Source organism: Nicotiana sylvestris, chromosome 5 (assembly GCF_000393655.2).
Source record: "Nicotiana sylvestris chromosome 5, ASM39365v2, whole genome shotgun sequence".
NCBI classification, from domain to species: domain Eukaryota; kingdom Viridiplantae; phylum Streptophyta; class Magnoliopsida; order Solanales; family Solanaceae; genus Nicotiana; species Nicotiana sylvestris.
In genome coordinates, this window is record NC_091061.1 from 157759244 (window position 1) to 157831332 (window position 72089).

General features: G+C 37.2%; 1 protein-coding gene across 2 annotated transcripts; it reads right to left on the reverse strand.

Annotated features, from left to right (window-relative positions):
• Positions 1-32145: 32145 nt before the first annotated feature.
• On the reverse strand, positions 32146-43591 carry LOC104214375 (pentatricopeptide repeat-containing protein At5g04810, chloroplastic). Of its 2 annotated transcripts, none has more exons than XM_009764034.2 (10): positions 42641-43591; positions 40101-40228; positions 39307-39447; positions 38044-38130; positions 37655-37808; positions 36930-36989; positions 35745-36173; positions 33904-34199; positions 33581-33710; positions 32146-33140 (listed from the first exon to the last, which is right to left on the reverse strand). In XM_009764034.2, exons 1-10 carry the CDS (start codon positions 43535-43537, stop codon positions 32625-32627), a joined length of 2838 nt encoding a protein of 945 aa, XP_009762336.2. In that variant the 5' UTR covers positions 43538-43591; the 3' UTR covers positions 32146-32624. The 2 variants fall into 2 exon arrangements, with proteins under 2 accessions (XP_009762336.2, XP_070030849.1); XM_070174748.1 differs by having other exon boundaries at positions 40101-40220; positions 42641-42775.
• Positions 43592-72089: the final 28498 nt, after the last annotated feature.

Here is a 72089-nt window from a genome sequence, read left to right on the forward strand (position 1 = left end):
CAAAAGTACATACTCTTTAGGAGGATAGCGCATGGATTTTTGCTTCTCCCTTGTAGATCTTCTAAGAGAGGTTTCAGGAGCATTCGAAGTAGTTACCTGTGCAGGAATTGGTTGCTGATCAACCACAACTTCATCAACTGGAGCATCCATAACATCTACACCATGATGATCATTTTGATCTTGATCACTATCTCCATCATTGTCTTGGGTTCATTCATGTGCAATAGGTGCCTTAGCAATTGAAACTGGATCAATATCAACTAAGCTCTCATTACTCCGAGAATCTATCTTCTCGGCTTTGTCAATATCTTCAATAGTTTGGTCTTCAAAGAATATTGCATCACGACTTCTAATAATTTTATTGTCAACTGGATCATAAAAACGATACCCAAACTCATCTTGACCATAACCAATAAAGATGCACTGTTTAGTTTTGACATCCAGTTTCGATCTCTCATCTTTAGGAACATGCACACAAGCTAGAACTTTTCTGGTAGCTAGAACAAAATTTACACAAATATTTACCTTGCAATAATGGTAGCTCATTTAAATCCGGTAAAAGATGATCGTTTTGCAATGTTGAAGGTGAAAAATCATATCGCAAAGGTTGTTGTTGCGTTGAATTTGGATATTGTTGTTGAGACTGAGATGATGAAACTTGTTCACTGATCTTTATGGGTGCACTACATAATTGAGGGGAATTCAGACGATTTTTTATGTCTGTTAATGATTGTTCTGTTTTCCACCATTCCGTCTGATAGTAGTAGAATGGATAAAGTCTGTAAACGATAAAATAAAAAAAGAGGTAATTGTTATTAGTGGAAAAAGGTAAGGAAACTATCAAAACCAATATAATGAAATAATTTATCAAATCTTTAAGGACAATAACCATCATTAAAGGTTAGTATATAAGATTTGATATGCTGAATTGAAAAAATAAAGCTGTAAAAGTTAGGAGTGACTGCCAACTAAAATGTACAAAATTCATAGAATCCAAAACTCTGACCAACGATAACTTTTACCAGCTTGGCAAACTGTTCAGAAAGCATATTTAAAGGTTAGTATATAAGATTTGATATGCTGATTAGAATTGTGATTTTTCTCTACTTGCAACTAAGTAAAGCAGGTATAAAAGCGACTAATAAAGACGATAAACTTGTACGACTAATCATCAAAAGTACCTAAAAATAACAAATGCTCTAAATTTTAAAAAATGCATAAGATGTATGGGATGGGTAAACATATAAAAAATGATAAAACATATGACATAATATATCTTAAATTTATGCAATGATATATCAAATAATGCATATTCGGAAGAAAGACGATATACAGCATAATAGAGACTAATATGGTATACGGATCAGAAAGTTATTACGATATATAGGACACATATTTTTTATACTTATACTTAAATTTCAGCATCTAATGCATCTATGAAACTGAACAAATAGTAGAACAAAAAGATTTAGTAAGACACCGAATTTACGTCAAATTGTTTAAAGAACTGCAATATTACTCATGATCTATATAATGTTAAATTTTCATACCGTTCGAGGAAAATTTAGCCTGTTTCTGCTGTATGCATATTCAATTTTTTCTTGCGAATTTTTTCTGTTCTTCCATGTCAAAGTGCCGTAAAAATAGAATTCTTTCCGAGAAGTTGTAGAGTCTTTCGCAATTCTATCAGAAATTTTATAAGGCTTCTTGTCAACCCCTCAAGTCTGTTGATTCCGATGCAAAACAAACTCTATTTTCTTCTGATAGTGTAGGTCAAAGTCGAAAATTTCTGAAGCAACCACAACAGGCTTGACTACAACAATTTTAGAAGAAAACTAATGTAAACAAACGTAAAACCATGAAAGCAGGACTACGACATACATCTTGTTATAAAATTGATTGACGTTGAGGCAGGCAGGAGTTGGAAAATTGGGGTAAGAAACTGAATTAGTTTTGAGAAGTTGAAGAGTCTTGAACAAAAGCTAAAACAGAGAGCAGTTGACGAAAAGAGGGCATATCTGATGCGCCTCTTTTTTGTTCGCAATTTATATATATTTTTTTTTGTGCAGTAGTATTTTTAGTCTACTATACGTCCAGTCACTCCTAATGTTTTAAATGTATTTTCGAAATAATTAAAAATTAAAGTACAACAGGAAACTTAATTTATATACTACGAATATATTTTCAACTGATTGAAGAGTGAGTTAGTATGACGACCCGACCCGTCGTCACGTGAGTTACCACCCCGTTCCCCCATTTTTATGCTTCTTCATGTTTCGTTATCGGTATTCGGTGTGTTAGAGTTAAATTAGATTGGTTTTAATAAGAAATAAGACACTTAGTCTCTTTTAAGAATGCTTAAGTTGGAAAAGTCAACCGGATGTTGACTTATGGGTTAGAGGGTTCGGATGTGAGTTCCGATGGTTCGGTTAGCTTCGGGAGGTGATTTGTGACTTAGGAGAGTGATCGAAAATGGTTTTGGAGGTACGGTATAGAATTAGGCTTGAATTGACGAAGTTAGTATTTTGGCGAATTCCGGTTGATAGGTGATATTTTGATCCGAGGGTCGGAATGGAATTCCGAGAGTTTCTGTAGCTTCGTTATGTCATTTTGGACTTGTCTGCAAAATTTGAGGTTATTCGGACGTGGTTTGGTTGGGTTTTTGATCAAAAATTGAATTTGGAAGTTCTTGAGATTCATAGGCTTGAATTCGATGTGATTTGATGATTTTCGGTGTTAGTCGAGGTGTTTTGATGATTGGAACGAGGTTGAATAATGTGTAGGATGCATTGGTGCTTTTGGTTGAGGTCCCGGGGGCCTCGGGCGTGTTTCGGGTGAGTTTTGAGCGAGTACGGACACCCCAGAACTTAGAAAATGGAGGGGGCAGCAGTTGTGGCGCGGACCGCGCTCCTTTTCGCGCTGGGCGCGCTGGCCTAGCGCTGACCGCGCCAAAGTGGGCGCGGCCGCAGTCACTGAAGACTGCAGGTTACTTATCCTACTTCGGAAGCTCATATCTTTTGATCCACCAAGAATTTTGAGGTGATTCAAAAACGAAAGTTGTTGCCCTTTGTGTCTAGTTTCCAGAAAGGTAAAGATATTGCAATTTGGACATCTGTAGCAAACGCTATGGCCAAAGCACTAAAGCCTATCCCTGCAGAGCAAGACCTGCGCGGCCGCGGTCGTTTTTGCGCGGACCACGGTCATTTTTGTGCGGTCAGCGGTGTCGGAATCCGAGGGGTACTCTATAAATACGAGGTTTTGGGTTTTATTTGATATTTTGACCTAGAGAGCTCGGATTTTGGCGATTTTTCGAAGGTTTTTCAAGAAATTGGTCGGGGTAAGTGATTCTAACTCAGATTTGGTTAGAGTACATGAATCTATCACTGAATTCATCATTTAATTCGTGATTTGAGATGGAATTTGGGAAGAAAATTGTGGAACCTTTCAAAAATATAAAATGATGATTTGAAGGACCAAATGGTATCTGAATTGGATAATTTTGGTATGGTTAGACTCGTGAGGGTATGAGAATTCTGAAAATATAAATTTTTACCCGATTCCGAGACGTGGACCCAGGGCTCGGGTTTTGCTAATTTCGAGATTTTTGATATTTTTCAAATATTTTCGCTTGGGCTTTGTTCCCTTAGCATATTTTGACGTATTCGTTCTGATTTTGGATAGATTCGACGCGCGTGGAGGACAATTCAAGAGGCAAAGGCTTCGTGAGCTAGAGAATTAGCTAGTTCGAGGTGAGTAATTGATGTAAATGATGTCCTGAGGGTTTGAAACCCCGGAATTTCACATCGTAACGCTATATTGAGGTGACTTGCACGCCGGATAACGGGCGTGGGGTAGAGCACCGTTGGGGATTGTGACTTGGTCCGTCCCGAGAGATATTTTACTACATTTTTGGTTGAGACGTATACTTTATTATTGTGAATTGGGCTTGTTGCCATGCTTGGGGCCTTGTGCCGACCTGTAGAACCCTTAGGGGATTTTTGACTGGTTTTCCTCACTTATTTTGTTAAAGAATTTATATCCTCAGTCATGTTTCTAATTGTAGGCTTCTTGCCAATTATTTGAATCCTTCAGGGATTGATATCACTGCTTTCGCATATTTTGCATATCATTTGACCTCAGTCCAATATTTTAAATACTGTTTTGCAAACTCATCCATCTTTCTAAGATTTGAAAACTTAAATGATATTTCGGGCTGAGAACTATTGTTTTACAAATGCCCAAGGGGCTTATGATGATTTCTGGACTGAGCATGGATCGGGCTGCGCGCCGCAATAGTGTTATATTGATATTGAGGCCGAGATCCTGGTTGATTACATTGATATTGAGGCCGAGAGCCTGGGTGATTATATTGAGATTGATATGAGGCCGATGGCCTAGATTTGCTGCCACGAGATGGCTTGATATTGCGCTTGGGCTGTAGGATCCCCTCCGGAGTCTATACACCCCCCCAGTGAGCGTCGTCGACGATAAATAAATATGGATAGCTCGGGCTGCACGCCGCAGTGGGTACCAGAGGGTACCGTCATATGCATTGCATTGCACACATGTATTTATTCTTTATCTGCATTATCTGCCATAATAATTATGTGCTCTTATTTTATTGACTGGTTGCTTTGTACTATTCTGAGCCTGAGGGGCTGATACTGTTCTGAGATACTGAGCCTGGGGGGCAGATTTCTAGTTATTATTTTGATACTGAGCCCGAGGGGCAGATTTCTACTTCTTGTTTTGATATTGAGCCCGAGGGGCAGATTTCTACTTCTTGTTTTGATATTGAGACCGAGGGGCAGATTTCTACTCGTCATGTTACTGCCAAATTACCTATTTTACCGAATTAAAAGAAATTTCACATGATGTATCACTGAATTGTTATTTTAAATGATTTCACTGCTTCTGTATAGAATGTTGTGTGCCTTAACGTGTTTTCTTACCTTCAGTCATTATTTATATTTATTACTCACTGGGTTGGAGTACTCACATTACTCCCTGCACCATGTGTGCAGGTACAGGTATTCCTGAAGCATAGAGCGAGTTTTTCTACTGTTCAGTTTTCATCGGAGTTATCGAGGTAGCTGCATGGCGTTCGCAGACCCGTTTTCTCCCTTATCTTCTGTCATTTATGATATCTTCAGACTTTGTTCCTAATTCTATACTTTGTAGAATTTTTAGTAAACTCTGTAGTAGCTCATGACTTGTGACACCCCGGTTAGGGCTGAGTTGGGTTGGATTTTCCGTATTTTATCTATACTTTCCGCTATTAGATATTATTAAACCATGTTTATACTATAATTGTGTTAATTAATTGTCTTAAAAGGATGAATTGGGTTGAATGGCTAGCCTTGTCTTCATGAGAGGCGTCATCACGACCAGGTTCAGGAATTGGGTCGTGACAGTTAGCCCATCGTTATTAATTCTTAGCAAGTTCTAACTTTTATCAAATTAACATTTTTACTAATATTGTGAATATTTACAAATCGTTGTGTTTATGTATATTTATCCATAGGAGGAATGGAATTCGTCACCCATGTTTCATATTTTAAACCGGTGTAGGTTGTGAAATTTGATCGTAAGAGTATGTTTGGAATATGTATGTTTTTTCCTTTTTCTTATCTTATTAACATATCACACATATGGTCTAGTTATATGTGATGTAATATCATAAAAAATTACATATTTTCGTATTTTCGGATTGCCAAATAGAAACATAATGGCTAAATAGTCTTCAGATGAAGAGAGGTAGAATTTGTAATTGTTGTTGTTCATTTGTCGTATGAGCAAATCGTCATGGTTATGCAACGGGTGGTGGTTGGAGCTATTGTTCCTGCACTATTTGATACCCCAAGAATGAGTTGGTTAGAAGAGTTTGAAATCGTTATAGAAGAGTTTGGAATACATTGCAAATTTATAGAAGGTTATCTAGTGATGGAACATTATCGATGCTATAATTCATCTAACTTTTATCTTCATATCTACTGTTGTTCGTGAATATATAGCAAAATGCTTCAATAATTCTGTGGGAAGTTTTATACACATACCATTCTGTCCAAATCCCTTAAAATGGTTGGAGTTGGACAGAATGTTATTTCACTTTGTATAGGCTTTATTGGCTATATGGTTTGTTTTTTTCATGTTTTTTCTTTCAATATCATTTGACTTACTCTATATTCATTCTTCAGGTTGGTGAAACAATCAAAAGTGTTTTTAAAGGGTATAAAAATATGAGAGTGTCTTGCCTCACATGGACTTACAAATCCAACGTATTCCATTGGTTCCAGCGATGTCCGAGATGATATTTTTGGAATACTTGTCCCCTGCCCTTTTCAGATTAGATAGTAATTCTTGGAATGTTTTTTTACTACCTTTGTTAGTTAATTAAAGTAATCTGCTCATCAAGAGTAACGTCCCTTTTTTATTTTTGTGGCTAACGTGAATTGCCTTTGTTGTTGTTGTGATGTATAAATGCTAATCTACATGATTATAGTTCAATTTACGCAGACTACTGAGGAATAGAAATATTCTGATTCAACTTCAAGTGTGCAAAGTGCTCTACAGAGAATAATTTCAGTTGATTTAGTTTTCTTTTTTATGGAAATGTTCAATTTGCCAAGCACGATGATTGGAAGCAAGAAGAAGATAGGAATGCTATAAGCTGTTACTATTAACTACTGTGTTATGTTTCCGTTAATTTCAGTTTTCTACAGTCGTGTGAGTATCAGAAGTTGAGTTATTTTGGTGGTGAAGAGAAAGCAATGTACATCTCCAACTAAGTATGTGTGTATCGTGAATTTAGTGTGCTCTGTAGTAAAAATTCCATCAAGCCTAATCAAAATTTTAGCTGCTCCTTTCAAACATGTAATTAGCCAAAGTAATGTAGCATCAGTTATCTGGACCTTTGGGAAAGGATGTAAGGGAAAGATGCCTTTGTTGCACCTATGAACACCTCACACGCTGCTGTATTTCTCAATACAAGCTTAATACGGGGATTTATAAGTGTGCGTTGCATTCATGGTGGCGCTTAAAGGAGATATTAAAGTAACTTCCAGTGGATGCTTCTCTCAATTATATTTCGAATTATGTATCAAGTTATTAGTATGTGAAGACCATGTCTTTTGTAATTAATTTTGCATTTTAGTTTAATAACATGGCTTGGGCATCTATCTTTTTCCCAAACCTGCACAACATGTATGTATCCATGATTTTGGTTCAGTTTAAGTTGACGAATTAGTTGTTTATCAGGAACGTGGTTTACTTTTGAGTTTAAATAGTAGGTTTTGGTGAAGAGTATCTAGGATGTTGCTAGATTATTTCAAAAAATAGTGGTTCGTGCAGATATAAATTCCTTTAAGAGACATTTGAGCAGAACATATGATGTGGATAACCGTTGCTCCCCATTCTGATTTGCCGATAGTAAAAAACATGATCTTTTACCGTTTTTGGTATCTGATTAGCTACAAAATGTTCCTAAACTATTGGCATATTATTTTTCTTTTTATGATAAGCTGTAAACTACCTACGCCATACCTACCTGAATAAACTGGACACAGATAACACTGGACTTAAAGTACATGGACACATCTAACACTTTGCACCAAAAGAACATGGACAATGCTAATAGTGTGCACTTAAAAGAGAAGCATATTTCTGTATAAATTATCAGCTTTTATGTTGCATCAATGCCAATCTAACTTTGAGTGTATAAAATTATGGTCAAAATTGTGACCACAAATCCTTCACTAAAATTCTGACACCAAACAATGAGCCAAAAATTAAAGCATAACCAATAATGAAGCAGATAGCAAAATTATATGGCAACAACACCACATTCATTCGACATAAGTAATAACTGAATTCATGATTAATAAAGATAATATCAAGTTGCATAGGTAGAGTCATTTCACCAGATCACATATCAACAGCAGCACATTCATTCGACATAAGTACAATTACATAGCTAGAGGCCTTTCAGTAAAACCAATCAGAGATTCTTTTCTTTCTTTACGACTCTGCGAACCTTGTTGCTAGAGAGTTGAGAATTGAAGTCATCATCCGGTCCAACTGCTAATGCCTTATTAGCGGATCTAGTCTTCTTATCATACGTCTTCAAAGGAGATATTTTTACATTGCAAGCATCACCATCTTCTAACACCGACGATCCACTTTCTGATAAGTTTTTCTCGATGGGAGTTTGCAAAACAGACTTCAGCTGCCTTTCGGCCATTAGATCCTTCAAAAAACCAAAAAAAGTTAATAGCACTTGGAGAGCAATACTGTTATTAGTTGCATAATTTTGACTAATAATTGTTAAATAAATAAATATTGTTGTAAAAGTTTAAATTTCCTGAAATTTACCCCAAAAAGCTTATCCTCACTTGAGCTTTGTCCATCAAAAAACTGTGGATCCTGTTAAACATAAATTAAAAAGAACATCCATTCTATGTGTTAGGATTTGCCCTGAATTTCTAATCTGTTAGGACTCTCTTTCTTGAAGGACTGAAAAAAGACTCCTAAAAGGATTAAATTTCCTTAATATGTCTTATCCTTTTCTTGGAAGACAAGTTTTGCATATCTATAAATTAAGGATCTCTACTTCTCACAAGAGTACATCAAAAATATCTACAATGTAATCATTAAAGAGATTTGTTTAGGGGGAGATTTTTCTCTCGATAGTTTTCTTCTTTTATATTAGTTTTATCATACGTAGATCAATTGACCAAACCATTATAAACTATTATGCTTAGTTTAGTATATTTTTCTTTTGTCGTCTGATTTATCGTCCACCAAGCTTTGTATTGTTAGTTTCCGCATGCACCATGTTATTTCGATCCCAACAAGTGGTATCAGAGCCAATGATTCAGAGTCAACAGTTGAAGGAGGTTGAAGACAGATTCAATGCGTGTTTAGATCAGGACGATAATAAAGATTTATTCAACATACTACATGTGGAGATAAATTTACAATCACAATTGTATTCAAAACGCCTGCTGCTACATCTCTCTTTTTAACCCATATTTGACCACTTTTAACCAATGCCAGTTTTAAGTCATGACTACTTGCAACACATGAGTTCCAGTGCCAGTTTTAACTCACGCTTCTTTTTAATGCATGAGCTTCTTTTATCCCATGTTTATTCTTAACACGTGGGATCCTTTTAACCCATACTTGGGTTTCTTTTAACCAATACCAAGATTTTCAACATATATCGATTTTTAATCATGGCAAGCAGCAATGATGAAGATTATGTGAAGAAGGTGAATCAACTTTGTCAAAAAAATTTAGGCCAAGGGGAGATTGTTAGGATTTGCCCTGAATTTCTAATCTATTAGGACTCTCTTTCTTGAAGGACTGGAAAAAGACTCCTAAAAGGATTAAATTCCTTAATATGTCTTATCCTTTTCTTGGAAGATAAGTTTTGCATATATATAAATTAAGGATCTCTACTTCTCACAAGAGTACAACAAAAAATATCTACAATGTCAATAAAGAGCTTTGTTTAGGGGGAGATTTTTCTATCGATAGTTTTCTTATTTTATATTAGTTTTATCATACGTAGATCAATTGACCAAACCATTATAAACTATTATGCTTAGTTTAGTATATTTTTTTTTGTCGTCTGATTTATCGTCCACCAAGCTTTGTATTGTTAGTTTCTGCATGCACCATGTTATTTCGATCCCAACACTATGAGTGCAAAAGTATTTATACTTTAATTTTGTATGAGGATGTTTGTGAGTTAAAAAAGTTTACAGTGATATTGTCTTCGAATAAACTGTGGTTGTATTCCTTTAGAAGGTCATCATCATCAGTAAGCTTAAGAACTTTGTAGACTTCGACCTGAGACTCAATATTCTCTTTCTTAACAATAACCTTGAACATGAATTTTTTATAAAGAATATCGTCCAGTTCACTTGGATAAGAACAGTCAGCATCCACAAGTGAATTCTACACCAAATTTGATAGGTTAGAAATATTTTTATGGTTAATCAAATTAACTTTAGTAGTATACCTCAAGTAATCTTTCCTTAAGTTCTTTTGCAGATTTCCCTATAAGCTGCATAGCTTCGCGATTCCAAAGCAACAATGAGATAAAAGCGGTTCCATCCATAACACGCACTTGAAGCATATACCTGCAACTCAATTTTGATTAACCTTATGCATATTTTTTATAGATAGAAGATTTTAAATAGGGCCAAATAGTAATTACCTGTGAGTAAATGAAAATTCTTCTTCATTGCATTTCTTACAAAAGTATTTATTTCCAACTTTATCAACCTTTCGACTACACTTGTTGCATGCCAAGTATGACCATCCCCGGTCAAGTTCCAAATTGACCAATTTTGCTGCAATTCAATAGCTACATTCCTATTTTTAAGAAAACATTTATTGTAAATGAAAAACAGAAAACATAAGGTAAATATAATTGACAAAGTAAATGAAACTCACTTGCGTGCACTGCATTAAATCCCTAATAGTTTTAAACAATACAATTCCTTTGTCTAACTCATCTCTAACAGAGTAAATTTGCTGAGAACTTGTTTGAGTGATTCGCTCAATGTTTGATTGACGTGCTGCAAGTAATCTGCATAAGTCAAAAATTATAATTTATAAATACTATTGTTATATTTTGTGTACATATAGAAAAGGACTATACACTTGACAAACCTGGATTTAAAGTCAATAGACTGCGGCAACGTAGAATTTATCCATATCTTTGTCTGATACCAACAGCTACGCACTGAGTAATTACCTGTGTATCAAATGAACTATAAATAAAAATTCGAAATTTAAAAATTTTTATATACTAAAATAGAAAAATACATGTAATTTATGGTAAACCTCGAAATTTTTGAGCTTTCATATGCTGGAAAACAACAATCAAAGGCTTAATGGTAGATTCATTCAAGTGATGTTGAATTTGATCCACAAGTTCGCTCCATAAGGTTGCCAAAATCTTGTTCCTCCTATACGTTTCGTGGTAATGTTAATAAACACATATATATGTAATCTATCTATAAAATATTGTTTATATTTTTGAATTACTTACTGATCATCCTCGAGTACAACATTAATAAAGACACTTTCGTCGTCTCCTTGCTTGTAGGTCTTAACATCTTCATAGGTCACAACCTGACCAACAACATCTATAAATATAAAAGTTAGTCACATAGTTTTACACATACTATTAGTTCAATAGAAATGAAAAGAAGAATTACCGAGTAATTCTGTCTCATCGACATCATGTTGATTTGTTAGTTGGTCAAAAGGGCGCAAGTTAAAGATCTTCATATGAAAGGAAGGATCATTTGTTTCCTCAACAAATGTCTTTTGAGTAAATGTCAGCCTCAGGTGGTGTGTCGTAGTCTTCAACTTCAAATTATTTGGTCCGACGACAAAGTAGTTCATACGATATAAGCGAAGTTCATGTATTTTGTTCCTAAAAAACTTCATAACATACTTTCCGATTGAAGCATGTATACGATCACCCTACAAAATCAGATTCATTATTAGTGCAAAATTATGAAGCCAACAATTATAAGCTCGTATATACTTCATCACTGCCTAAAGTTGTCCTCAAGATTTAAATATCAAAAAGCAGAATGATACAGTTTGTTGTATATCAATTGTGAAGGCAACATTAATAGACAGAAAGAGGAACACTTGTACTAAAAAGAGGTAATGCCGGATCTCTTTAACAAAAACTAAAAAGAGAAACTGAGACGAAAAATAATCTATAAGGTTAATCAGTTTCCATCGATGTCCTGCCTTGTTGCAGCCTTTCATTTATTTGCTTATCTAATTTTCCTAGCTAGTTTGCTCCTCTTATTCTGAATTTTCATATAGAATGTGACTACGTTACTGAGATTAAAACTATGAGAAAGTTTAATATGTTACCTTAGAATCCTGTAAAATCAATTCAATTGAATACGATATTTCTGGCTTAAAGCGATCTGGCATTACCCACATTCGAATGACTCTAACTTTGAGATTTCACTGCATCGAGTTGCCTGAAATTTGTTTGATATCATAAATTTGTGTGGCCATATTTGCAAAGTAATTTTAATCAGACTGATATACTGAGTAGATAAAATATGAAGTTGAAAAGATTTGAAACTATAAAGCACATAGATCATGCAGTTATAGAGGTGTAGATAAAATAGGGATTTTTGAGTTGGAAGCCCACGTTTGGGAGCACAATCAGTCGTGGGATAATGCCGACTATTTTGCCTTTGATGAAATAACTTCACGTTTGATGAGATGCAGACTGTTTTGTTGAAATAACTTTTTTTTTCTAATAACAGTCACCACAAATAAGAGAAGGAAATTCTGGAAAGCAAAAATCGTGGGAGGATTGGAAACCAACTTCGTGGGAGTATTGTCAGTTTTTCAGATTTCAACAATTAACTTTATTTTGCTGAATTTTTGTAGTTTGAAGACAAAAACTCCAACTATCTTGGAGAGTTGTCCTAATTATTTACATGTGTTAACATAGTGGGTATTCCACTTGTCAGCCTAACATTGTTTTGCCTTTGTTATTCTATATAGATAGATTTCACAAAAAAAGGCGCTTAAATTTTCTGAAAATTTTAACTTTGCGCTAAAAATTTAGTGTGAGATTAGCGGGAAATATTTAGTGCGAGATTAGCAGGAAAGGCTCAATTTTTTTCAAAAGTTTTTTGTTATTTAATATATGGAGAAAAAGAAAAAAATATAAAAAAATATAATTTTTAAAGTTAACAAAATTACCAAATTGTGGGGGTTAGTAACCTCCGCAAATTGTATATATTGTTGTGACTCGCAAACCACCACAACAAAAATGCCACAAAAAAGAATTATTTTGTGGGAGTTAAAATAAATGTCACAAAACAAATTAATACTGGAGGTTTCTAAAACCCCCACAAATAAACCGCCTCAAATTGAGCCTTTTTTGTAGTTATAAGGTTGAAAAAGCTTACATGTGTCACACCTCCTTTTTCCTACACCCCGGAAGGGATGTATAAGAGAGTTTTTCCAATTAAAGGACAATCGAAATGGGATTTATTATTAAAAGATTTAGAGTCGCCACTTGGGATAATTTATGGTGTCCCAAGTCACCGGTTTAAAATCCCGAATCGAGGAAAGGTTGACTCTGTTTTACAATTCGCGAACACATAAATCCGGGTAAGGAATTATGTTAATTCGGGAGAAGGTGTTAGGCATTTTCGGGTTTCGTAGTTCTAGCACGGTCGCTCAACTGTTATAATTGTCTTATTATCTGATTTTAATATATATTTTAGCCTATGGTTCGATTTTAACTTTAAACATCTTTTAATTATTTTAAGGAAGATTTTAACGTCATCTAAAACGCGTCTTTGGACCACGCCACATGAAATGCACCTGCAATCCGAGACACATTTTATTTAACGTTGTTAAGATTTAGATTTGGGTCACATGAAATGCACACCCGAGTTTAGGAAGGTAATTTTATTAAAATAATGCGCCTAAAACAACTCCGCACTTTCAAGTTTGCGAGGACCATGGAAATTCAACTAAATGGCACGCCTCGAGTTCTAAGGATTAAAAAGGTAATTTTGAGATTTTTATTTCGCATGGCACACCTCCAATCTAATTTTAAAAGAGAACTCAAGTTAAACTTTTAAGGGCCATAAATATATTTGCTAAGTATGGCACACCTCAACTAATTGTCTAAAATTCCTTATTTTGAAACCATGAGGGCCATAGACTATTGATCTTATTTACTTATGGCGCACCTCGATTAGTTTAAAGGGCCCTGCCAACTAATTAAACAATATGAAGAAATTCCAGTCATTAATGCGAAAGTTGCAAACCCAATGCTACTAATTCGTATGCTAACAATATAATGACATCAAATTGAACTTATTAAAAGAGCCCAGGTAGGTTATGGACCCATCGTCCAACTCACCATTTTGTCAATAAGTAGGAGGACACAAATGGGCTCAAATGTGAAGCCCAAAACTGAAATGTACCCAGCAAAAGAAACTCGGCACAATTGGGCCAATGCTATAGCCCAACTCAGCGCTTTAAGCATTAATCGTTGCAGGAAAAACCACATAAAAATGAAAATTCAGAATTTGGACCACTAACTGTTGACAACTCGTGCATGCTATTTCATCATTTTAAATCATCCATTCAAATTTCTAGCAAAGAGAGCAATTCGAAGTTTCAAATAGACGTTATTCATCTGCCAAGTTCCGATTTCATAATAACACACTTAAACAACCATATGACTCAAGCTTGTTTGAAGAAACATGTGAAGAACTATACCAAATCTGAGACATTCTCAGAACCAAAATCAGACTCAACCTCCATTTGAAATTCCCTTATTGGGAACAAATCATCACATGAACATGAGGAGGAAGTTAAACGACAATTTCCTGAAGTTACTGAACCATGCCTTAAGCTATAAGAGAGCAGGTTTAAAAGATTAAATGGAAAGCAAAACATGGCTCCAGTCTGTTAGACCCAAAACCTGAACTAATATGCATTTGGATCATGGCCATGAAAGGCACATCCACAACCAAACAGTTTCAGCTAATCAACTAAGAGTCACAGTCCTTAATTAATATATATTAAAAAAATCTAAGCAACCTTGAATCAACTACATTCAAACAAGCTCAAATCCAAGCCTTAAAACAGAAATGAAACTCACATAACAAGCTAAACTAAAATGTGAATAACGACATGGTAGTATTTAACACAACAAGGACTGATATTTTCATTTAATCCCAATTCGGTCACGGATCTTTGAAAAAAGCTTAATCAGGCTTTATTTCCATCATGGTTCAAGAGGATACCTAGAAAAGCAAAGAAAATAAGAAGAGTAAAGGATCAGCAGCAGCAAAAGCAGTACCAACAGCAATGTAATAGTGCTTAATCAGCTGAAACCAACCCAGACTTCAAACCAACTCCAAACAACTCGAATCAGACTTCTAAACTTAGACTCAGTCCATTTTTCCACCCAGATGCACCACTATGGAACTTTTCAGTAATTTTAACTAAGGAATGAGGATCAGAAAACCAAAACCAGCAACAATTTAGTAGTTTTCAACCAGAAAAGTGTCAGGAATTTAGAGTGCAACCGTTTTTGTTTTTCAGGGGTATTTTTATCTCTTCCAAATCTAACTTGAATAGCAAGTCTTGGTGCCTTTATAGGAAAGGCATTAGGGAAGCTTAAAGATATCAGTCTTTGTATTTTGCCCCTTTTTCAATTTTGGTTTTAGCTCACATACCCCTAATGTAAAATACAGAATTTCAAAATAGTCCCAAACCCCCTTTCCTGGAAGCTTCCTATTTAGCCACTACATATTTCCTCACCTAGATATCCGAATTTGACCCTCGAAACTCTGTTAATTAACCCCCCCCAGGAAGTCAAATGGGTTATTGGTCAAGTTGACCCAACGGTTTAACTAGGTTAACGGGCTGCCCTTCTTTTGCAAATGGGTCAGACCCAGAGCCCAAACAGCTAAATAAACTCAACCCAATCAGTAACAAAAGAAAACACAAACGATTTCCCAAAACCTAAACTAACTGACTGATTAACTAACACAAACAAGCAAAGAATCAACTAAATTATTAAATCAGAATAACCTAATTATACTAATGAGGCTAACATAAAAAGGGAGATACTCAGAAACTTAACTATAACATTAATAAAAACTCGACAAGAAAACATTAATAAGTTTTCAACCGGATAAAATGAGAAGAAAAGAAGAGGGATGAAAAGTGAATAAAAATCACAAGTGAACACAAAGATAGATAGAAACTCACCAATCGAACTCGAAGTTACACTTGATGCCCTAATTCACAGTAAACTATTTTTGTGATTTTTTTATTTTTATAAAATAACTAATTTCTTAATTAATCCTAAAATGTAGAATTAAATCCTAAATGCAAATGCAACATATTTTTGTATTTTTGATTAATTAAACAAAACGAATCATGCGCAGACAAATGCAAACAATTAACGAAAAATGCCACAAAGATCTACGAAATTGCAAATAATGGGAAAAATTTATTTTTTTGAATTTGTGGGAGTAATTCGTATATGGCAAAAATCTCGTGCTCACAGCTGCCCCTCTTTGCTCGGAAACACGGAGAGTTTACGTGCAAAGATAAAGTGAGCAGATACGAGCAATTTTTGCCCGTTTGAATACTCCGTGGGAAGTGTTTTTTGAAAGATTTGACCGCACCCTGCTTCTGAGGTTGCCTACATATCTTTGGCTATAAAGGAATCAGGCCAGTGTAGTTCGGGAAGTTTCGGTAGCTGGGAATACCATGAAGTTGTGATTTCAATGTTGTTGTTGCTGCTACTGCTTACTGAACTCCTTATTACACCATGACAAAATAAAAGAAGTTAGACTAAACTATGATCTATGCATTGCAAAAATCCTATCTGTATCTTCAAACTTGATCTTGTGATTCTTTTTGCCTTGTTGACTTGTATTCTCCTGGTGAAGTCCATTTGTTGCCAACTTGAGTCGTGATCTGAGACACTTTTCCTTTTCTTCAGGTGGACGCCTGATTGCTGAATTCGAATTATAATATGAGATGCTTTCCTTTTCTCCAGGTGGACGCCTAATTACCGACACTTAAACTGTTTCCCTTCCATAAAACTGGTATTTCTCTCCCTTGCTCTCCAGGTGGTCGCCTGATTACCAAAACTTGAACTGCATTCCCGTTCTCTCCAGGTGGGCGCCTAATTGCTGAACTTGAACTGTATTCTCGTGCTCTCCAGGTGGGCGCCTGATTGCTAAAACTTTAACTATATTCCCGTGCTCTCCAGGTGGGCGCCTGATTTCCAAAACTTGAACTGTATTCTCGTGCTCTCCAGGTGGGCGCCTGATTGCCAAAACTTAAATTGTATGCCCGTGCTCTCCAGGTGGGCGCCTGATTACCAAAACTTTAACTATATTCCCATGCTCTCCAGGTGGGCGCCTAATTGCCAAACTTTAACTGTATTCCCGTTCTCTCTGGGTGGGTGCCTGGTTGCTGAACTTGAACTGTATTCCCGTGCTCTCCAGGTGGGTGCTTGATTGCCAAAACTTAACTGTATACCCGTGCTCTCCAGGTGGGCGCTTGATTGCCAAAACTTAAATGTATTCCCGTGCTCTCCAGGTGGGTGCCTGATTGCCAAAACATGAACTGTATACCCATGCTCTCCAAGTAGGTGCCTGATTGCTAAACTTGAACTGTATTCTCATGCTCTCCAGGTGGGCGCCTGATTGTCAAAACTTGAACTGTATACTCGTGCTCTCCAGGTGGGCACCTGATTGCCAAAACTTAACTGTATTCCCGTGCTCTCCAACTAGTTCCAACTCATCAATATGCATTACCTTTTCATCAGGGAAGTAAGTCTTCAAAGGCTCATATTCTTCATCTACTGGGTTCTCAGCTAAATGATCGGCCAATGCCTGGGCTTTCATTGCAGTCCTAGTCACATAGACGATGTCAAATTCTATGAGCAAGATCTGCCACTTTGCGAGCCTCCCTGTAGGCATGGGCTTCTGAAAGATATACTTTAACGGATCCAAACAAGAGATGAGGTAAGTAGTGTAAGATGACAAATAGTGCTTCAACTTCTGTGCTACCCAAGTTAGGGTGCAACATGTCCTCTCAAGGTGAGTGTACTTAACATCATAAGATGTGAACTTCTTGCTGAGATAATAGATGGTCTGCTCCTTCCTGCCGGTGATGTCATGCTGACCCAACACACAACCAAATGAATTGTCAGGACCGTCAAATACAGAATCAAAGGTCTCCCTGGTTCTGGTGGCACTAACACAGGTGGGTTAGACAAGTACCCCTTTATCTTATCAAATGCTTCTTGACACTCATCTGTCCACTTGACCGCAACATCCTTCTTCAGCAGTTTGAAGATAGGCTCACAAGTTGTCGTAAGCTGAGCAATAAACCTGCTGATGTAGTTCAACCTCCCTAACAGACTCATCACCTCAGTCTTATTCCTTGGGGTGGGAAATTCTTGGATAGCTTTGATCTTTGACGGGTCCAATTCGATACCTCGACGACTGACTATGAATCCCAACAGTTTTCCAAATGGCACACCGAATGCGCACTTTGTAGGATTGAAGATTGTACCTGCGAAGCCTTTGGAAGTACTTTCTCAAATCTCTGACGTGGTCAGTCTGCTTTCTAGACTTTATGATCACATTATCCACATAAACTTCGATCTCCTAGTGTATCATGTCGTGGAATATGGTTGTCATTGCCCTCATGTAAGTTTCCCCAGCATTTTTCAAACCTAAAGGCATGACCCTGTAGCAGTATGTTCCCCATGGCGTGATGAATGTCGTCTTTTCTGCATCTTCCTCATCCATTAGGATCTGATGATAGCCCGCATAGCAATCCACAAAAGACCCAATCTCATGTTTGGCGCAATTATCAATCAAAATGTGGATGTTCGGCAATGGGAAGTTATCCTTTAGGCTTGCCTTGTTGAGATCTCAATAATCAACACACACCCTGGTCTTACCATCCTTCTTTGGTACAGGCACGACATTGGCTAACCAAGTGGGATACCGTGTGACTTAAATGACCTTTGCCTCAAACTGCTTTGTGACCTCTTCTTTAATCTTTACACTCATGTCTGTTTTAAAATTCCTCAACTTCTGCTTGACGGGAGGGAATGCTGGGTCAGTGGGCAATTTGTGAACCACCAAGTCAGTGCTTAGACCTGGCATGTCTTTATATGACCATGCAAAAATATCTTTGTACTCAAACAATGCTTCAATTATCTCTTCCCTGAGTTGAGGTTCAAAATGGATACTTATCTTAGTTTCTCTGATATTATCTGGGTCCCCTAAATTGATTCCTTTTGTATCACTCAGGTTACGCTTGGATTTTTCTTCAAAATGGCTTAATTCTTTACTAATCTCTTCAAAGGCCTCATCCTCATCATATTCTGATTCATCATCACACTCTATTTTTTGAATTACTATTTCAAATTTAGATTGGCTTTTAAGACTGGGCCGAAGATTCCTCATGCATGTCATATCATTGAAACCAGCATAAAAAGAACTGTACAAGGAAGAAAAGAAAAATAAAACTATCAGGAATGAAGAAAAAGGGAAATTGCATTTCATTGAAATTAAAAGATAACAAGGTTTATACATCCAAACGGACGGAACATAGAATCTGAATTACAACCGTGGAATAATCTAGATAAACTGAAAGAAAATCAAAGCAAACTACCAAAACTCCTTCCTAGTGGGGAGAGGAGTAGCCTCCCAATTGTTAATCTTTGCACTGGGCCCGACAAATTGCACATCCGCCTTGCTAGAACACTCTCCAGCTTCTACCATGTTCACATCATCGAATAACTTCTCGAACCTTTCAATCAACTCTTTATCAGGACCAACCACAAAACTAGGAACTGTTGTTACTGGGCATTTCTTGGTGCCAGGCCTGACAAATGATCTGGAGAGACGTGGGACAGGCTTTGGAAGGACCCATGCCCTTTGTTTCAACTTTCTGGCTCTTTTCACGTCTGCAACTGTGGGCTTGAATCCCAAACCAAATGTATCCAAGTTTTTTGGGAGAGACACCCGGTGTACAATACCTTGCAGAGATGCACCCAAACCCTTGCCAGGTACAAAACCATTTTTCAACATTTCAACGGCTACCATGACTGATACAGCAGCTACCTTTGGAATTGGAATGCACTTCCCTTCTGGAATTTTCTCTACCAACACCGTGTTAAAAACCTGATAAACCCATGGCCCCTTGTCGTCTTCAACCTCAATGAGTGGTACAATGGCATCACTGTGAGCGCACAAGTTATCCTCGCCGTGCACAACGATTTCCTCTCTGTCCCTTCAAACTTGACCATCTGATGCAGTGTAGGCGGGACTGCTTTGGCAGCATGAATCCAGGGTCGACCCAACAGCAGATTGTACGAAATAGCCACATCTAGCACCTGGAACTCCATGGTAAATTCAACTTGTCCTATTGTCAGCTCGAGCACTATGTCACCAACTGAATCTTTCCCTCCACCGTCCAACCCCCGAACACAAATACTGTTCTTGTAAATTCTTTCATCATCCACTTTCAATTTGTTCAGAGTGGAGAGAGGGCAAATGTTCGCACTAGAACCATTGTCGACCAATACCCGAGTAACCACAGAATCTTCGCATTTCACCGTAAGATAGAGGGCTCTATTATGCTTAGTACCTTCCACGGGCAGCTCATCATCAGAAAAAGTGACTTTGTTTACCTCAAAAATCTTGTTGGCTATTTTTTCCAAATGGTTTACTGAGATTTTGTCAGGAATGTGGGCCTCGTTCAGGATTTTCATCAAGGCTCAACGGTGCTCGTTTGAATGGATTAACAATGAAAAAAGTGAAATCTAAGCAGGCGTCTTCCTCAACTGCTCCACAATGGAATAGTCTTGCACTTTCATCTTTCTCAAAAACTCTTCTGCCTCTTCTTCGGTCACAACTTTCTTCATTAGCATTGGGTTATCTTTGGAGGTTTTAGCTTTTCTTAGCTCTTCGGGGGCAAAGCATCTCCCCGACTGAGTCAATCCATGAGTCTCATAGACTTCTTCTTTAACTTCTTTTCCCTTGTAAGTCACTGTCACCCGTTCATAATTCCACGGGACAGCCTTGTTGTTGACTATCGGTAGCTGGGTTACAGGTTTGATAATGACAGGATCCGTGCGAGCACCCTCCACAATTACGACGGGCTTGTTTTCCACTCCTAGCACCACCGTTTTTGCTTGTTCTTGTTTCACTGTAACATCACTTGAGGACCCCTTATTGAATACCACAGATAGTTCACTATTTTTACCGCTCAACCTGATCACTGACTTATCACTTGTTAACTTTTCAAACGGCCTGGCTTCATTGGACCGAATCATCATGATTGTCTGCGAAGGCTTCTTAGGCTCCCCTCCCTTATGCACTATCTCGATCATATTTGTCTCATGATGGGCCGGCAATGGGTTTTGGTTGATATTGGGCGCCTTCGGAGCTTGGACTTCAATCCGATTGGTATCAATAAGCTCTTAAATAGCTGTTTTCAATTGCCAGCATTTCTCCGTGTCGTGCCCCGGGGCCCCAGAACAATATTCGCAACTTACGGAATGATCAAGATTTCTCGGGGGAGGATTTGGCAGTTTTGGCTCGATCGACCTCAGCATATCCAATTGTCTCAGCCTGCAGAACAAACTAGTATAGGACTCTCCCAATAGAGTGAAGGTTTTCCTCTTCTGCAACCTCTCATTCTTAAATGCTTGATTGGGCCGGAAAGCTGGTCTAGTGGGGTTTTGGTAGGCTTGTGGGGGTAGGTAGGCATTTTTTGGAGCTGGGTAGATATTATGTGGGGCTGGTGCACACCATTGCGCATAGGCGGGGGGTTGGTTGTATGCTTGGGCATGGTGGAAAGAAAAATGAGGGTCTGGTGGTGGGTAGTAGTGTTGAGGTAGATTATACGGGGTGTGGGGGTATGTTTGGTGGTAGGGTCGAGGCTGATTATAGTGGTGAGGTGAGCCTCTGGGTCCGAACCAAGCTCCCAAATCAATTGTTGCCATGTCCTCTTTCTTCTTCTTTCCAATTCTCCTCCAGTTCCACTTTGAATGGCCTGGGTGGTTGCCTTAATAGCCGAATAGCTCATGATTTTGTTTGTCTTGAGCCCTTCTCCTACTATACCGCCCATCTTCACCACTTCATTGAAGGACTTGCCTATATCTGATACCAGATGACTGTAATAAGTAGGTTCTAAAGCCTGCAGAAAATAATCTACCATTTCACTTTCTTTCATTGGAGGGTCCACCCTTGTTGTCTGCTCTCTCCACTGGAAACCATATTCTCTGAACCTTTCATTGTGCTTTTTCTCAATCTTTGTCAAGGACAGCCGATCCGGAATAATCTCAAGATTGTACTGGAAATGACAAGCGAATGTCTGGGCTAGATCGTCCCATGTATACCATCTTCCGTGATCCTACCAGGTGTACCACTCCAGCGGCGAACCACTCAGACTTTGACTGAAATATGCCATTAGCAACTCGTCTTTCCCGCCAACTCCCCTCATTTTGCTACAAAAACCTCTCAAGTGCACCACTGGATCACCGTGCCCATCGTACAGATCAAACTTGGGCATCTTAAACCCTGCCGGTAATTGCACATCTGGAAATAGATATAGATCTTTATAAGCCACACTTACCTGACCTCCCAACCCCCGCATGTCTCTGAATGACTGTTCCAGACTTTTAACTTTCCTGAACATCTCCTCATGTTCGGTGTTTTTAGATGGCTTCTCAGTTTCCATAGGGAGATCAAAACGAGGAGTGTAGGAATAAAGTTCTGGAGCTTTGAAAGTGGGCTCCGGGGGGTAATATTGGTTGTTATGGGCTTGGAATAAGGGCTCGCTGGAGGATCTGTGGAGTGTAGTGGGTGAGGGTGCCACGAAGACAGGAGTGGCTGGTGGAGGAGGGTATGGAAATGGTTTGGGTGGTGGAGCTTGTGGTGTTTGGGAGGTAGTGCTCTGGTAGTGGTGGTAAATGGGAAAGCTCGGGGATGAATCGGTAGCAGGAGGTTCCTGAGACTGAGCTAATGGAGGGACGAAGGCAGGGTTGGCGGGATAAAGTGGTTGTGGGTGCCCTTTTACCCATGCTTGGTACATCTCGGTCATCTGTTGTTTCAACTTATACACCTCTTCTTTCAAATTGACATCCAACTCTTCCCCCTCCCTCGAAGGATCGATAACACTCGCATCAAGTTCCTGGTTAGCCATGATCGACTTGTTTTTGGACCGGGCATTGTATGGGTGAGTTGCCAGAATGCCAACAAATAACCACCGTCCTGTACTGATTATCAATAACAAACTTATTAGCAGTTAGAGCTTAACAAATAGGCAACCGCACATTTGGGGGAATGTAATGCACCTAGCAGTTAACCATTTCTATAATGCATTTGATCGGTTGCTTGCGTCATCCCGACTTTTCTCTTATTTCTATTTGCAACTTCTCTTTTTCCACTCTTGCCTTCTTTGCTTGATTTCTCGTTGTTCTTTATTCTCTCATTTCTCTTTCTTGTTTTGCCATTGTTTCCTTCTCACGGTTTCTTATTTTCTCTCTCTCTCTCTCTCTCTCTTTTTCTTTTTCTTTTCTCTCTTGTTTTTCCTCTCTCTTTTCCTCTTTTTCTTTTTCTTTTCTCTCTCTTTTTCTTTTTGGTTATGATCGAATCCTATGGAGATTGCCTACATATCATGACCCCGCATGAATCAGATCTAGCGTAGTTCTGGGAGATAAGTGTAAAATATAAATAATAAAACATTTTAGAATTTTCAAATTTTCATAAAAATAAAATGTTTTGATTACAACGACTCATCCTACCGAATTTTAACCATAAAAACCAACAAACTCGAAAAGGAAACTAACAGACTCCAACAGCAAGATGAAAACACATACTCAAAAACAAACTAACAGACTCTGACAGAAAGAAAATACAGACTCAAGTAAAAATCATGAATACATTAATACCTCAAATGCTCCTGGAGCCCGTGGGACATCATTCGGTCTCGCCACGGGCCTATATGCGCGATCCCCTTGCAACCGCTCCAAATCAGTCATTATCTGGTGAACGAACGTCATCACTGCAGCGAAGAAAGTGGTACAAGTCATATCCTTGCATGCTTGGCATTTCACGACAATGTAGTCAGCAATGGCTCTGATCCTCTCTCGGATTCTACCCTTTTCCTGAAGCAAATGCCCTATCTGCTGATTCTAGGCTTCCAAAACATGAGTGTCGTGATGGTTTTGATTTTGCAACTGTTGTATTTCTTCCTCCATCTGATCCATCAAATCATAGCAATGTTCCCTGTCAGCTTTAAAGTCCTTGGCCTGTTTGGCTGCCTCATTCTCAAGAGTAGTTACTTTTCTCTTCAGATTGGTGATTGTTCCTTCATATTTTCTTTTCATTTGTTACACAAACTGTGCCTGCCCTTCTACATTTTTCGCCAATTGGGCCCGGACTTTTGCTAGACTGGCCTCAGACTTTTCTAGGTCATCTTGACGCTCAAGGGCTTTCTTTTTCAGACCGCTTATAAGCCTTTCATCCGCTCGGCTTCTCTCCGGGTTTTTAGCAGTTATTCTTATCTTCTGGATTTGCGCTTTGAGGGCTTCATTTTCCTGAATTAGCCTTTTCTTTTCACCTTCATCTGCGGCTGCCTGGATACTATTGCCAAACTTGAGGTCCCTAATTTGTCCTTCTAACTTGCTTATTTTAGCCCTATAGCTTTCTTCTTTCGCCAACCAGCCCCACTGCTCTTGCGAGTCGTTAGTGAATTGCTGAATATGAGCTCTCTTAGCAGGTCTCTTGGGGATCTGGAACTTTTTTCCGAACCAAATGACGTACTTGGGGTCTACCTCACCTTTGGCTAAATCCCAAACCATGGTCTTAGGTTCAAGAAATCTGCATTGATTCCACACCTAGCGAACTTTTCCTTCCGAAAATGCGGCCTTTGGACCCAACTCTATGACATGTCTACTCAGATCCTCATCATGGGGAATGGTTTGAAATCTGCCCAGTTGACACAACACCCTGTGAGGAGCATATGGATAGATGCTCTGGATGCCCATAAGGAGAAGATAACACACTTCGGCTGACATGTACACTGCTTCGGTGACAGGAAGCCATCCGAATGCCTACTCAATTTTATCAGCAGTCAAAGAACTCAAGAGTGCAAACCAAGCCTCAGTACCCTCGGGGAAGGCAATACCCACCATTCGATTTTCGAATTCTTTGATGCATTTCAAACCGGTCAAACCGTGGTTCATATATCCAACACGGTGGCAGAGATGCTCCTGTATCCACAATTGTAGTAGCAAGTTGCAGCCTTGGAAGAATTTCCCCCCTTCCCGATAAATGGTCAAAGCTTGGTAAATCTCAGATAAAATCAGGGGAACCAAGGTACCATTAGCTCTCTTAATCGCAACATCAACCATTCCCACAAGGCCCAATCCTATGTTGCCATCATCTTGTGGACAAATTACAATACCCAAGAATGCTACTATAAAAACTAAACCTCGCCTTGCCTCCCACTTATCTTTATTTCTGGCATGAGTCAAACCAATGTTCGGTGCTTCGAAGCCTTTGGGTTACCGTAGCGATGATACAAGAACTGGAAAGTGCAATACCCTTCAGACAAACTCCCATCCAGAACGTCCCGGCTAATACTCAACATGTCGAGAAATTTGTGTGGAGATACTGGTCTTGGCGACACAGGGTAAAGACTTCTAAGGTTTCCACTAAGGCCGGCATAACCCGCAATTTCCTCTAGCGTGGGTATGAGCTCGAAGTCAGAAAAGCGGAACACATTGCGAGTCAGATCCCAAAAAGGTATCAGGGCTTCAATCACGTCCAATCTTAGCTTGATGTTCAAAAGTCCGATAAGGCCACCCAAAACTTTAACCACAGTTTCTCTATTGTCTTTCCCTAAATCGTTCCACCACATGTGGAGCTGTAAGGGGATCTCTTTAAGATCTGAGAAGGGTTCATTTTCATTTGTGCTCATCCTGCACATTTATTAGGGTGATTTTAATTAGGAGAAAAAATTAAGACTCATTTTGACTCAAAAAGTTACCACTATTTTTTAAAATTTTCATAAAAATATCCGGCTTTGCCAATACAGCCTTTCGGCACTTCAAGGAAGAAGATCTTAAGGCTGTGTTCGCTAGCCGGCCAAAACCTTGCAAAATGACCAAAGGCGGCTGTTCTTGCAAAAACAGCCTTCCGGTGCCCTTTTGGGGACAGTCGGCTATTTTCGACAAGAATGGCATCACCTGACTTATTTACAATAAAAATAAATTTTTTGTTCTTTTTGGGCTATTTTTGCAAAAGGGAAGTTGGACCCGATGGGGGTTGCCTACGTATCCCACATCCGGTGAGAATCAAACTGGCGTAGTTCGGGCAATGTTGACAAAACAAAACTAACTTTTTTTTTCAAAACAACACAAAAATTTCTCTCTTTTTTTTCAAAATTTCGGCAGAGTTTCAGTATATTTTGTGACATCGGTTTTTCAAAAGCAAGCAATTATCTCTCTTAGCCCTCACATTGACTTTCCTTCTCTCAACCTTTCCCCTATAAGCCGGTCAACATGCAAATCCGAAGCAAATGAATGCACAAGTAGCAAGTAGGATGCATCAGGATGGTCTTTTTCATTTTGGGTACACCTGTCCTAGACAGACACAACCCCTTTGTTGAATCTCCAAAGTCAAATGCACATGATGCAGATAAGCGTTCCTACTAGGGATCCGGCATGAGGCTTTGTTATACTAGGTTTAAAACCTGGGTTTATTGTTCTAGACCTGGCTTACCTAAGCGGACAACTCAAGTCGGGAGGGGGGGCAACGTACCGGGAATACAGAAGCTTCACCGGCTTTGCAACTTGTCCGAACCTCGTTCTAAAATGGGATAAGACTCTAGACAGAAGAGAAGTCACACGAAGTGCACCCTTCTCCATGATTTAGAAGACTCAGAAAGAAGAAGGGTTTCGTAGCAGTTTATATACAGTCCAAACCATATTAAAGCGGTAAAAACAGCAATTAGCACATTAGGCTCAAACATATAAAAGTCAGATAACAAATAAAGCCAACTATAACAGGCATTATAAGCTCGAATTCTGAACCCTGAACCAGATTCTGGGTTCGGTCCCCAGCAGAGTCGCCAGAGCTGTCACACCTCCTTTTTCCTACACCCCGGAAGGGATGTATAAGGGAGTTTTTCCAATTAAAGGACAATCGAAATGGGATTTATTATTAAAAGATTCAGAGTCTCCACTTGGGATAATTTATGGTGTCCCAAGTCACCGGTTTCAAATCCCGAATCGAGGAAAGGTTGACTCTGTTTTACAGTCCGCAAATACAGAAATTCGGGTAAGGAATTCTGTTAACCCGGGAGAAGGTGTTAGGCATTCCCGGGTTCCGTGGTTCTAGCACGGTCGCTCAACTGTTATAATTGGCCTATTATCTGATTTTAATACATGTTTTAGCCTATGGTTCAATTTTAATTTTAAACCGCTTTTAATTATTTTAAGGAAGATTTCAACGTCATCTAAAATGCGTCTTTGGACCACGCCACATGAAATGCACCCGCAATCCGAGACACATTTTATTTAACATTGTTAAGATTTGGATTTGGGTCACATGAAATGCACACTCGAGTTTAGGAAGGTAATTTTATTAAAATAATGCGCCTAAAGCAACTCCGCACTTTCAAGTTTGCGAGGGCCATGGAAATTCAACTAAATGGCACGCCTCGAGTTCTAAGGATTAAAAAGGTAATTTTGAGATTTTTATTTCGTATGGCACACCTCCAATCTAATTTTAAAAGAGAACTCAAGTTAAACTTTTAAGGGCCATAAATATATTTGCTAAGTATGGCACACCTCAACTAATTGTCTAAAATTCCTTATTTTGAAACCATGAGGCCATAGACTATTGATCTTATTTACTTATGGCGCACCTCGATTAGTTTAAAGGACCCTGCCAACTAATTAAACAATATGAAGAAATTCTAGTCATTAATGCGAAAGTTGCAAACCCAATGCTATTGGTTCGTATGCTAACAATATAATGACATCAAATTGAACTTATTAAAAGAGCCCAGGTAGGTTATGGACCCATCGCCCAACTCACCATTTTGTCAATAAGTAGGAGGACACAAATGGGCTCAAACGTGAAGCCCAAAACTGAAATGTACCCAGGAAAAGAAACTCGGCACAATTGGGCCAATGCTATAGCCCAACTCAGCGCTTTAAGCATTAATCGTTGCAGGAAAAACCACATAAAAATGAAAATTCAGAATTTGGACCACTAACTGTTTACAACTCGTGCATACTATTTCATCATTTTAAATCATCCATTCAAATTTCCAGCAAAGAGAGCAATTCGAAGTTTCAAATAGACCTTATTCATCTGCCAAGTTCCGATTTCATAATAACACACTTAAACAACCATATGACTCAAGCTTGTTAGAAGAAACATGTGAAGAACTATACCAAATCTGAGACATTCTCAGAACCAAAATCAGACTCGACCTTCATTTGAAATTCCCTTATTGGGAACAAATCATCACATGAACAAGAGGAAGAAGTTAAACGACAATTTCCTGAAGTTACTGAACCATGCCTTAAGCTATAAGAGAGCAGGTTTAAAAGATTAAATGGAAAGCAAAACATGGCTCCAGTCTGTTAGACCCAAAACCTGAACTAATATGCATTTGGACCATGTCCATGAAAGGCACATCCACAACCAAATAGTTTCAGCCAATCAACTAAGAGTCACAGTCCTTAATTAATACATATTAAAAAAAACCTAAGCAGCCTTGAATCAACTATATTCAAACAAGCTCAAATCCAAGCCTTAAAACAGAAATGAAACTCACATAAGAAGCTAAACTAAAACGTGAATAACGACATGGTAGAATTTAACACAACAAGGATTGATATTTTTATTTAATCCCAATTCGGTCACAGATCTTTGAACAAAGCTTAATCATGCTTTATTTCCATCATGGTTCAAGAGGATACCTGAAAAAGCAAAGAAAATAAGAAGAGTGAAGGATCAACACCAGCAAAGCAGTACCGGCAACAATGTAACAGTGCTTAATCAGCTGAAACCAACCCAGACTTCAAACCAAATCCAAACAACTCGAATTAGACTTCTAAACTTAGACTCAATCCATTTTTCCACCCAGATGCACAACTATGGAACTTTTCAGTAATTTTAACTAAGGAATGAGGATCAGAAAACCAAAACCAGCAACAAGTTAGTCGTTTTCAACCAGAAAAGTGTCAGGAATTCAGAGTGCAGTCGTTTTTGTTTTTCAGGGGTCTTTTTATCTCTTCCTAATCTGACTTGAATAGCAAGTCTTGGTGCCTTTATAGGCAAGGCATTAAGGCTACTTAAAGATATCAGCCTTTGCATTTTGCCCCTTTTTCAATTTTGGTTTTAGCTTACATACCCCTAATGTAAAATTCAGAATTTCAAAATAATCCAAACCCCCTTTCTTGGAAGCTTCCTATTCAGCTACTACAGATTCCCTCACCTAAATATCCTAATTTGACCCTCGAAACTCTGTTAATTATCCCCCCCCAGGAACTCAAATGGGTTATGGGTCAAGTTGACCCAACGGTTTAACTAGGTTAACGGGTTGCCCTTCTTTTGCAAATGGGTCAGACCTAGATCCCAAACAGCTAAATAAACTCAACCCAAGCCGTAACAAAAGAAAACACAAACGATTTCCCAAAACCTAAACTAACTGACTGATTAACTAACACAAACTGGCAAGGAATCAACTAAATTATTAAATCAGAATAACCTAATTATACTAATGAGGCTAACATAAAAAGGGAGATACTCAGAAACTTAACTATAACATTAATAAAAACTCGACAAGAAAACATTAATAAGTTTTCAACCAGAGAAAAGGAGAAGAAAAGAAGAGGGATGAAAAGTGAATAAGAACCACAAATGGACACAAAGATAGATAGAAACTCACCAATCGAACTTGAAGTTACACTTGATGCCCTGGTTCACACGAAACTGATGCTAATCACTTGTTCTCTGTTAAGAACAAACAAACAACATCAGTTTTGTAGTGAATCAACCTTTTAGTCATGAAAAACAAAGGCTTGAGTCGATGCATGTCACCAGATTCGACAGGAATTGGTTTTGAACTTTTAGGGCTCGAACTCGGATTTAAGATTCGAGACGTTCTAGCAAGATTCGAGGGAAACAGAGTGGGGATTTGGAACGAGGGGGTCATGGTGGTTATGTGGTATCGATTTGGAGTCATTTGGTAACGATGCTGCCGGGCGGATGTGGTGGAATAAGGGCGGAGGATTAGGGTTCTTGAGGGTGTGGTCTCTGAAGAGGGGAGTTGAGAGAGATGAGACGGGGGGTGCAAAGGTTAGGACACTTTTATACTAAAAGTGACCCAGTTCGGAGCCGTCCGATTGAAATAGATCAACGGCTAGGATTGGGGCTTAGGGAAATGGGGTTGGACCGGGTAGAGGGCGGATTTGGGCTGGTTTAAATGGGTACTCGTGTTTAAATCAATTGGGCCTGAAGGGATTGAATGGAATTGGCCCAACAGCTGACTTCTTTACTTCTTTCTTTCTTTTTCATTTCAAAATTCTTTTAAATTAGATCTAAAAGAATAAAAACCTAAATTAATTCCTAAATCAAATTATCCTACCACATTGAATTAACTAACTCTAACTAAAAATTACCACAAGTAATAAAAAAATAAATTTAAAGGGAAAACTACCAAAATTTCAAAAATTAAAATTAAAAAGTGCAAAAGTAAACTATTTTTGTGATTTTTCCATTTTTATAAAATAACTAATTTGTTAATTAATCCTAAAATATAAAATTAAATCCTAAATGCAAATGCAACATATTTTTGTATTTTTCATTAATTAAACAAAATGAATCATGCGCAGACAAATGCAAACAATTAACGAAAAATGCCACAAAAATTTACGAAATTGCAAATAATGGGAAAAGTTTATTTTCTTGAATTTGTGGGAGTAATTCGTATAGGGCAAAAATCCCGTGCTCACAACATGCGCATTCACTTATATGACTCTAGGAGAAACATTAGGACGTGAAATATTCTTTTTACATAAATTTCTATTACTTAATCATGATTAGTTAATTTATATTTTGCACAGTGATAAATAGAGATCTAAGAAACTAAAGTTTTCATAATAAGTATTTTCTCTTCAACTGTTGGAATAAAACACCTTAAAACTCGTAGCACTGATTAATGATCTATGGAGAGAAAAAAATGATGTCCTTTTTACTTCTAATATCTAAATACGATTTTCAGTATTCATTTAGTAGAAATACGAGTATTCTAACTTACCTACATGCCTAAATATAATTCTAATTTCCAAGTATTCATTTAATTGTATTAGGAGTAATCTCACTTTTGTACCGCTCTTTAGATACATTTCGGGAGTTTGAATACCATCCCATTTCAACAGAAAATACAATCTTGTGAAAGATATTTATCTTCTTTTTTATAATCATAATGTCAGATGGACCTCGACTAATTCCACAAAATATTTTATTACATATGAGAAAAAATCACCTAATATTGCTGAAATTTGAACTTGAGACCTCATAGTTCATATTTCTATTTTCGGGTCTCATTTCATTTGTATAAACGTGTTCTTGTTTCAGTAAGATTTGTATCCCCTTCCTGTTTCATCTCTTAGCTTTACCTGTTTATAGTAAAGTTTGCACTATCAACCGGAATATACTACACGTTTTCTTAGTTTAGACAAAGGAAATTATTCCTGCATCGAACATAGTAAAATCCAAGAGGAATATTCAAAATTCTAGTATTCCAATGTGAAACCAGAAAACAAGAAGGTGTCTGTACTACCTGGTAGACAATTTAGTACAGCAAGAAATAAAAGGCATTTAGTCTTTTGGTTCGGATTTAGGCCTTTCTTACGGTGCACCTTATAGTTTTTCTGCCAAACTAGGTATTTTATGTATATATTTTAAAAAATTAGTCTAATATTATCTATTGGTCTCTATGATCCAAAAAGGTTAAATAGTGCATCTGGTTAAATGCCGAATTATATATCTAGAACAAGGAACAATTCTCACTTGATACTTTTTTCTCGCTTTTATAGTGGTGCATCTATGTTCAAGAAATACAAATATGCTTCAAGTATAGAAGAAGGTGAAAAGTACAAACATGCTTCATACAAAGCTAGTTTCTAGTACCATAATTTGATGTTTCCTATTACTGTTTCTGCAAATAACATTTTCAGTTTGTAATGTTGGAAGTTAGAATCTACTACAGTCATCTATGGTACATAGTTTGAAAGCTATAGACAATTTATCCGGCAAAGCTCAGAAGCTGGAATCTACACAGAAACTGCATGTGCACTGTAGTTAAAAGGAAGAGTTGAATAATTAAGCATATCGCACCCAATAGTGTGACTTAGCGGTCAATGAGCTGAGTGAAAATCGTGAGAGACTGGAGTACAAATCCTAGCGAAGGCGGGCAAAAAAAAAAACATTTCAGGTCGAACACAAATAAATTCTGCTGGCTACATTGTCTCCAAGAAATCTGAAAAGAGTGCACTTACAATTACTTGTGCCAAAACAAGAATAGAACAAATTTTTCGATCTTGATCAAGGCATCATTAAGACCCAAGAATGCTTTCAAAAAATAAAAAGTTAAAAGAATCATACATATATGAATTTAGTATTGTGATAATCAAATTGCAACTAAAATAACTAATTTCATCATCTAATACACAACAATGCCGATATTAATCCAACTCTAAGTTGAGATTCAAAGAAGACAGTTTTTCATTTGGCACACACTTTTCTGAAGTGCACGGCTTCACCTATGAAGCAATAACCCCTCTGCTTCACATGCATTCATCAACTTAAACGACGAGGTGATGGCTTTTATAACACTGGGCCCAACTAGTGTCAAAAATTCCATTTACATCTAAGACCTCTTTTCTGGATCTTCTACAACAAATAGCTCAACCTAATACATATAAACGGATTGAATTTCACCAAGTTACCTTCTAATTACATTGCAGGGGTATTTGTATCATCGTCACTGTCACTGTCAACCTCATACAAAGGACCATCGTCGTGATCACTATCGTTTAACCCTTCGTTATTCCTGGTATCATATGACGCTGCATTAAGATTTCTGTGGGAATTCCAATCAGGAGGGAAGGTCTTCTGAAGGGCTTCTGTTATATCACCTCCGGTTCTCTCAATCTTCCGCAAGCATCTGGACCAATGAACTGCAGTTCCCATATCAACAGTCAATCCAGATTCCACCATCTCTTCACATACACGGTGGATCCCCGTTATTATGTAATCTTCAGCAACTGTGGCTCTTGACAACAGTGATGTCATTAAACAATGATATACGGCTTTGTCTGGCTTCAAACCAGATTTCTTCATCTCTTCAAAGCATTTTAAAGCCTTTTCTGGAAGCGAAGCCCGTGCCCAACCGTGTATGAGAGTGGTATAGGTTTTAACATTGGGTTTAACCCCAACCCTTTTCATCTCTTGAATTGTGTTCGTTGCTTTCTGAAACAAAACAAATATTGATTGCAGTCTTTTGACTATTTGAGGAAATAAAAATAAACATTTTTTGGGGCTATGAAAAGCTACCATTAGGCAGAGCATATGATATGACTCAAAGAAACTAAAATCAAATTCCAAGTAGTGTCTGATGCAAATATATGGAGCACGGTAAGCATTATTAGGACCACGGAGTTGGTAACATAATGCTACATGACTCATACATATTTCAGATAGTACTCAATATGTTCCAGAGAAGCATAATGCACATAGTAGACATAAGTGGAAGTTAGTTGTCTTTAAATTCTAAACGCGAACAACCTCAATTGTGTAGAACAGTACACAAAGCAACATATGAGATCAACATATCCATTTTCAGGCATTTTAGCAAAGCTGAATTAGCAATATAAATGCAGCCAAAGTTGTATATATCATCACACAGATACCTGCATGTCTCCAGCTTTACAACAAGCATTTACGAAAGAAGTATAGGTATGGATGTCAGGTTGAACTCCTTCTTGCCTCATTTGTTGCATCAAATCAGCAGCCTCCCAAACATCACCTCTTCGAGCCCATCTGCACAGAGTAGGAAAATATAGCAAATATGACGGGATACAGTCCAAAGTACACCCATAGAGAGGTAAAATACCATCAAATAGAAGAGGGTATATCCGCTAAAGGCAATGTGCTAATCAGCATTTATTCCCCCCCCCCCCCCCAAAAAAAAAAAAATAGTTGGCAACCACCGACCCAATATGAAGAGCCATACCCGTCAATTAATATGTTGTACACAAAGGTATTCCTGGGAATGTTTTTGGCATTCATTTCTTTTGTCACTGCCAAAGCACTTTGCATCCTGCCTGATTTACAACATGCCTTGAGCAATGCCTCATATGTATATACGTCAAGCTCCAGACCCTCATCTTTAATTCTTGAAAAATATTCAAAAGCTTTTCCTGTATCACCAAGAGATGCATAACCATCCATAATGGTTGTATATGTACGCTCATTTGGCCTAATTCCTGCAAGCAACATCTCATCTACAACTTCCACAGCTTTGTCCATCTGCATCAAGTTAAATATAAAGCAAACAAATCAAAAGGGTTCTACACAGTGGCGTATGCAAAAAATTTTGTAAGTGGTGTTACACTTTAAAAGTGAACAAATAAACAAAATACTACTAATACCATCATATAAAAACACAACTCGAATCTTATATTAAAACACAACTCAATCATATTACTACAAATCTTTTCGATGAGTTTCGGTTTTTGAAAGGTATTCAAAAGTAACCTCATTAGAAATAATAATAAATACTATTTTTCTATATAAAGTACCTAATAATCACTAAAAGTTCATCGTTTATTTGATTTGACAAATCGTTCTTAATCAATTTCATTGGCAAGCAAGAAGATGAAAGGAAAAAGAAAAAGAATAGCACAACTACTAATCATGGAAGCAGCAGCTAGCATCCTTTTCAATTACTGTAAAAAAATTGTCACTAGAGTTCACAAAAGTGACTCCTGATCGAATGGCTAAAAGTTTTGTTAGCTTCTAAGAGGTCAACGGTTCGACCCCTGTTCAACACAATGTAATCTTTTTTTTTTTGTAAATGAGGCACAAAAATTTTGAAATAATAAATGAAGCTTCGAACCCACGACCTATACTGGAAGACTGAGGCGCCTGACCGAAAGAGCTACACAATTGTTTGTGGCAAGTGGTGTCACTATATTTTATTTATTCTCATATTTGTTTCTTCCTTTTAATTAAATATACATATATAGTATAATTTTCCGACCAAGCGGTGTCATGTGACACCACTCCGCCTAAGGTACATCCCGCCCCTGGTTCTATGGAAAGAAGTTCAATAGGCCTGAAAATTTTCAAACACGGAAAGAAAGAGGAACAAAGAGGATGTGTGTGAAATAAAGGGTGATCCTATTAATCCTTCTAAAATTACATTTAACATTATACGCCATCCAGCAATTCACAAGCGCGTTGTTTTAATAGGACACCAACATCTGTATATTTGGTTAGCCAAATTCAACTTCGGTTCTACAAGATTACCTAACACAAACGTTGCAGACCCTTAACATCCATATTTCATGCTAATAATGTCCACAGTCTGCCACGTCTACTCCAGCTATAGATCAGTTTTTTCTGTTTGAATATGTGGAAAGATTTTCTAATATGTAGATGCAGCAAGTTTACATTGAGAGTGACATGTAGAATCAGCAATTTGGCATGTAAATTCATTTGCTAGAATTGGTCATTTAGATCTTAGTCTAACTCTGCTAGTTTACTATGCATAACAGAACGATAAAGCAACTTATTTCCATTTGATTGGTTCTACTCCTTCTAAGTATACTTCTTGGTCAATCCAACCAGAATGGGTAACAGCAGAAAGTTAATGTATTTTCATGTAAATTCAACACTTCGACACTTATCTTGCATTTGGTGGTTCATAATTGATCTTTTAGGTAGTTACTGAAAACTTCAGTACACATGCCATGTCCATTGCCCTTTATAGAGAATGGACAGGTAACAGGTCACACACAAACAAGCGCCGCCTTTTTAAGTTTATCTACATGCAATGGAACTTAGATTTACCTGACACTTCTCAACAAGGCCAAGAATTAATGCATTATAAGTTTGAACAGTTGGGATGCATCCACTCCTTCTCATCATATCAAAAACGTCAAGTGCCTTTCTTATTGCTCCAGCTTTAGCAAAGGCATGTATAATCGGTATAAAAGTCCGCGAGGTAGGTCTATGCCTCTCCTTTTTCATTTGCTCAACAATACGTAAAGCACGGTCCATGTTACCCATGCCACAAAATGCTCTGATAATGTTATTATAAAGCACCACATCTGGCTTCAAACCATCTCTTATTACATCCTCAAAAATTGCAAAAGCATTTGCCCAATCTTTCAAATAAATGAAGCCGTTGATCAACATGGAATATGTCTTCATGTTATGCTTTATGCCAGCTAGCTTCATCCTTTCACTGACCTCAAAAGCTTTGGAGACTTTGCCCATCTGCAAGGGTTTAAAATCAATTTAAAAATTTCAAATGAGTGATGAAATTGGTAACAACTCATCAGCAATGTCAAGATACTGTAATTAGTAACTAAAAATGTGCTAAAGTTTTCATCTTGCAAGACTACCATAGGTTTAGTTCATGGAAATAATAAACCATTTTTCTGATAAAGATGGAACAACAAATGATTTAAGATACCAATTTTGGGTGCTGGATTGATACCCAATAACACTTCGCTAGACGTTGCCCTTCTTTACTTGAGGAGTTAAAAACCCAGTAAGGTTGTAAAAGCCATAAAAGTCAGAGAGGAAGCAATTCAAAATTGAGAATTATCATATGAACACCTATTATATAAGTCGTGCAAACGAAGTGTGATACTTTTGGATTTGCAATGTAAAGGAGAAGGTGCTAATACAGCTTATATGACCAAGCAATCCATTTTAGTAACTGAACTCTGACTTGATACACGAGACTCTAGTCTGCAGCACCTTAAGGGAACCAGATGGCTGCTAGAATTTATTGGTTAAGAAATTCCACAAGCTAAGTAGGCCATTTTGTTGAAGGCGGCAGATTCTGACGTATTAAGTGGGAGGTCGAAGTCAAAGCTTAACTAAATTATCCTTTTTTCCCATTGCCAATATTTACATGAACTCTGTTACATGTGTTGAACCAAGAATGACATACAAAAGATACGCAAAAATCAGATGCTAACAAGGAAAGTTACAAATATACTAACAATGATGACAATAAGCCACCTTGATATAGAGATTCATTAAACATCCGTAACTGACAACTGAAGGAGCAAATCCACACTCCTGCAAAAAGAAGTTACAGTACCATATTAGATAAGTCAGCAAAAAAAAAAAAAAAAAAAACAGAAAAAGCTGTCCATGACCATTACAAGGTTTCTAATCAAAAGTCTTAATTCCATATTCAAAACACTGCCCATAAAGGCTTTTCCACTTTTTTTCCTTTTTTAAAGCATTGTCGGAAAGGCACTTCATTAAGAAAAAAGAAAAAGAAACAAAAAACTTCTATTTTCTCCTTCAGTATGAAGAGTTTCCTTCGCTTACTGAAAGGTTCCAACCAGTTCTCCCTTCCCTTTCTTAATAAAGAAACTACAATAGCTGATGTGTCGTATAATATATGGGGAGAAACCATCTTAAACAGTGACATCATGTAGTCTGTTTGTACGTTGACAATTTCTCACTAAATTCTATGTAGTCAACGGAACAAAATTTGACCAAGTCATATGTTCCATTCATCTGCGCAGTTACACTAGTAAGAGCCCATTTGGATGGGCTTGTTTTAAGTGACTTTTAAGCTAAAAGCAATAAGTTAGAAATTCTAGCTTTTGGCTTTTGACTTATTTTTAGCATAAAAACAAGTGCTTAAAAGCACTTTTTTACTTTATCCAAACATTACAAAATGGCTTAAAAGCACTTAAAATAAGCCAATCCAAACAGGCTCTAAAACTTACTTTAAGTCTATCAAATACAACGAGACATTTATCCTCATTCCCTGCCGAAGTATAACCATCCATCATGATATGATATATATCAATTGGAGCATCAATACCCTCTTCTTCCATCTCCCTAACCAGCTCTTCAGCTCGGTCCATATTGCTTGTTTGGCTGTCAGTTCATTCAAAAACCAAACAGATAATATTAACTCATAATGATATCAAAGAAACGTGCATGAAAAATAATGGCTGCTAAAGAAATTAGTGGTTCAGGAAGTAAAATTTCAGCTAACAGTGAGAATTAGCAAAATGGTTAGCAAGTCTGAAATTGCACGCACAAAATAAGACCATAATGAACTCCAACTTAAAATTGAAAAGCTGAAGGCCAAAATTCAAAGAAAATATACCAATTAGCATAGATGATGCTTCCATATATAATGGCATTTAAAGTTGGATGCCTCTCTTTAGCCTCCTTAAACCATCGCTCTGCAGCTCTTCCACAAACATGACAGAGAAATGACAGATTAGGAAAAAGGATTTTAACCAAGTACAGAAATAAAAGTTGAGAGAACTATTTTCTCCAAGAAATTGATAAAACAAAACTAGCTTTGAGCGAAGACAGATATATAAAACCAAAGTTACTTTTATCATTTTATGCATCGAAGACATTTTTTAGGTACCCATATATGGACCACAAATCAGAGTCTCAGACATGATATTCCAGAATATAATCAAGATCATATTGTTACACAATATCATTTTGTACTATCAGTTTCAAATATTTCATGAGCTACCAACACAATAAAGTAGCAAACATTCTTACAGTTTGAGACAGGGTTCTTATATTTTCCACAGTGTAAGGCATTGAGCAAAGGCAAAACCTAAGGGCTTGTGTGGCTTAGCCAATGTAGCACTTGAAATTGGTTATTGAGTTATTTGAAAATAGATATGTATGATAAGTGTAATTCAAAATCATTTTAACACTTCAAATTCATATCATTTTACACATCAAGGTGCTATTTGAAATGCTATTCAATATTTTAGTGAAAACTATTTAGCACTGAAAATTTTAAAAAGGTGGCACTTTATGTATTACTATATTAACTACAACTTCATACTTGAAAATTCAACACGTCTAAAAAAATTTAGTTGGAATCAATATATTGTACTTGGCAGTAATTTGATGTAATATACTGCAAAGTTTCAGGTCAGGTATAAACCTAGAGGTACGTCCTACATTCCTATACTCCAGCAAAATACTAGGTAATGCGTTTACGCAACAACAACAACAACCAAGTCAAATCCCACAAGTGAAGTCTGGGGAGGGTAGTGTGTACGCAGACCTTACCCCTACTCCAAGGGGTAGAGAGGCTGTTTCCGGTAGACCCTCGGCTCAAGAGGTAATGCGTTTATGCACAGTTAATAATTTCATACTTAATGTTTAGTCAATAAAACTGTTCATTGACGTAAGATTGAGTTTTAACTTACAATCTTCAGTTTTTAGTTTAAAATTTTCAAGGTCAACTACTAAACCAAGATGAACACATAACATCATATTAATTCAAAGGAAACACGAATTCAAACTATAACATATCCAAAAGCCTTGAAAGAGGAGATTATCAGACTAATGCTAAGCGAACAACAATACTTGAGGTGAGTGGATTGCTCACTCTATGTTGCCCAGTTTCGCGAATCCATCAACAAGGATGCTGTAAGTCACCAAACTCATTTCAATTCCTTCATCTTTCATTCTCCTTACACAAGATAGTGCTTCTTCCATGTCTCTAGCTACCGCATAAGCATGGATGAGGCTGCAATACAGATGAAACAGTAAAATTAAAGGAAGTGAAGAACTAATGTTGAGCAGTTAATAAATATAACCTACTACGTTGAAGGAAAATTTCATTTTTTGAAATAAGAAGAGAAAGAAGATTAACGACAGAGAGGAAGTTATGAAATTGATAAAGGAATTGGAGAACTAATGTTCAAATCTTTAAACCTTGAGAAAGAGAAAATCTCAAAAAGTACTGTTCAATAATAATGAGGATAATTGTTACTTATAACTACAACTAAACTCCTACCCTAGGCAGGACTCTTACTTTAAGGTAAGATTTTCTATTCTAGGTAATATTCCAAATAAAATTGTTCAACATTAGGAAAGATATACCTAAAACCAAATTCACTAAAATAGCTGAAAATATAAGAAAGGCTGGACAGTTATTAATAGACTGTAGTTCCACCAGGATTCCATATCATGACCACTCGCCCACTCCGTGGCAATAGACAAGAAGAGGAAGAGCAAGATAAGTGCTGCCTTTGCTTCAGGAAAATAAATGTCAAAACTGAAATTATGTTGACTTTCAATATATCCGCTCATACGTGTTGTCGAGGAGGTGATTTCCTGTTAACATCTTGCCCAATTAAACTAATTAAAACTGAGCAACAGTTTAGCACGGGAACTTACTTGGTATATACATGAACCGTTGGCTCTATACCTCGAGCACGCATCTTTTCAAAGGTTTCACGTGCACGATGCATGTCACCACGCCTTCCATAATAGTTCACCATTAAACCAAACTCTTTCCTGGATGGCTACAAAAAGAAGGTATCACTTTCTCTGAAAAAATATGGTTGAAAGCTCTGCAGAAGCATAACTGTACTTCATCCATTTCAAGTATAAATAAGCTAAGTATCTGTCAATGCAAGTATAATCCAGTACTTTCATAGAGGAGAAGCTTATGAGACTCAAACAATTATAGCATATAGCAAGAATAAAGGTGACTTTTTTGTCAGTAGATAGCCACATTGAATATAGTAGATAAGCAATAAAAAGATCAAATGAATAAAACAAACTTGCATTGATGGAGAAAAACATAATTTCAAAAATATTAATCCCCGTATCCTATTTTATACAATACACTTTCTATTATGGGAGTCCAAAATGTTGGACACCATTCTACTTATAATATTACTCTACACAACATTCAACAGTTTCAAGAATAAAATGGCTCGCATGGAGTATCATTTTGATGGGCAAGCTACAACATTGACACAAAAATTAATCGAAAATTTGTCGTAGTGGCTCAATTGTACTACCAGAATCTTAAGTCTTAAGACAGATGGAACCCATCAAGAATGATAGTTCCGGCATCAACTTTCTCATAAATATGCATATAAAGCAGCCTTTCTTATCAAACTTACTCAACCAATTATTACCTACAAACAATACCATAAAAAAGTGAGGTATCTCTTGAGCTGTCAAACCTTAAAGGCATGTTAGGTGACAAAGAAGATGTGGTAAAGCATATAGGTTGACAGAAGCAATCTGTATAAATCTCAATGAACGTATAATTGGTGAGCTCTCCATCAGTCACAAATTGTTTGTTCCCTTTCATTTTCACAGAGTTTAATAAAAGAGTAGGTCATGACATAATGCTACAGATACTGTTCTAAAATCGTAACCTCATGCAAAGAGATTCAAAAGCCAATAATCTTGTAAAAGAACACAAAAGCATGAAAGAAGAATTCATCTAAGAAAAGACACACCACTTTTGGTAACCCAGGAGAGGAAAATGGGACACAAAATGCAGGACATAGCAGTAATTAGTAAGTTTCAATGGAGCAGTATATCTTGCATAAGAAAAAAAACTGAGAAAATCTTTCAAGAGGCAACTGAAAACTAACATACATAATTAAACAAACAAAAAATTATCATCGCATCAAGCGTTTGAGAACTCTTATGTAATTATGTTTCCAGTACTCTTGGGCTTGCTTTAGAACCAAACGTAGCAGTGCTTAGGAGGTGGTGGATCGCCTAGAAACTTTATATCACCATGTCTATGTTGGAGATTGAACCCTTATACCTAAAGTTTGCACAACTTCATTGACCACTAGGCCATATCCTTGGATGTTTATTTTTTGCATTGTTCTGAACACCACTACACATTACCGCATCCTTCCGTTCACCAAAAATATTTGGCAAACAGCTCCATACAAGATACTGATAAACAATGTTGTCAAAGGCGCGCTTAAGCCCTGAAGCGAGGCACAAAACATGTTGAGCGCTTCGCCTCGCTACACGGGCGCTTCAATGTCGTCATCAAGGCTCTAAGGCATACTTTTCCTTGATAATGAGTGTAATCCATTGGAGGCAAAACTAAACGATTTGATATTTCACTTTATGGAAAAAAAATTTCAATTTGTTTGTCTGTATATTTGTTATTCATGCTTATAATTATTGGTCTTGGACTACACACACATATTTGTATTTTTTTTCTCCTTTAGCGCCTTTCTTTATTAAAGCCCACACTCTATTTGCACTTTTCGCTTAAATCCCCGACGGACCTTAGAGCTTTTTTGCTATTTTCGGATAACACTGATCCAATAATCGTTCCCACAGCACAACAACCAAAATGAAAAGACAATTGGACATCTTTGGTGTCACCAAAATTCAATCAAAAGGGAAAATAAACCCCTTTGTTTTGTAGCCTAATAATGGTAGCATCATTAGCATGACGAGCTTCAAAATGATTGTTTGCCGAAATTCCAAGTCTCCAGCCCAAGAAAAGAGTCAATCAATAAACTCTCTAAGGCTCAAGAAAATGAAACAAGTTAAAAACATGTACTACCTATGAAACATACAGCCTCTCTACCTTCACAAAGGTAGGGGTAAGGTCTGCGTACACACTACCCTACCCTACCCAATCATGGGATAATACTGGGTATGTTGTTGTACCTATGAAACATGTTCACAACCTCCGTCACTCTCGCAAAATCTAAAATTTTATAGCTTTGCTAATCTCACATCCTCATTTGCAAAACACATTAGTATACATATATTTAGCACTAAAAGTGTTTTTAGAACTAATCCTATACCACATAATTAGAATTCCAATTCTTTATCTTACTTCATTGTTTTCTTATAACCTTACTGGAATTACACTTCAAGGTGCTAACATCATTGTAAGCAAATGTAAATTAAGGGCATCTCAGTAAGCATGATACCTTCTTGATTCTCTCGAAAGCACGCACCACGGCCTGCCAATTCTCTGGCTCTGTATCTAGAACCTTCCTCAAATCCCTCCTTGACCCTTCCCTCTCCTCATGCCACTTGGACCTATACTCCACATCATCTTCCCCTTCCACCCACCTCTTCCTTTCCTCGGTTTTCGCCTTCATTCTCCTCCCATCATCCAATTTAACAGTCAACACTCTTCCATGAAATTCAACCCCATCAAACTCTACAGCCTTCATTGCCGCCTTTTCAGCAGTTGAGATTGAGCCCCCATATATCACAAACCCAAATCCCTTATTCAGTTCTGTTTCATGATGACCCTTTATTAAAATCACACTCTTTATTGGCCCAAATTGCCTAAAGAACTCTTCAAGCTCCTTTTTTTTAACCCATAATGGTAAATTCCCTATAAAGATTTTACCTTTTTCTCTAAATTCACTACTTTTTTGCATTTCCTCATCATCTGAATAGTCCAAATCACTCTCATTAGGTGCTAACGGCGGCGGGGGGGGGGGGGTTGGGGGTGGGGGTGGGGGTGGTGAGAGTTTATTGGATAACCAAAGTTTGTTAGAGAGGGACGGTGGGGGTGGTGAAGTGGCAGGAGGAGAATTAAGTAGAAGTTTTAAGGGGTTTTTAAGATTCTGAGAAAGAGGGGTGTTAAGGGATTTGTTGGTGGTGGTGGTGGGACGGCGGAGACTGGTGGAGGAGTAGGAGGTGGTGGGTTTATCTGAGGAGTCGTTAGAGGAAGACTTGAGGGAGAGAATGGAAGTGGAAGTGGTGGAGGGATGGTGTTTCCCGGTGAGAATGGAGGTGGTGAAGGGTGGCGGAGTTGGAGAATAGTGTGCGGTGGAGGAGAGGGAGAAGATAGTACTACTATCCATTATCATCTCAACTCCACTTGTTACAGTGTTGAGTTTTCATAATGTTTACATGGTTCGTGTTGGTTCAGGGGCAATTTTGGTAATTTATTTGCTAGTTTTAACGACCAAAGACCTCAAAATGAAGAGGGTGTTTGAATTGGCTTTTAGAAAGTGAGTAGTTTTTAAGCTAAAATCTAAAGTCTTTTCACGCTTAAAAGCAAGGATTTGAAGCACTTTTATTATTGTCAAATACCACAAAAACTAAAAAAGTTAAAGCACTTACATTAAGTCAATCCAAACACCTTTTAGTTTAGATGACTAAAAAAGTTAAAGCACTTTTTATTGTTTTAAGATTTGATGTTGTACTTTAAACACGTTTAGATTTTTGATATTGTACTCTTAAACACATTTACAAAAATTTCCCATTTAGAGTAAGGAAAAGTGTAGAAAGGTTATTTTTTTCATAAATCGGGCTGGACGAAAAGATATTTATGTGTGCAATTTAAGCAATGCACTTACTCTTCAAGAAATTGTGACTGAAATTCTGACGATCGTCAACAGTGCTTTAAAATTCTGACATTGAGCTCTTTTTCAAAATTTTCTATTAGTATAGTAAAAAAAAATCAATAATGACACAAAAGTATCCAATTTGTGTCGTTTACCACGTATCTTTGGTATTTTCTCCGGATAATAATTTGATTCGGAGTAAAACTTTACCGAGTAGCAGTAGTGGTCTTCTGATTTTATTTTGATTCGGAGTAACTCTTTACCTAGCATCGAACATGGTTACAAAACTTAAAATTAGGTATGTTATCCTTTCTCTGTCAATGTAAAAAGAATAGGGCAAGAACAACGAATTGTGTACATTTTTATCACATCGAATGTTGTTGAACTCGCCACCCAAAGAATTGCCCCAAGTCCATTTTGAATCTCTTGGAAAATAAAGTATAACATCATGAACGAAGTGTCTTTATACTTGTGTGTCTTTGGGATAACAAGAGAACAGTTTCTCTATTCATGGAGAATAGTTTGGGAGAAGAACGGAGCATTCCTCCTTCTAAGATAAGAAGAAACGAATTCCCATATATATAATAACTGGATAGTTTTTGTAACTCCTCTTCTAGGAAGTTACTATTAATCGTATATTTTTATTATGATAATCCAAAAGGTCATTTTATGTTTTAGTTCGCGATTTTGGCGCTCTTAAGCCTTAAAAAATCTCATTTTTACCCTTCTCGATTTGTGCTACGCAGTCTGAGCGTGTTTTCGGAAAGTCTTTATGTTGAAAGTTGATAAAAATAATAATTTTTGCCTTAGAAGTTGATTTTAGTTGACTTCGATCAACGTTTTGAGTAAACGGACCCGGACCCGTGCTTTGATGGTCCCTGTGGGTCTGCAATGAAATATGGGACCTTGGCGTATGCCCGGAATCGGAATCTAAGGTCCCTAGCTCGAGATATGAATTTTTATTGAAAATTGAAAGTCTGAAAATCTAATGGTTTTAAAGAATTGATTGATGTTTGGCCTTGTTGATATCGGGTCCGTATTTTAGTTCCGGAGCCCGGTACAGGTCCAATATAATATTTATAACTTATTTGTGAGATTTGGTGAAAAAAGGAATTGGTTTGACGTGATTCGAACATCCGGTTGTGAAGTTAGAAGTTTTAAAGCTTTTTTGAAAATTTCATTCGATTTGGTGTTCAATTCGTAGTTCTAGGTGTTATTTTGGCAATTTGATCGCGTGAGCAAGTTAGTATGATGTTTTAGGACTTGTGTGCATGTTTGATTTGAGACCCCGAGGGCTCGAGTGAGTTTCGGATAGGCTACGAGATGTTTTGAACTTAGAAAATCTGGGATTTTTGCTGCAGCAGCTGTTCTGGTGTGTCCTTCTTCGCGAACGCGAAGGGTAAGTTGGTCAGGGTGAGCTTTTCCTCTTCGCGAACGCAAAGGCTTGGTCGTGAATGCGAAGTGATGGGGGCTTTACCCTTCGCGAATGTGAAGGCCAAGTGGAGTAGCCTTCGCGAACGTGATGTAGGACTCATGATCGTGTAAGTTTGGCAAGTTGTGCTCTTCGCAAACGTGACAGTGTCCTCGCGAACACGACAGTGTCCTCATGAATACGATGAACACTATCGCTTAGCTATTAAACGGTCCCATTACGGGACTTAAGCCATTCTTTCAAATTTTCAAAATCTAGACGGCCTAGAGGCGATTCTCCCAAGCTAATTTCTTCCCCAAAGTAATCGTAAGTGATTCTAAACCACTTTCTTTCAATTACCCATTACATTTCATGAATTTTCAGCCAAAAATCTAGAGTGTTCATGGTAGAATTGGGGGGTTTTGGGTAGAAATTAGGGATTTGAGAAATTGGCAATTTAAACCTCGAATTGAGGTCAAATTCCAAAACCAATTATATATTCGGGCTCGGGGGTGAATGGGTAAATGGATTTTGGTCCGAACCTTGAGTTTTGACCAAGCGCGCCCGGGGTCGATTTTTGGCTTTTTGGGGAAAAGTTTGGGAAATCTAAATTTATGCATTGTAGTTGATTCCTTTATCAATAATTAATGTTATTGAGTTAATTGTGACTAGATACGAGTGGTTTGGAGGTGGATACTAGAGGAAAAATGGTAATTGAGCATTGAGTGGCCCGTGGAGCGAGGTAAGTATCGTGTCTAACTTTGACTCGAGGGATTAGGAACCCTTGACTTATTTGCATTATGAAATCCATGTGAGCGGCGTATAGGTGAGGTGATGAGTACCTATGCGCCATCAATTTATCTATCTTTGCCTATTTCTTTCTTGTTCTTCTCATATTATCTTCTTCCCTGTCATAACTACTACAGGCTCTACTTGTATTTCCATGTTTACCTGCTACCTGAAAGATATTGTTTTCTCTTTGCTGAAGGTATTAGTTATTTCGTAGCTTCGTTGCCTCCTATTGTTTGCTTAGGCTAGTTATCGGTACCTTCATGATATATTCTGGATTGGTCTTGCTGAGTAGTATTACTTGTGTAAAGTCTCATAGTGTATAAGCTTCCTAGCTATTTTGGTTTGAAGTTAAGCCTAGTGAAGGGTTATGTGATTTGAATTGTGAAATTTCTGTACTTGCTGAATAACTGATACTGATATAGTGGGATCAGGTTGCGCGCCGCAACAGGTGAAATAAGAGTGATATATTGAGGAGGAATAAGGGTGAAATGATATGTACGGTGAGATTGGGTTGCACACAGCAATAGGTGTAATAAGGGTGGATTGTGGTGAAATAAGGGTGAACTGTGATTGTGATTATTGTGATATGGTGGGATCGGGTTGCACGCCGCAACACTCTTATCTATATTCTATTGTTTATGTTAATAAGAGGAAATAAGGAAGAAATATGAGATGTACGGTGGGATCGGGTTGCACGTCGCAATAACCTATATGCTTATATTTTCCTTGATTGTGTTAGCTGAATGGTAGTCTTAAATTGCACTTAAGGATTGGTAATAGCTGAACACTAATGATATGCTTCGAGAACTGTATTCACTTCTTGTGAGTTACTACTCTATTTTATCCTGTCTTTCTTTATGCTTTTATTATACACTGTATGCAGGTTATATTGTGGTTACCCCGCTATAGCCTCGTCACTCCTTCATCGAGGTTAGGCTCGGCACTTACCAGTACATGAGTCGGTTGTACTGATACTGTACTCTGCATTTTCTGTGCAGATTTTGGAGCAGGTTTGGTCAAATCGAGAGGTTGGCTGTAGGATTCACTTGCTTGGAGACCCAAGGTAGTCATGTTGGCGTCCGCAGGCCCTGTCGTCCCGTTCTACACTTCATACTTTACTATTTTCTTTATTTCGCAACAGTTGTATTTTCTTTCAGACAAATACTTATTGTAAAATCTTAGAATGTTCGTGAATTGTGACTCCGAATTATGGGTAGTAATAGGATATAATCAGGGTTGTTATTTATTTACTTCCGCGTTCATTTCAACTTGTTTTAGCTTGCTTATTGTTAATCATTGAAACGTAAAGGAATTGGCTAATAAATCTCTAACATTGACTTACCTAGTAAGTGTGATGTTAGGCGCCATCACGGTCCTGATGGTGGGATTCCAGGTCGTGACATTTATCACTTTCAAACGAGCCGGGTCAGCTCATATTGAGCAACCCGCCGGATATCCAATATCTTCCACTTTGCTCATGATGGGCTAGACCTCTTACATACATTATTCATACTGACAAATAGTTTGTGTGACATGTGAGCATACACAGCTATAATATTTCAAACCTATTAAGCTTGTAAAAGTTCGTATATAATATTGCACCTACAGTTACACTTGATACCTCCATGGTACGTGCAATAGTCGATCTAGGAATACAAGTTAAATTACTAATTTAGTTGTCTTTCCTTTCTACTCGAATCTATCCATTCCAAATCAATTGCTTTCCTTGAAATACATTGCATTGTCGAATTTGTTTAGGTCATCTAGAGATTTAACCCTTAATTCTGTATTTTGAAACCTCAAGTAGAACCTTTTAGCCTTCTTCGATTTGCGTGCATAGTCCGTGCCTTTTTGGAAAGCTTTTATGTGAAAAATTAATTAAAATGTGATTTCATGCCTTAAAATTTATTTGAGTTGACTTCAATTAATGTTTTGAGTAAACAGACTTGGATTCATATTTTAATGGTCCCGGTGGGTCCGTATCGTGATTTGGGACTTGGGCGTATGTCCGAAATCGAATTCAGAGGTCCCTAGCTCGGTTATCGCAATTTGTTGAAAATTTGAAGTTTAAAGATTTAAAGGATTTATAAAGTTGACCGAAGTTTGACTTTGTTGCTACCGGGTCCAAATTTTAGTTTCGGAGCATGATATAGTTTCATTACTATATTTATGATTTATCTGCAAAATCTGGTACAAAACGGAGTTGATTTGACGTAATTCGGACGCCTGGTTGTTAAAATAGAAGTTCTTAAGCTTTATTAAAAAAATTATTTGTTTTGGTGACCGATTCGTAGTTTTAGGTGTTATTTTGGTATTTTGATCACACGAGCGAGTTCGTATAATATTTTTGGACTTGTGTGCATGTTTGATTTGGAGCCCCGAGGGCTCGGGTGAGTTTCGGATAGGTTTCTGATCATTTTGAACTTAGGAAAAATTGTTGCTTTTGATTTCTTCTGGTGTCTGGTAAAAGCTTATTCGTGATCGCGAAAAGTAAATCGGGGCTGGGGGAATTGTTCTACGTGAATGAGGAACAGTAGGGGGTCTGCCCTTTGTGAACGCGCCTATATCTTCACGAACACGTAAGGTTATAGACCTGGGGGGAGTACTAGGTTGCAGTACTACGCGAACGCGGACCTAGGGTTGCGAGTGCGATGGTCAGGGGGGAGAACCACCTTGAATGCGTAGGCCACTTGGGCCGCTACACTTCGCGATCATGTCAGGCCCTTCGCGAACGTGAAGAAGGCCTGAAACCCAGTGACTTAAATGTTTTAAAATCGGGATTTCACCCATTTTTCACAATCTTTCCATTAGAGTTCGGCCTAGAGGCGATTTGGTAGGAGAAATTTCAACACCAATTCATAGGTTAGTATACTTTAACTCATTTTCCATTTCTAATATCACCCATTAATTTCTAGCCTTTATATTTGTTCTTCCATGGTAGAAAACTAGGGATTTAGGAAGAATTGGATTTTTTTTTTTTGCAAATTCGGGATTTAATCCTCAATTTGGGGTCGGATGTCGAAACGAATTACATAATCGGGATTGGGGTGAATGGGTAAATGCGTTTTGGTCCGAATTTCGGATTTTGACCAAGCGGGCCCGAGATTAACTTTTTTTGATAAAAGTGTAAAAATCTTAACTTTATATATTGTGACTGATTCCCTTAGCATCATTTGATATTACCGAGTCGATTGTGGTTAGATACGATTGGTTTGGAGGCAAATTCTAGAGGAAAGGCCTCGGTAGAGCTCTAAGTTGACTGCAGAGTGGGTTAAGTGTTGAGTTTAATCTTGATTTGAGGAAATTAGAAACCCTTGAACTATGTGCTATGCGAAATTCATGTGTTGCGGCATATATGCGAGGTGATGAGTGCTTATATGCCGCCGAATTACTTGTTTCCCTGATTTCTCATATTTCATTAATTATTTCCTTCCATGCCTTAACTGTTATGTGCTTTAAATGCTTCCCATACCTTTACTTGCTACTTGTCACTTATTATTCTCGTGTTAAAAATGTTAGTTCTTCCCATGCTTTCATGACTTACTGCTATTTGCCTTAAATGACTTGCTTGTACCTTTAGTTGTCATTTATCGAGTTGTCTTGCTGTGTAGTATTTATTATAGTGGATTCTTAACTCGAGACGAGAATTCCTTTCTATTTCTACTTCATATCCATTACTCATAGAGGGCTTTTGTGATTTACGTTGTTAAATTAAATACACTTATTGATTTATTCATATTGTACGATGGGATCGGGTTGCGCACCGCAACAGGTGAAATAAGGGTGGATTGGTATGGCGAAATAAGGGTGAATTTATATTGATACAGTAGGATCGATTGCATACCGCAACAGGTGAAATAAGGATAGATTGATGCGGTGAAATAAGGGTGAATTATGATACTGATTCTAATTATATAATGGGATCGGGTAGCGCGTCGCAACATATACTTATTTATTATTGTTGATATTATTATAGTGGAATAAGGGATAATTGTGTTTTACGGTGGGATCGGGTTGCGCGCCGCAACAGGCTATGTGCTTCTATTTCCTTATCGTGTTGTATTGGCTTCGATATTTTCATACGAGATTCTAAGAATTGGTATTTTTGGCATTTACTGGTTTTCTTTCGGAGGTTGAGTTATTTTCATGTATTAACTACTTTAATTTGTTCTTGCATTTTCTTTTCTGCCATTATTTTTATACTGCGGCAAGTTATTGTAAGTGACTGTCTTAGCCTCGTCACTACTTGTCGAGGTTAGGCTCGACACTTACATAGTACATGGGGCCGGTTGTACTCATACTACACTTTGCACTTCTTGTGCAAATTTTAGAGTCGGTCCCAGCGGCGATTCATAGATTGCTCGAGTCGTTGATTGAGCGGAGACTTGAGGTACAGCTATTCGGCGTCCGCAATCCCTAAAGTCCCCTTCTTTTTATTTATAGTTGTGTACTTTCTCTCAGACTTCTTTATATTTTTATTCCAACTTTTACATGTATTATTCTAGAAGCTCGTGCACTTGTGACCCCAGGTCCAGAGTTGCATTAGATATTTCAGTTGATCTGCACTTTACCTTAGATTTATTGTAGTTATTTCAGCTTCCATATTATCTTTTAATTTGAAATATAAAAAATGGATAAATTATTCTAATGTTAACTTATTTAGCAAGTGAAATGTTAGGCGTCATCACGGTCCCGAGGGTGGGATTTTTGGGTCGTGACAGAATCACTCATAGCTATTAGTGACATGCCAAAGTAGTAACACCAATTGGCACTTCAAAAGACAGTAAAAGGTCAAAGGATATTCCAACAAAAATTAATATATAATTTTTAAAGATCTCACATAATGAAGAAGTAGGGATCCATTCTTCTATTATCCAATTGGCCGCTGGCACATATGGTATTAAACACGTGCTACAGTACTTCTCACCTAATATTGGCACATGCGACCCATTCTTTTAGTTATTTAACACTGTACAGATCTTGGTCTAGACACCTCCAAATGTCTAACCCGAGTTTCTCTGTTCAGTATCCTCAACTCCAATTTCTTAGAGAAACTTGTAACTGGCTTACAAAACAAGTCATTAAAGATTGTGAAATTCATAAGTCTGAACTTTAGTCGAGACCAACCATTTTATTCAAAAATATGCATGACATTGTACTAATCAAAGTTCTAATAGATCTCATCTGTGTATGCTCATCGGCGTCTGAGGCGATCATGTGAGAGAGTGATCTCGTGACTTGTTTGACACATTTATATTCTTCACAAGGATATTATCATATGAATACAGAATATGAACACATCTTTAATAATAATTCATTGATGAGTATATTATTATAACCAAAACATTTTCAATATATAAACATTATCATATCATTTGCAAACCGAGATCCACAATATTTTTATCAAACATGTATCTAGATATTAATTTTGTAAGAGGATAATGTAACGATCTGACCGGTCATTTTAAGCTTTAGCATTCCATTTGATAGTTTGAGACTTTGAGTAGGTTTATATTATGTATTATGACTTGCATGTATAGTTGTTTTCGGTTTTCGAGCGGTTCAAGATTGATTTGGAAGAATGATTCTCGTTTTAGAAGCTTTAAGTGGGAAGAGTTGACCAAGGTTTGACTTTTGGGTAAACAGACTTGGAAACGGGGTTTAATTATTCCAAAACGTTTGTACGATGATTTTGGATATGTCCACAAAGTTTGGTTAAATTCCAATGAGTTTTGGATAAGTTTGGGTTATATGGTAATTGTTTTCGATTTCGACGTCGATTTGAGCATACATGTTACCATATTGAGCAAACGACTTTTGATTCGTGTTTCGACTAAATCATTATATCTGTATCGTAATTTTGGAACCATAGCAACTGAAATCATCAAGTTTTGACATCGTATGAGGAATATATGGTCATTTTACTAAGAATTAGGTTGCTAGATTTTTCAGATTAATTACGATATTGCCACTGAATTCGCATTTAAAAATCTACACTATTTCCAAATATTGAAAACCAACATATTTCCTTTATTATAAGGAAAAATGGAGTGATTCAAAAGCCTAACTTGACTGAAATTTTACGAGAAATCAATTGGAGGCATCAAAAGTAAATTTCAGGATCGTTTGGCACAAGAAACAAGGCAGAACACCTAGGCATTTTTGGCTATTAATTTTGTTGGAGTTTTTCTTATCTTGAAAGTTTGGGATTGGGAGAATTCAAGGATGTTCTTCAAGTTTCTTCCATGGGATAAGGTCTAAACCATAACCTAAGAATTTCCCTTTGATTCATTCCCTTGCTTTAAGCTTTAATCCATGATTTTAATTGAAAACCTATTTAATTCTTTAAATCAAGACCTAAGGTTATGTCCTAAATTTTAAAAATTAAAAATGGGTTAGTGGCGTTTATTTTTCGATTCCTTTTGAGGTTTGTTCTCCTATATTAGAAGAACAATATACTCGAATTTGGCGAGTTTTGGAGGAGTATTTCGGGAGATATGGGACCCAACTAGTGTGGGTTGGACTCTAGGGTTATGAACACCCAAGAGCGATATTTTGGTGAATTGGTTAAGCTATCCGACTCCGATTGAGTTGATTTTCATTCGTGTAAGCTTGTACTGGTTTGGGCTTCACTCGGGTAAGCTTCGATTCGGAATCCAAGGCGTGCCCGATGCTGATTTTTATTGACTTTTTGAAAAAAATGTAAAAATCATGCTTTATTTATTGTAATTGGTTTCTCTTGTATTGTTTGATGTTATTAAGTCATTTTTATTAGATTTGAGTCATATGAAGGCGAAGTTTAGCTTAAAAGCTATTTCAGAGGGTTGAGTTGGCATAGTTGAGGTAAGTATCTTGCTTAACTTTGTGCGGGAGAAACTACCCTTTAGGATTTGGCTTGATTGTGTTATGTGAAAGTCGTATACTCAAGGTGACGAGTGAGTACATGGGTTATATGTGATATTTGATCGGTTTGGATTACCTGGACTCTTTCCATGCCTTTAATTGAATTGTCACAGCATGTTATATCTATTATTGTTAATATACTCTTACATGCTCTATTTGACGTTGTTAGCACTTGTTATACCTCTTACTTGTTATTTTGCTCTTATATATTTTAGTTGAAGTTATTGTCTTCCTTATTGTATTGTTACCTCTTAATTGTTGAATCACTTTAATTATAGTTGTTATATCGTGGAATATCATCTTGTTGAGTTATTGGTGTTGAAGTTGTAATATACGTTACCACATTGAGGCGAAGTTGTTAATTATTGAGATACCTTTTCTTGTTGAGCATTCTCATTCATTTTGTTATTATTGAATTTTTTGTACACATTGTGCTTAAGCTATGGGATATTTGTTGTGTAAATATTGGTGTTGTTGACTTTGTGGCAAGTTGTGGCATATGGGTACTTGTGGTGCGAGTTGTGATTGTGTTGTGATATTGATACACATGTTGTGGTATAAAGTTAGGGGTTGATACGCATGCGGTGATATAAGGTGGGCTTGATACGCGTGATGCTAGCAGGGGAACTACTTTGTCACGACTGTAAACCCAGACCCGGTCGTGATGGCACCTCTCGTGAAGACAAGGCCAGCCGACACAACACCCAATTCATTTTAAATAATTAAAATAACATAGTTTAAGTCGTTAACATGCTAATAATCCCAAAATAACAGTGAACTAGTACAATTTACGACAAAGCAACACAGCCCGATATCGAGATGTCACCAGTCATGAGCATCTAACATAAGTCTACAAGTCTGAAAGAGTTTATACAGTCTATTACGGAACTAGAAACAGAAAGTAAGATAGGGGGAGAAACGCTGGGCTGCGAACGGCGAGCAACAACCTAGTGAACTCCGACTGGCATGTTGGGAGAAGACAACCCTCACCGGCGGGACCTGAAGCTCCTAAATCTGCACACAAGGTGCAGGGAGTAAAGTGAGTACTCTAACTCAGTGAGTAATAACAATAAATAAAGACTGAGCGATAAGAAATGACGTAAAACACAACAACATGCTATAAAAAGGCAGCATAAAACAAATAAGAGGCAATAAAACAGTGAAATCTTATAAAAGCTCCTTAGTTTAGTATAAGCTTCTTTAAAAACACCTTTTTAACTATTAAACAAGTAAATGAAAAGCAGCAAGAAAAAATAAATACATAAAATCCGCCCCTCGGGCACAATGTCAAACAGATTCGGCCCCTCGGGCAATAACATGGAATAACAGCAGCCCCTCGGACTATATCTCATAACACAATGGGTACCCGCGCTCATTGGGCGTGTACAGACTCCGGGAGGGGCTCCTTACGGCTCAAGCACAATATCAAGCTATCTCGTGGCATAATCAAATAGGCTCTCGGCCTCATATCAAGCCACCTTGTGGCGTACAACTCAGGCCCTCGGTCTCATAATCATAATCAGTACAATACTGTTGCAGCGTGCAGTCCGATCCCACAATAATCCTCACAACACAAGCCCTCGGCCCTACGCAATCAGAAATCTCTAAAAGCCATTCGGGCACAGTAAAACATGATGCTCAGACCCAAATATCATTTAAATTGTTAAAACAGAGTAAACATGGCTGAGTTATGAAAAACAGTATAATATAGCATGACTGAGTACAGATATAAAAATCAAAATTGTGAGGAAATAGCAGTAAAAATCCCCTAAGGGTCCAAATAGTTGGCACGAGGCTTAAATATGGCATTCAGCCCAAAATAGGATGATATCAAATAGTTTTCAATCAAATACGCGGTAAAACAGTCATTCGGTATGGACTAGGTCACAACCCCCAACGGTGCACGACCCTACGCTCATCATCTAGCGTGTGCATCACCTAAATATAGCACAACGATGTGAAATTTAGGGATTCATATCCCCAGGACAACATTTACAATCATTACTCACCTATATTCGGTCCAAACTCTAGCCCGTGATGCCTTTGCCCTCTCGAATCGACCTCCGGATGCTCCAAATCTAACCAAAATCGGTACATAACCATTAAAATATGCTAAGGGAACAAAGCCCACTTGAAAATATTCAATTTACATAAAAGATCTCGAAATTGCTCAACCCCCCCCCCCCGGGCCCACATCTCGGAATCCGATAAAAATTACATCAATAGAATCCTCATCCACTCACGAATCTACCCATATCAAATTCATCAAAATCCGACCTCAATTGCCCATTCAAATCTCCAAAAGAATTCTCAAACTTTTCTTCCATTTTCCCCCAATTTTCACACTAATTTCTCAAATTAAATGATGGAATTTAAGACTAAATCATAGAATTAAACCAAATATGAATGAAGAATACTTACCCCAATTGCTCCATTGAAAATCTCCTCAAATTTCACCTTCTCCCGAGCTCTCCAATGGTTTTTGAGATATTGGACTTAAACCCTCGTTTTTTAAAAATATAAACTGACTGCCCAGGTTTTTCTTCATCGCGAACGCGGCAGCTCCCTCGCATTCACGAAGCACACAGCTTCACTGACCAAAATTCCTTCTACGCGAACGCGAGAACCCCCTTGCAAACGCGATGCGCAACTGACTCACCTCGCGAACACAAAGCCTCTATTGAAGTACTGAAAACACTGACTATCTATAAATGCTGAATGACTATAAAGTAATGATAATGCCCTGAAATAATTGGGGATCACCAAATAGCTGGTACGAGAATCCTAGTGCTCTGAATCATCAACCATTAAATCATTGCCTGTATTGTGAGATGCAAGCCTCAGGCAAAAAGGACGTCAATCCATTTGAATTGCACTGGTATGTAAAGCAACTGAAAGAAAGAATTATAAATGCTGAAACAGAAACTAAGCTGATAATTGAGAATTAATAATTGATAACTGAAATGATAACTATTGAAACTGAAACTGAAACTGAAACGATAACTCATATCTGATAACTAAACTGAACAAAGGAAGTAAAGATATGAATACTCCCTCTTCTGAATGATGAACAACCTGTTTATCTGAATATTAAACTGCGGCCTCAGGCCCAATATATATATGTGCACAACTGCGGCCTCGGACTCAAGTATACGTATACATAACTGCGACCTCAGGCCCAAATACAGGTGTTCGACATTCAGGGATTTAAAATTAGGAACTAAGAATCATACTGCAATATATGATAGTGAAATACTAAATCACACTGAGTTACATGACACTGGAATACTGGATCACACTGAGTTACATAATACTGAAATACTGAATAGGACTAGACTAAGACATGTATTCTTGAACTGATTATAAACACTGAAACTTCAACTGTTATGGCATACTGAGTAATCTATACTAAGACTCGGGGCATCAAACCCAAGTCTATATTGAATACGCACTGAGCTCAGAATGTTCAGAATGAAAGTCATGAACGAGTTATGAAGCTAGAGAATAGAAGTTCTACAACTATTCAAAGTACTAGGCTAAACTATATCTCTATGGCAATTAGTAACATCATAAAAGAAACGTAGTGTAGGGAGAATCATTAACATTCCCAAACATAGAGAGTTAGCCTCACATAACTCAATTTCGCCCCTTAGTGATACTACAATGATCAACAATACCAAGAACCTTCAATATACAATAGCAACATTCAATGGAACCCAATATTAGTAACAAATTCCATAACTTAAGCCATTTAGGCATATTATCAAACACCTTGTAGGCAAAAATCTCTATAACTCATCACCATATAATTAGTTCATCTAACTGCCACCATTCATCAACAATTTATCCCACCATCATTATTAGCCAATTTATAACTTCCAAAATCACATATATGACCATTCATCCACACCCAACCAGCAAAGTTCTATTAAATAACCATCTTTCATTCTCTATAATAGTTGTGTAATCAAATTGGGAACTTATGGTTTCCAATCGCCATACCAAGAGTTCCAATACTTATTCATACTCATATTCCCTTAATAAATCCATACATGTAAGTCTAAGGGTGTAGGATTACCTTTTTGGAAGAAATCTTGCAAGACCCTCCTTTGAGTTCTTGAAGAAATCCCTTGAAGATCCAAGTATTTTATGTGTAGATTTCATCAATACTAGTGTATAAATGATGGAATTCACACCAAGATAATAGGGATTACTTACCTTGAAGATGGGAGGGGTTGGAGGTCTTACGAGAGTGGAGAAAAACCCTAAAATTCGTCCAAATGAAGTGGAAAAAATAACCCTCGAAGGTTTTATATCAAAATAGGGTCGGGTTGAAAAAAAACGAAGATTTGCACAGCTGCGGCACATGGGGCACTGCATAGGGGGGTGTGGTAATGAAATATGTGACTAGAAATGAAATTTGTAGGTGCTCTGATAATCTACACAGCCGCACCACATGGGCCGCCGCATGGGGCGGCGCGGTAGTGTAAAATTCTGCGAGCTTTTGGTAATTTGGTCATAACTTCTGGTAGGAGTATCCCAATGATGAACGGTTTGAAGAGTTAGAAACTAGACTAAAATATATTTCATTTGATAGGTTGTGCATCACATAAAACCTTATATAAATATAGATATACTCGTTTAAAGTATAGTCTTATGCGTGATCATTTAGAATTTTAGTCTATCATGTAATTTTCCAACTTGGCTTAGACTTAGGTCTTTCCTTGGACCCCAAATCACTTATGATATGCCTCGTACACTTATTTTCATAACCAATTGATAACTATCACATTAATACTCATTTAATACATCCACAACTAATTCAAATTTACAGGGTGTTACAATATCCCCCTATCTTTAACTGTAAATATTTGCTTTTATTTTCCGTTATATATGATATAACTGCACAGATTTATTTGGTAGTCTGGTCCTAGCCTCTTCACTACCTCACCGAGGTTAGGCTAGGCACTTACCATCACATGGGGTCGATTGTGCTGATACTATACGTTGCACTGTGTGTAGATACTGATACCAGAGTGTTTGGACAGCAGTGAGAGTGTTGTCTTTAGTCCACTCAGGCGACCCGGGGTAGTCTTGCAGATATCCGCGGGCCTTGGCGTCTCCTCCTATCATTTCTCTTTCTATTTTTACTTATTCAGAGACAGATTTGTGTATTTTTATTCAGACCTTATTTGTAGTATTCTTAGATAGTCTGTGACTTGTGACACCAAATTCGGGGTAGTATTGTACTTCAGATTATGTAGCAATATTTGGTTAAACGATTAAGTTTTCGTCTTCCGCATTTCTGGTTATTTAATTTATTCCGCTGATTAATCACTTATTACTTTGAATTGTTGAACATGCTTAATAAAAAGGGTAATGATTTTATAATACTCGGCTTTCCTAGCTTTCACGAGTAGGCGCCATCACGACTCCCGATGGTGGAAAATCTGGGTCATGACAAGATCCTCAACTCAGACTCACCACATGAGACCCAAGCATAAGACTACACCGCCCTAAGGCTCATAAACCATTGTGATCTTCTGAAGCAACCCCAAGAGTACCAAACCGAGATACTCGCTCTGAAGATACCTTCTGCGATTCTAAAGTCATTACCTTCGCTTTCCTGATACTGGTATGTAGAATCCATGATGATACAGAAATGCCACAAGTCCTGACATCCTCCCATATAAATCTCAGTTTATAGCCCACACACATCCTGAAGATTCCCAATTGCCACATATAAATCTTGAATTCATTAGAACCATCTCGAGAGTCATCCACTATGCTCAAACCTTAATTAGACTAATCAAACGGACCGAACGTCATGTGCCCCATTAGCACTCTAACACCCAAGGAAGTAACCCTACTTTAATGCATCCAAATAAACTCCCACCCCACGCACATTACATTCTTCACCAATAACAACTCAATTCATTCCATGTTTCTCATGTACCCATAAATCATAACATAACCATTATCCAGAATTTCCTTTACTCAAGTCATCCTCGATTTCAACCTTTGTAAGCCATAACTGATTCACTAGTATGCCTCAAATTGGAGTCAATCACAACACATAACCGTGCAATCAACTGATCAATAGAAGACTCCCCCACTTGGATCAAAGTCATAGATTAAAACACAAAATAACTCACAATACATACTCTATCACTGCCATAATACCATAGTGAGACTCAAATAAACCCCTTTATAAGCTCGTGCAACACAAACCATCTAGTACTTCTAATCATCTACGAAAATCTTGCACTCACCCTCGTAATAGTCAAGCCCATTCTCATAAGCGATCCAAACTCAAATTGTACTACATATGGTTCACTGGTAAAAGAAAACTCACTACTAAACAACATAGGGATCACACACCCTCAACACACCCTGCAGGAGATAACCCACCCGTTTAGCCTTAAATCGATATCTCTTTATACTCTTCCATAATCATAACTATTACACAATCACTTAATCTTCCTGAGTCTGAACTCATATCACAACATGAAATCTACTTCACTTCCCAACTAGACAACATGAAAAGGTCCTTCAACATACCCATAACTCGGGGCTATGCATCAAAACATGATGGAATTCAAGCACCAGATGGTTCTTTCTACCCTCAAGAAGACTCTTCTTGTCACATTCAAATCATTTATTAACACATCTCACAGTCACATCATACTCACCATGTAGCTATCCAGTCATCACTTCCCCTAAATGGGACAATATCAAACATATAAATCCAAAAACACGTGCTCACACAATCAAAACCTCAGTGCTCAAGCTACAGGCAAAGCCCGGACTCAAGCCCTCTAGACTGGCCCAACATCAACACACAAAAATCACATCTCGCCCCTCGATCAGGGAATCACAAGCCATCGATGCATAACTGATATCGAGCGCTCATGTGCGCATACGAACGCGTGGAAGGAATTCAAACAGTTACACTTCAAGATGACCCCGCACAATAAGAATTCAAGAATGTGGAATTTTCCTAAAGGTTCTGCAGCCTCTCAAAGATAAGTACAAACGTCTCCGTACCGATCCGCAAGACTTTACTAAACCCGCTCATGACTCGTGAGACCTATGTAACCTAGGCTCTGATACCAACTTGTCACGATCCTAAACCCAGACCCGGTCGTGATGGCACCTCTCGTGAAGACAAGGTCAACCGACACAACACCCAATTCATTTTAAGCAATTAAAATAACATAGTTTAAGTCGTTAACATACTAATAATCCCAAAATAATAGTGAACTAGTACAATTTGCGGAAAACCAACACAGCCTGACATCGGGGTGTCATCAGTCATGAGCATATAACATAAGTTTACAAGTCTGAAAGAGTATATACAGTCTATTACGGAACTAGAAACAAAAAGTAAGATGGGGGGGGGGGGACACTGGGCTGCGAACGGCGAGCAGCTACCTAGTGGACTCCGAATGGCCTGCTGGGAGAAAACAACCCTTACTGGCGGGACCTGAAGCTCCTGAATCTGCACGCAAAGTGCAGGGAGTAAAGTGAGTACTCCAACTCAGTGAGTAATAATAATAAAAGAAGACTGAGCGTTAAGAAATCACGTAAAACACAACAACATGCTATAAAAAGGCAGTGTAAAACAAATAAGAGGCAATAAAACAGTGAAATCTTATAAAAACTCCTTAGTTCAGTATAAGCTTCCTTAAAAACACCTTTTTAACTATTAAACAAGTAAATGAAAAGCAGCTAGTAAAGATAAACACATAAGAATTCGCCCTCGGGCACAATGTCAAACAGATTCGGCCCCTCGGGCAATAATATGGAACAACAGCAGCCCCTCGGGCAATAATATGGAACAACAGCAGCCCCTCGGGCTATATCTTATAACACAATGGGTACTCGCGCTCACTGGGGGTGTATAAACTCCGGGAGGGGCCCCTTACGGCCCAAGCGAAATATCAAGTCATCTCGTGGCATAATCAAATAGGCTTTCGGCCTCATATCAAGCCACCTTGTGGCGTACAACTCAGGCCCTCGGACTCATAAGCATAATCAGTACAACACTACTGCGGCGTACAACTCGATCCCATAATAATCCTCACAACACAAGCCCTCGACCCTACTTAGTCAGAAATCTCTAAAAGCCACTCGAGCACAGTAAAACATGATGCTCAGCCCCAAATATCAGTTAAAGTGTTAAAACAGAGTAAACATGGTTGAGTTATGAAAAACAATATAATATAGCATGACTGAGTATAGATAAAAAATCAAAACAGTGAGGAAATAGCAGTAAAAATCCCCTAAGGGTCCAAATAGTTGACACGAGGCCCAAATATGGCATTCAGCCCAACACAGGATGATAGCAAATAGTTTTCAATCAAATACGCGGTAAAACAGTCATTCAGGATGGACTAGGTCACAACCCCCAATGGTGCACGACCTCACGCTCGTTATTTAACGTGTGCATCACCTCAATATAGCACAATGGTGTGAAATCCGAGGTTTTATACACTCAGGACAACATTTACAATCATTACTCACCTCTATCCGGTCCAAACTCTAGCCCGCGATGTCTTTGCCCTCTCAAATCGACCTTCGGATTCTCCAAATCTAACCAAAATCAGTACATAACCATTAAAATATACCAAGGGAACAAAGCCCACTCGAAAATATCCAATTTACATCAAAAATCCCAAAATTGCTCAAACCCGGCCCCCGGCCCATGTCTCGGAATCCGATAAAAATTACATCAATAGAATCCTCATCCACTCACGAGTCTACCCATATCAAATTCATCAAAATCTGACCTCAATTGCCCATTCAAATCCCCAAAAGAATTCTCAAACTTTTCTTCCATTTTCCCCCAATTTTCACTCTAATTTCTCAAATTAAATGATGGAATTCAAGACTAAACCACAGAATTAAACCAAATATGAATGAAGAATACTTACCCCAATTGCTCCATTGAAAATCTCCTCAAATTTCACCTTCTCCCGAGCTGTCCAATGGTTTTTGAGATATTGGACTTAAACCCTCGTTTTTTTAAAATATAAACTGACTGCCCAGGTTTTTCTTCATCGCGAACGCGGCAGCTCCCTCGCGTTCGCGAAGCACGCAGCTTCACTGACCAAAATTCATTCTACGCGAATGCGACCTCTACTACGCGAACGCGTAGAACAATTGTCTTGGGGTCCCAGCTATCCCACTTCATCAACGCGAACGCGACATAAACCTCGCGAACGCGGTGGCCATTGACCTCAGCCCTTCGCGAACGCAAAGGCCAACTCCCCTGCCTCACATCCTAACCCTTCGCAAAAGCAGGACATCCATCGCGAACGCGAAGATCAAAAAGCTGCAACATCAACAACAATTTTTCTGCAGCTTTTTCCAACATGAAATGATCCGTTTAACCACCCGAAACTCACCCGAGGCCCTCGGGACCTCAACCAAACATGACAACATATCCCATAACATCATTCAAACTTGTTTCAACCTTCAGAACGCTCAAGACAACATCAAAACACCAAAATCACATCGAATTCAAGCCTAAGAATTCCAAAAACTTTCAAATTCCGCTTTCGATCAAAAAGTCTATTAAACCTCGTCCGAATGACCTAAAATTTTGCACGCACGTCACAAATGACACAACGGACCTACTCCAACTTGAGAATTTCCATTCCGACCCTTAAATCAAAATCTCACCTATCAATCGCAAAACACCAAAATTCCAATTTCGTCAATTCAAGCCTAAACCTTCCACGGACCTCCAAAATATATTTCGATCATGCTCCTAAGTCCTAAATCACCTAACGAAGCTAAACAAATCATAAAAATTCCAATCTGAGATCATATACAAACAAGTCAAAACTTGGTCAACCCTTTCAAATTTTAAGCTTCAAACTGAGAACTGTTCTTCCAAATTCATTCCGATTATCCTGAAAACCAAAACCGCCAATTTACATAAGTCATGATACACCACACGGGGCTAGTCATGCCCGAGAACTGGAGAACGAAGTGCAAAAGCTCAAAATGACCGGTCGAGTCGTTACATACTTGAAGCCACACGGTGAGATAAGGTGGGCTATAACGCATGTAGCTATTTCGGGAAAAAATAATTTTCAAAACTAAATGTAAGGCTCATGTGATGATATAAGGAAAGATTGTGATTGAAATTGTGAAACATGAATACGAGGCGATACCTCGGTTGTATTTTCATTGTACATTCCATGCTGGAATATGTTACACCCCGTACTTTAATATTAGGCGAGACAAAAATGAGTCATTCGATTAGAATGAGTCACGGTTCATCAATATTTAAACCTATCAATTTTTTACTTGTTTTCTTCCTGAGTTTTATTATATGATGACAACAATAATAATGGGTTTCTTTTCGACTCTTCCAACAAATGTCACTGTAGTTTGCAACTCAAAAGCTCGGATATGCAATATGCAATATAAAATTTCCCAAGTAATGTTATACTCTAGCAGGGGTTAAATTCCCGAAATGATGAGAACATCACCTATGGCCCTTCTGTTTATTCATATACGTAAATCCCAGAATATATCATTTTCCTTAAATTTTACCTTGCTTCAGCTATTTTTTTAAAGAATTGACTCTAAAATTAAGTATCATCTTTATCCCTTTTTTATTTTTATAATTTTACGGCATTGCTTGTATTTTGTAACAACCTTGATACCGCTAGATATTATGTTAGTGTGGTATTTTCTTTTAAGTGAAGTATTTTAGTAAAAATTTTATAAGTATAAATTTGGATAGTTAACATTTTAATATTTTCAGATATGGTAAATTATACACATAATATGAGAAAGTTTATGAGATTTTCTTTATTGTAAAGATAGAAATTATTTTCTTACAAGAAAAGAAGGTTATCTTTTTACCATTTTAAGAATTAAGCGTACGAATATTTGTACTCTTTATACGAGATTAGGAAAATTATAAGTTAAGAAAATATATGTATTTTTACATGAATATTTTAATTAAATAATAGTGTATGTATTAACTTTATATGGTACCACATGACCGTAATAGTACGGTGTAATAAGTGTATTAAAAATAAGTAGAATTTTAAGTAATTTGAAATAATTCTTAATTATGCGGGTATATTGATTAATTACCGTGTAACGGGACATTACCTAGTTAATTAATAAATTAGTAGATAATAATTAAAAAATTTCCCCAAAACCGTGGCGGCAAGGAAAACTAGCAAAACATGACTAAGGATCATGTTAGCTTAGGTGACTACCTAAGATGCCCTTCCCATTAACGTATAAGACACCACTCTTAATTCAAAGTCGGTCTTTCTATATAAAAATTGGTCTCATTTGAATATAGAATAGAAAAAGAGATCAAATACCTTTCCTATTAACATAAGAAATCCCTCCTAATCCAAGGTATTCAAGAACATCTATCAATTTATTCGACTTAAATCAGTTTCTTCAGTAGCTCGATTATGCCTATATTTTTCGGATTCTAGTTCTGATGAACAAAGTGGAAATACCCAAATGAAAAATAGTACCAATAATATTGTTGAGGTAAATTCTTATTGGGTCACTGAAATGCTCAACAGTTTAAAGGAAAAGCCTGAAAATGCTTTATTATTTTTGCGTCAATTAAAATAAAGTGGGTTTAAACATGATGTACAAACTTATATGGCTATGGTTCGGACATTTTGTTATTGGGGTATGGATATGAAACTGGATTCTTTGTTTTTGGAGGTTATAGTTTGTGGGGAAAAAAGGATTTGGGGTTTGAGGTTTCTGATTTGTTTGAGGAACTAGTGGAGGGGTTAAATGCTGAGGGCCCTAATTCGTTGGTTCGGGATTTGGATGCATTGGTTAAGGCTTATGTGAGTTCAGTTATGTTAAGTGTATCCCTTCTTTTTTTTTTTGACATGATCCGAATAATACAAATGAAACGAGCAAAATACGCAACTTTCATAAATGACTCTATTCATAGAAATACTAAAGATGTTTATATTCTTGATTCCCCATGTAGATTATTATTTTATCATCTGTTCATGGGTCTCGAAAAATGCATAAGTTGATGAATTTTACTTTATGATATTACTCAAAGGCATAATGGTCTTATTACATTCCAAGAGATTTTATTAACGTACTTCTCATGCATTGCATTAATTTATATGTACATTGACCCATGACCAGATGACGTTATATACGCGTATATATGTATGTATATATATATGTATATGGGATATGGGAAAAGGTTATGGTGTTATATACGCACCCCCTGATCAGCTGGTATACGTTTATGATTTTGTCCACAGTGGCCGAGATGATATATGGGATGCCCTCAGAGGCTTGATGATGTTATGAACACATGTACCTATGCACGACATGACATTCATACGCATATGCATGACACTATAAGTATTTCATGATTTACAGAATTATCCAGACTAACAGATTGAGTCCTTTATTTTAAGTTTCTTCCATGTCCTTTATATACTAATTTACATGCCTTACATACTCAATACATTATTCGTAATGACGTCCTTTTGTTGAGGACGCTGCATTCATGCATGCAGGTATAGATAATCAGTTTTGACGAGCCCTCATAGTAGATGAAATTGGTATTCAGCGAAGGATCAACAAGACTCCACCTCATTCGGAGTGCAGCCGAGTCTGTGAGTCATCGTGTCAAAATTTTGCTACAGACTTATGGGTAGGTCAGTACCATGTCCTATTTTATGCCAAATAATCTTAGAGGCTTTGTAGACAGAGGTTCATTTTGTATAGTATGTCAGAGGCCTTGACGGCCCATATGTATTCATGTTTTAAGAAAATGGTTCAGTGATACAATGTTATCCCACTTACAATTGTACATTACGAGTTGTGGTCATATTGCCCATGGTAGTTCCAAAAGGAATGAATGAGTTACAGAGTGGTTCGCTCGGGCCGGTGCGCCACCGGGTGCCAGCCATGCCTCCCAAGGTTGGGGCGTGACAAAGTGGTATCAGAGCGGATCGTGTCCTCGGGAGTCTACAAAGCCCCTAATAGAGTCTCATTTATGGATGTGTTGCGCGCCACATTTATAATTGAGAATCTATATGGCATTTAGGAAATATTACTTTTCTTTTGTTTCTAGATCGTGCCATAAGGCTGAGTCATAAAAAGTCAGTATAAAGTTTCCACTGAATTTTGTATGCACCAGAAGTGTTATCATAATAGAGCTTTAAGGCGTTGATATAATTTCTACCTATGTAGAAGGAAGGTTATGAAAGAATAGAAGATACGATGCGAGATAGAGAAGTAAGTAAGGTAAAGGTGAAGAAGATACGAGATACTCGAGTACAAAAGGTAGTGAATAGTCAAGACATCAGATATAGTTTTGGGTTTAGTTTAATTTATAGAGAAGACCCTAGTGAAAATTTTGTAAATCTCTAAGAGTTAACATTCGAGGACGAATGTTTCTAAAGGGAGAAGGATGTTACACCCCGTACTTTAATATTAGGCGAGACAAAAATGAGTCACGGTTCATCAATATTTTGACCTATCAATTTTTTACTTGTTTTCTTCCTAAGTTTTATTATATGATGACAACAACAATAACGAATTTCTTTTCGACTCTTCGAACAAATGTCACTGTAGTTCGCAACTCAGAAGCTCGAATATGCAATATGCAATATTAAAATTCCCAAGTAATGTTATACTCTAGCAGGGGTTAAATTGCCGAAATGATGAGAACATTACCTATGGCCCTTCTGTTTATTCATAGACATTAATCCCAAAATATATCATTTTCCTTAAATTTTACCTTGCTCCAGCTATACGACTGAAAGAATTGACTTTAAAATTAAGTATCACTTTTATCCCTTTTTCATTTTTATAATTTTACGGCATTGCTTGTATTTTGTAACAACCTTGATACCGCTAGATATTATGTTAGTGTGGTATTTTCTTTATGTGAAGTATTTTAGTAAAAAATTTATAAATATAATTTTGGATAGTTAGCATTTTAATATTTTCAGATATGATAAATTTTCAGATATGATATGATAGTTAGCATTTTAATATTTTCAGATATGAGATTTTCTTTATTGTAAAGATAGAAGTTATTTTCTTACAAGAAAAGAAGGTTATCTTTTTACCATTTTAAGAATTAAGCGTACGAATATTTGTATTTTTATACGAGATTAGGAAAATTATAAGTTAAGAAAATATATGTATTTTTACATGAATGTTTTAATTAAATAATAGTGTTTGTATTAACTTTATATTGTACCACATTACCGTAATAGTAGGGTGTATAAAATGTATTAAAAATAAGTAGAATTTTAAGTAGTTTGAGACAATTCTTAATTATGCGGATAAATTAGTTGATTAACGTGTAACAGGACATTACCTGGTTATTTAATAAATTAGTATATAATAATTAAAATTTCCCCCCAAAAACGTGGCGGCAAGGAAAGCTAGCAAAACATGGCTAAGGATCATGTTAGCTTAGGTGGCTACCTAAGATGCCTTTCCCATTAACGTATAAGACACCACTCTTAATTCAAAGTTGGTCTTTTTATATAAAAATTGGTCTCATTTGGATATAGAATAGAAAAAGAGATCAAATACCTTTCCTATTAACATAAGACATCCCTCCTAATCCAAGGCATTCAAGAACAACTATCAATTCATTCGACTTAAATCAGTTTCTTCAGCAGCTCAATTAAGCCCATATTTTTCGGATTCTAGTTCTGATGAACAAAGTGGAAATGCCCAAATGAAAAATAGTACCAATAATATTGTTGAGGTAAATTCTTATTGGGTCACTGAAATACTCAACAGTTTAAAGGAAGAGCCTGAAAATGCTTTATTATTTTTTCATCAATTAATAGAAAGTGGGTTTAAACATGATGTACAAACTTATATGGCTATGGTTCGGACATTTTGTTATTGGGGTATGGATATGAAACTGGATTCTTTGTTTTTGGAGGTTATATTTTGTGGGGAAAAAAGGATTTGGGGTTTGAGGTTTCTGATTTGTTTGAGGAACTAGTGGAGGGGTTAAATGCTGAGGGCCCTAATTCGTTGGTTCGGGATTTGGATGCATTGGTTAAGGCTTATGTGAGTTCAGGTATGTTAAGTGTATCCCTTCTTTCTTTTGGTATGATCCGAATAATATAAATGAAACAAGCAAAATACGCAATTTTCATAAATGACTCTATTCATAGAAATACTAAGGATGTTTATATTCTTGATTCCCCATGTGGATTATTATTTTATCATCTGTTCATAGGTCTCGGAAAATGCATAAGTTGATGAAATTTACTTCATGATATTACTCAAAGGCATAATGGTCTTATGACATTTCAAGAGATTTAATTAACGTACTTCTCATGCATTGCATTCATTTACATGTACATTGACCCATGACCAGATGACGTTATATATGCATATATATATATATATATATATATATATATATATATATATATATATATATATGGGATATGGGAAAAGATTATGGCGTTATATAAGCACCCCCTGATCAGCTGGTATACATTGATGATTTTGTCCACATTGGTCGAGATGATATATGGGATGCCCTCAGAGGCTTGATGATGTTATGAACACATGTACCTATGCACGACATGACATTCATACGCATATGCATGAAACTACAGAGTTATCCAGACTAATAGGTTGAGTCCTTTATTTTAAGTTTCTTCCATGTCATTTATATACTAATTTACATGCCTTACATACTCAATACATTATTCGTACTGAAGTCCTTTTGTTGAGGACACTGCATTCATGCCTGCAGGTATAGATAATCAGTTTTGACGAGCCCTCATAATAGATGAAATTGGTATTCAGCGAAGGATCAAGAAGACTCCATCTCATTTGGAGTGCAGCTGAGTCTGTGAGTCATCATGTCAAAATTTTGCTACAGACTTATGGGTAGGTCAGTACCATGTCCTATTTTATGCCAAATAATCTTAAAGGCTTTGTAGACAGAGGTTCATTTTGTATAGTATGTTAGAGGCCTTGACGGCCCTTATGTATTCATGTTTTGAGAAAAATGGTTCAGTGATACAATGTTATCCCACTTATAATTGTACATTACAAGTTGTGGTCATATTGCCCATGGTAGTTCCAAAAGGAATGAATGAGTTACAGAGTGGTTCGCTCGGGCCCGTGCGACACTGGGTGCCAGCCACGCCTCCCAAGGTTGGGGCGTGACAAAGTAGTACCAGAGCGAGTCGTGTCCTCGGGAGTCTACAAAGCCCCTATTAGAGTCTCACTTATAGATGTGTTGCACGCCACATTTATAATTGAGAATCTATATGGAATTTAGGAAATATTACTTTTTTTTGTTTCTAGATCGTGCTATAAAGCTGAGTCATAAGAAGTCAGTATAAAGTTTCCACTGAATTTTGTATGCACCAGAGGTGCTATCATAATAGAGCTTTAAGGTATAGATATAATTTCTACCTATGTGGAAGGGAGGTTATGAAAGAAATAGAAGATACGATGCAAGATTGAGAAGTAAGTAAGGTAAAAGTGAAGAAGATATGAGATACTCGAGTACAAAAGGTTATGAATAGTCAAGACATCAGATATAGTTTTGGTTTTAGTTTAATTTACAGAGAAGACCCTAGTGAAAATTTTGTAAATATCTAAGAGTTAACATTCGAGGACGAATGTTTCTAAAGGGAGGAAAGATGTTACACCCCGTACTTTAATATTAGGCGAGACAAAAATGAGTCACGGTTCATCAATATTTTGACTTATCAATATATTACTTGTTTTCTCCCTAAGTTTTATTATATGATGACAACAACAATAATGGATTTCTTTTCGACTCTTCGAACAAATGTCACTGTAGTTTGCAACTCAGAAGCTCGAATATGCAATATGCAATATTAAATTTCCCAAGTAATGTTATACTCTAGCAGGGGTTAAATTGCCGAAATGATGAGAACATTACCTATGGCCCTTCTGTTTATTCATATACGTAAATCCTAGAATATATCATTTTCCTTTAATTGTACCTTGCTTTAGCTATATGACTGAAAGAATTGACTTTAAAATTAAGTATCACTTTTATCCCTTTTTTATTTTTATAATTTTATGGCATTGCTAGTATTTTGTAACAACCTTGATACCGCTAGATATTATGTTAGTGTGGTATTTTTTTTTAAGTGAAGTATTTTAGTAAAAGTTTTATAAGTATGATTTTGGATAGTTAGCATTTAATATTTTCAGATATGATAAATTATACACATAATATGAGAAAGTTTATGAGATTTTCATTATTGTAAAGATGGAATTATTTTCTCACAAGAAAAGAAGGTTATCTTTTTACCATTTTAAGAATTAAGCGTACGAATATTTGTACTCTTTATACGAGATTAGGAAAATTATAAGTTAAAAAAATATATGTATTTTTACATGAATGTTTTAATTAAATAATAGTGTATGTATTAACTTTATATGGTACCACATGACCGTAATACTAGGGTGTATAAAGTATATTAAAAATAAGTAGAATTTTAAGTAGTTTAAGATAATTCTTAATTATGCGGGTAAATTAGTTAATTAACGTATAACTGGACATTACCTAGTTAATTAATAAATTAGTATATAATAATTAAAATTTCCCCCCAAAAACGTGGCGGCAAGGAAAGCTAGCAAAACATGACTAAGGATTAGGTGGCTACCTAAGATGCCCTTTCCACTAAAGTACAAGACACCACTCTTAATTCAAAGTTGGTCTTTTTATATAAAATTGATCTCATTTGGATATAGAATAGAAAAAGAGATCAAATACATTTCCTATTAACATAAGACATCCCTCCTATTCCAAGGCATTCAAGAACAACTATCAGTTTATTCGACTTAAATCAGTTTCTTCAGTAGCTCAATTAAGCCCATATTTTTCGGATTCTAATTCTGATGATAAAAGTGGAAATACCCAAATGAAAAATAGTACCAATAATATTGTTGATGTAAATTCGTATTGGGTCACTGAAATGCTCAACAGTTTAAAGGATTAGCCTGAAAATGCTTTATATTTTTTCGTCAATTAAAAGAAAGTGGGTTTAAACATGATGTACAAACTTATATGGCTATGGTTCGGACATTTTGTTATTGGGATATGAAACTGGATTCTTTGATTTTGTAGGTTATAATTTGTGGGAAAAAAAGGATTTGGGGTTTGAGGTTTCTGATTTGTTTGAGGAACTAGTGGAGGGGTTAAATGCTGAGGGCCCTAGCTCGGTTGTTCGGGCTTTGGATGCATTGGTAAAGGCTTATGCCAGTTCAGGTATGATAATGCTATCCCTTTTTTCTTTTGGCATGATCCAAATAATACAAAATAAAATGAGCAAAATACGCAACTTTCAAAAATAACTCTATTCATAGAAATATTAAGGGTGTTTATATTCTTGATTCCCCATGTGGACTATTATTTTATCATCTGTTCATGGGTCTCAGAAAATATGTAAGTTGATGAATTTTACTTCATGATATTACTCAAAGGCATAATGGTCTTATGACATTCCAAGAAATTTTATTAACGTACTTCTCATGCATTGCATTCATTTACATGTACATTGACCCATGACCAGATGACGTTATATACGCGTATATATGTATGTATATATATGTATATGGGATATGAGAAAAGGTTATGGCGTTATATACGTACCCCACCTGATCAGCTGGTATACATTGATGATTTTGCCCACAGTGACCGAGATGATATATGGGATGCCCTCACAGGCTTGATGATGTGTCACGATCCTAACCCCAGACCCGGTCTTGATGGCGCCTCTCGTGAAGATAAGGCCAACCGACACAAACCCCAAATTAATTAACAGATATAATAATTCATAATCAAGTCCTTAATAATGATAAATCCCAAAATAGAGTGAAATATATCAACTGCGAAAAACAAACATTGTCCGACATCGGGGTGTCACCAGTCATGAGCATCTAAACATG

What these genes read in the sequence shown, in the direction of transcription:
- LOC104214375 (XM_009764034.2), bottom strand. Translation starts at nt 43,537, where the DNA reads ATGATAATGGATAGTAGTACTATCTTCTCCCTCTCCTCCACCGCACAC. An exon ending in TTGTATTTGATAGACTTAAA is followed by an intron (nt 36,990 to 37,654) that starts GTAAGTTTTAGA and finishes TTCTTTTTGCAG; the next exon opens with GAGTGTGGATTTGCTCCTTC. An exon ending in TAATGAATCTCTATATCAAG is followed by an intron (nt 36,174 to 36,929) that starts GTGGCTTATTGT and finishes AAACCCTTGCAG; the next exon opens with ATGGGCAAAGTCTCCAAAGC.